General features: G+C 34.1%; 2 protein-coding genes across 11 annotated transcripts in view; both read right to left on the reverse strand.

The window, feature by feature from the left end:
• Positions 1–345: 345 nt before the first annotated feature.
• On the reverse strand, positions 346–5,085 carry LOC140442672 (uncharacterized). Its single transcript, XM_072533667.1, has 3 exons — positions 4,966–5,085; positions 4,638–4,857; positions 346–2,674 (listed from the first exon to the last, which is right to left on the reverse strand). The coding sequence occupies exons 1-3, from the start codon at positions 5,053–5,055 to the stop codon at positions 438–440; spliced, it is 2,547 nt and encodes an 848-aa protein (XP_072389768.1). The 5' UTR covers positions 5,056–5,085; the 3' UTR covers positions 346–437.
• A 35,455-nt stretch (positions 5,086–40,540) lies between these two features.
• The window catches only part of LOC140443476 (uncharacterized), a 447,648-nt gene continuing 416,099 nt past the window's right edge, over positions 40,541–72,089 (reverse strand). For 4 of the 10 annotated variants that reach the window (XM_072534768.1, XM_072534765.1, XM_072534771.1 and 1 more), the window contains 4 exons: positions 67,725–67,823; positions 62,817–63,035; positions 46,122–46,232; positions 40,541–42,686 (listed from right to left, as the gene is read on the reverse strand). In XM_072534768.1, coding sequence (XP_072390869.1) covers positions 42,463–42,686; positions 46,122–46,232; positions 62,817–63,035; positions 67,725–67,823 — 653 coding nt within the window. In that variant the 3' untranslated portion in view covers positions 40,541–42,462. Of the gene's footprint in view, positions 42,687–46,110; positions 46,233–62,816; positions 63,036–67,724; positions 67,824–72,089 lie in introns of all 10 variants that reach the window. The other 6 variants (XM_072534774.1, XM_072534767.1, XM_072534775.1 and 3 more) reach the window with 4 other exon arrangements.

The raw sequence follows: 72,089 nt of genomic DNA on the forward strand, positions 1-72,089 counted from the left end.
AAAACCTTAAAACTAAGTAATCATTTCAGAACTTTTGACGAAATGTATTAAAAAATTAAATACTATCTTGAAAAAAATATATTTAATATTTATAACGGTTTATTACGAATTTATTGCAATAATTTTTTATATTAATAAATATTTGTATAGCTATTACAAAAGAGTTAAATTAAATTAAGTGTCTAGTAAACGTTTTTAAATTTAATCTTTGATGCCCTATTAGTTTAATATATGTTTGGATCTCCACTGTATATCTAGTCTCTCTTGTATTTATCTGGTTTAAAATTTAGGATCTTATCCATACAGTTGAATTTTAGTATAATAAAAAAACAACATTAGTACTATTTTAATAACTGTATTTTTAACAACACAACAACAGAAATTCTAAAATAAATTGTACAACAAACAAACCACAAAAAATTATATCACAATTACTTTTATTGCGCACTCGCAAATTCATCAAATTCTTGCTCATATTCAGACTTTTGTACCATGTACTTCGGAAGCTGTACACCGTGCAATTTACTATAGACCGGTTTTGTTTCCGCACTGAAGGCGCCTTCCTCATCACCAACTTCAAATTCTGTAGGCGTTTTCAAAGTGGGTTCTGCAACAGGCTTCTTTTTATATTTTTTAGGACTTCTTTTCTTCTTATACAAGTCTTTATGTTCTTTATAGGGTACTCTTTTTTCTACACCTTCAGATGCTGCTACTTCCAGTGTTTCTGGAATTTGAGTTTTTTTTAGAAACTCAGTTTTTTCAGCTTCCGTTAAAATTGGTTTATTTTTAGATTCATCTGGCTGTTCTTCTTCATTTTCTAACTTTTTGATGCCCTTTAATTGATGATAAGCTACATGAGATGACTTTGGTCGAGATTCTTGAACGAACATACATTCTTCGTGTTGAATCTTATTTTTGTCCACACAAAGGAAACATGTCATACCATTCTTTTCAGATTTCTTACAATTTGATCGGTCTTTCTTAGTAAATTCTGCTAACACTTCTTCTACGTTATGTTTGGTGGATTCGGGAATTACATATTCTTCCTCTTCTTCTTCTCCTCTTTCATCCTTTCTCTCATCTTTTCTAGATTCTTCTCGAGATAATTCTGGAAATAGTTTTAAGTGATATTCGTCGAAGTCCTTGGAAGAGCTCTCATCTTCAGGATGTGTATCTCGAGTTTCTTTTAGAACACTTTCTGCAAAATGAACGGGAACTTCATATTTTTCTTTGGCATATCGAGCTCTACTGCTGTCTCTATTTTTCTTATAGTTTTCGAAAATTATTGGATCGTTATCATCATTGCGCTTTTTTGGAGTCTTATGTTGGTCAACTTGCTCTTCATATTTTTCTATTGGTTCAAAATCTTTGACTGGTTTTTCTTCGGTTTGTGTTTCACTAGTCTCGATTTTGTCTTTGGGTGCATTTTCTGTTTTTGAAACTGATTTAGATTCTTCGGGTTCATCGTCGCTGTTATATTTTCGTTCTTTGACATAAGCATATTTTTTTTCCGAAGGGGCGGATGAATAAGAACATTGTTCATAGTTTCCACCTGTTTTAGGATCTCTGCAAACGGTACAAGTTGATCCTTCTTTTTGGATCTTCTTGCAGTTTTGAGGATTTTTCTTTAAATTTTCGGACTGTTGTTCTGAATAACTGGCCTCTTGATTACTTTCCTCGTAGTTTTCTGGTTCGTATTGAAAACCCGCATTATAATTTTCAGGAATACTAGGTTCCTCAAATGTTTTGCGAGATCTTTCTCTTATAGAATAATATGGGTCATTTTTTCTGTCTGTGTATCTTCTGTATCTAAAGTGACCGTCTTGGGCTGGAACAGAATATCTCTCCGAATATCCTTTATTATACTGAACAGGTTCTTTTTCAGACGTATATGAACATTGAGTGTATTTAGATTTAGTTTCAGCATTTACACAAACAAAGCAATTCATATCGGAATCCGATTTAGACATTTTTCTGCAATCATGATCTTTTAAATGGCTTGGAACATTTTCACTAGGTTGGCTTTCAAGATTTATATTAGCTTCTAGTTTTTTTTTATAACTAGGATTAAAAGGTTCGACAGTCTTGGGATTATAATAATCATCAGTAATACGGGAAGCTTGAACAACTGGTTGGAAACTATATTTTTGGTAAGGTGTTAGTTTGCTACTAGAAACATCCAATAAACCAGTAGCTAGAGGATATTGTGAAATAGAAGAACTTGACTTTCCGGTATTGTAGTCTACATAAGGTTTAGTATTTAAAAGATCCAAATATTTATCATTCTTTACTGCTATCTCCTTTTCTACTTCTATATCATCTTTGTAGAGTTCGTCAATCTCATCATCGCTTTCTTTTTTTGGCTTAGCTTTCGGTTTATTTGGTCTAGGTGGTATTCTTTCCACTTCATCGGCGTTAGCAGTGGCAGCTACAGTGAGGGGTAATTGATGAGAAATATAACTAGGACCTGGTTTGATATACTCATCTTTATTGTGATGTTGCAATTGCTGCTTCCGTTGGGATTCTTCAAAGAAGTCCTTGAGAGGTGTGCTTAAATGGTAATTTGTAGCTTGTTGAATTGGAGAAAATATAGGCAGAGACTGTGTCTGCTGTTGTTGCGGAACAAAGTTAATGGGAGGAAGAGTTAAAGGCTTCTTGTTGGTACCCGAAAATTCTAGAACAAATTACGATAGTTATAGTAGTAGTAAAAATAATAAAAATATATAAAAATTATAGTATAAAACGTCAAGGATACTACTATTAATTTTAGAGAAAGATCCGTTTTGTGAAAAACATGAACTAAATGAGGTAAACAGAAATATAGATTAATTGTTGACAGATTATGAACTAACTATCAAAAATACCTTCTTTTCGATCATTTTCATCAATAAACAAATACATGAAACCAGAATACACCATAATGCAACAATTTTTAATTTATTTGAATAAGAATAAGAAAGAAGAAATTAAGTAGAATCTTTACTGAAAGAATCAAGAAAAAATCATCATAAAACTATATTTGATTGTAAGAACTGCAAAAGTCAGTACGATTTCAAGATACCTAAACGATATAACTAATATATAATCTACCGTAAAAGGTAATTAAGGATGAAAACAAAAACACACACACACACACACACACACACACACACACACATATATATATATATATATATATATATATATATATATATATATATATATATATATATATATATATATATTAAACTTAGAGCTAAGATTAATATTATTATAAAAATTAATATTAAACTCACCAGTCTTCCGGGTTGAACCGCGTCGATATCCATTTTGCCAAAATGGATATCGACGCGGTTCAACCCGGAAGACTGGTCAGTTTAATATTAATTTTTATAATAATATTAATCTTAGCTCTAAGTTTAATTGTACTAATCGCGGAAATCTTTCCGAACATATATATATATATATATATATATATATATATATATATATATATATATATATATATAATGTAAATAAATATATATATATATATATATATATATATATATACAGAGAATAACATAACATAGAGAATGCTCAACAAAAAAACTAAGTAACAGTTTCAGTTTGGAATGCTAAATTTGGAATGGACCTTCGATACCGGTCTAGGACAATAAATCTGAGCTCTTCAGTACTCCACGCTGCAAGAATGAGTAGGTCTCGTCTACAAGAAGGCGCAAGCTAATAGGGGAAGTCCTATATATATATATATATATATATATATATATATATATATATATACAGGACATATTAATAGATATATATATATATATATATATATATATATATATATATATATATATATATATATATAGGACATATTAATAGATGACGCTCAATAGAAAAACTAAGTAAGAGTTTCAGTCTGAAAGGTTAAATCTGAGAAATACCAATTTTGGCCTTCGATGCCGGCCTAAGACTATGAATCTGAGCTCTTCAGTACTCCACGCAGCATAGAATAATGAGTGGGTCTCGTCTCCAAGCAGGTGCATCTTAACGGCTAATAGAGGACGTCATATATGTATATATATATATATATATATATATATATATATATATATATATATATATATATATATATATAAATATATATATATATATATATATATATACATATATTATAATCAAACAAAAACCTGCAGACTAACTGAGAACAGGACAAAGCCGATGCAGTCATAATATAAACTAAATATTTATTAAGATATACTATGGCCTGATCTAATAGAACAACAAAATTGATAGGAACGAAGTAACAAAATTAATATAAAAATCTAGTGCCATGACAAATTCATAGTCACAGAATTAATTAGTCACGTATATAATATGCAGAATATATGTATATATATATATATATATATATATATATATATATATATATATTATATTATACATATACCTTGACAGTCATAACTTTTACTAGAAAATCAAGCAAACAAAACTTGAAATCAAAATCATCACAATCAAGAAACAATAAATTATAGATACAAATCACGTCTAAACATAACATAAACGTTAAAATATGAACACTAAAATATGATTACTTATTTAGACAATATTAAAATGTAGAGAAAAAGTTTTATTTTGAACCTAATTAATATTTTTCTGTTATTACTGACCTATTGGCTGTGTATTAAAGAAACTAGAGAACCCTGTTCCCCCAACAAATCCTGTCAAGGCAGCGCTTTCTGCGGGTGTTCCATCCACGGAGTAATATTTAGAATAATCTGGGTGTCCGTGTTCCTCTCCATCTTCGTTGTTATATTCTGAATTCTCTTCGGAATCTAAGCCATATTCTTCTTGAGCGAAAGACAAATGTACAAGTAGTAAAAGAAATGCCTAAAAAACAAACACCTATCACTCACTTTCTCTAAGTAGAAACTAACAAGAAAACTTTTAGTCACACTTTGATAAATATACACTTTTTAGATGAAAACGGTCACTAACCTGAAGTGAAATGCTTCTAAAAAGAAGCATATTGTACTCCTCTTGAACAGTTATTATAATAAAATTAATTTGGATTGAATGGGTAAGCATTTATATAAAGCATTCCCACCTATAGATGTTAAATAATACAACGTAACTCTGAAAGCTGATTGTTTCGGTTTAAAATCAATATTTCTTAAAAACACAATCCATTCAACCGGTAATGATTGAATACGTTCCCTGAAGCAGAAAAATTCACTTTTAAAACCAATTTAGAATATTTATATACAGTGTGACAATACTGAATTATTTATACTCCATGTACTGGCAAATAAAACGGCTAAATCTATAATTAAATTAAAGATAATATGCCACGACCTTAAAGGTCATGGCATATTATCGTGCACGTTACGTTTCCAGCACGTAGTGTTTAGTTTCCGAAAAATATAATTTAAATGGTTTTAAATATGAACAATTCACACTGTCGGGAACATAGCGTTTCAGCCACCTAACGTTTCCATTCAGTATATTCGAAAACAATATTTTACTAATGCTGACGGCTACGTAACGAGTCGTAACCGGTTGATACGGATAATGTGAATTAGATGTCCGTCGTTTTCCTCTTATTGTTTATTTAGGTATTTGTTTGATTTTAATACAGAGTATTTGAAAAAATAATTTTCGAGGCTATTTTGTCATTTACGCATTCTGTTTTTATTGCGTTGTGACAATTAAACACGAAAGTGATAAACAATTACGACTTTTGCACGGAAGTGATACCTCTTCTTTTTTAAAAATACTCTTTGGTTTGATATGTATGGCTTCGTTAAATGTAGTATTTTGTTTTTTAACTAAAGGTGTAATTAAATTTAAAACATATTCAAACTGAATCCTATTCATTCTAAAATGTCCATAATATTTTTCATCGTCACCAATTAATTCTTTGTATAAAGTTCAGTATTCACCTTCCTTTTTCCTTTCTCTTAGCATTATATATAATTCAAACCTTCTTTTTACTACAGTTTTTATTTCTTCATCGTTAAGTAGAAGAACAATTGCACATAATTTTTGTCGAGAAAAGCAAGATCATATCTTTACCGAACCAAACTGAAACGTTCTATGTATAAATATGTAAACATGCAGTCCAATTGCTGGACTCGAAACGCTACGTGCCGGAAACTATACGTGCACGATAATATGCCGCGAGAGAAACGGCTATAATTAACAAATAATTAAAAAAGCCACAGAACATCATGAAAATAAGCCAGTAGACAAAACTACAACATACAAATCAAAAGCAGTTCTTGCCACCATCAACGGAACTACAATCTGAATTATATGTTAAAACGACATTTCCACAGGATACAAGCCCCTAAAAACAATTGAATAAACGCTAAGAAACCCTAAAGACAACATCCCTTTAGAAAATCAAGAAGCTTGTAGGATTTATGGCATTTATGATAAAGAATACGTGGAATAGTTCAACTGACGAACATCAGCTCGTCTAAGAGAACATAGTCGAAATATAAGTAACAAAAAAATTACTACAGCTTTATTTTAATATAAACACTACAGTAGGAGACATACTGAAAAACAAGAAATAGGAAGGGTGTATTAGAAGGTGGATTAGATGGAGAGAATAACGTTTTAAATTTACAACCTATGTGAAAAATATTAATAAAAAAAAGATAATACAGTAGGCGGTATAATAGACTACTGCGAAGCTTCATACTATGTTTTCTGTATTTTTAAAATTTAAATAATATTTTTAAAATTACATAAAGTAACTTTATTATTCATTTTAGTATTTATATTTTAAGCAAATTATATTGTATTAAAATATTTCAATAAATTATTATGTTTGTTCGTAACGCCACCTGCTAACGTATTAACAAAGCATACGTTGTTTACTTCTGACAGACCTATCAAATTCAGACCAGAAATTACATTAATAATAAAATATAAATAAATGTTGATTTTTAAAAATAATAATTTTATTTATATGAAATTATTTTAAAACGAGAAGTGTCATAAACATTTAAACATAGGTGATTCAATATTGTTAAATTTTGACAATCGTTATGAATCGAGTCTTTCATTGATAGATATTATTTTAATTTTTTACTTCTTATTAATATTTGTATTTTGTTAGTACTTTTTTATGCAGTTTTTAATTTAAACCTACGTATAATAAATATATGATAACTAGGAACACATTGAAGACTAATCGATTTGAAGAACCGCTATTTTTTACACAAACCGTGACGCCTTCTCCTCGTGGCCCTAGTTCTGTTACGCGCGTCTAAGCATTTTACTATAAAAAAAGGAATACAACGCCATTATAAAAGCTTTGCTTCAATAATAACAACACAAAATACTATCTTGCGCAAAAAGATAAATTTTAAAACTAATTAAGAAGGTACGTAGCCTATAGCACGACCAACAAGGCTACTTAGTTTGCGATACGACCTAAATGAAAAAGAAACATAAATTATCGCGACAAAATAAACAAGCAGATGTTGAATGCGACTCTTCATTTATTGCACTTTATTATGATTGATTCTAGGTGTATCTGAGCTTTATAGAATATAGATACCTGTCCCGCAGTACGGTAAGTTCTATAGAAAAAAAGAGCATTCGGATCGACTATTAAGCTGGGGAAGATCGCTGCTTAATATGTGGAGTATAGGTATCAGGAGCCACCTAGGCCTTATTCACAAGAAACAGGAAACTATCGAATTGGATTCTGTTCCAGGCGGTAGTACCGGAGTCAACGAAAAAAAAAAATAGTGAAACGCAGTTTCTTTGATCAAAAAAGTAATAAAAAAATTCAACAATGTCAGAAAGAGTTCAAGCGAGCGAATTTAAATGGTTCAGCGAGAAAAAGATTTAAGTACCTATTAAAACAAGGCCTTGACCAAAATAAGATTTGACCTGTGGCTCTGAAACCCATCTAAAAGCCACAAAAGCAAGAACTGGTTAAACCAAAATGCAAAGGATCAAAAATGTACAGAACAAATTACCCCAGAAAAGCATTCTAGGAAAAAAGGATTAAAAGGTACAAAAATAAGCTTAACTTTAGCAACCTGAAATTCAAACCAAGCTGAATGCTGCTGTCGTGTAGTCATAAAGCCATAATAATTAAGATATAGGAGATTTTTATGACTTATTTTTTTAATAGTTAATATCTCGCAGTCATGCAAGATATGGTTGACTGTTTCAGATTTTTTGCTGCAGTCTGCAACTAAAGTCTCTATGACATAACCTACTGCCTTGTATGTAGTTGACACTGTAATGTTCCGCCAGTCTGTTGAGTTCTTCCATGGTCGCTTCACTATCTGTGCATATATTGATCTGCTTAAGTACGAATACTCCTGCAAAGTACAAGATTACATGAATTTTGCCTGGAATGCCGAATTATGTATATTCTCCTAGTAAAACTGTTGGTATCATGTTATAAAGGAATTTTTAGTAATTAGATTAGCAAATACTCCTTTTATCAGACAAGAATCATTTTAGGGTGTACCAAAAACCCGTATTATAAATGTTATTCAAAAAAAAAACCTTAGTATAGTCTACTACAAAAATATTCCAGACCAAACGCATGCAAGATGGTTACTACAATCTTCTCCATGCAAAGCAAGATGACTCTTGGAGCTTTAGAAGACTGAGTTTAGAGTTACCACGAGTGTTCTCACTGCATATTAGTTACTCAAATATTATTGGTATAAAATTTGCAAAGTGGACAGAGCAACATGCAGATTCTGCAAAAATTCAGAGCAAACGGCCAAACATATTGTTTGCAAGTCGATATTTGTCACTACATTGTGGAATGAGACAAATTTAATGAGAACTGTTAGTATTTGACTGATATTTAGAGTACTAGAGTCTCCTGTTAATTATTTTAGTTTTTCATATATCTCATCGACCTGAAGGGACTCATAGAAAGATTCATAGAAAACAAGCTTACTTTGAAGACGGCTCTTAAGATATCGATGTAGCCTTTCAAATTTTTTGTGTATTTATTAATTGATAGAACTTTTTTGCTGATATAGTTCTTCTGGGATGTCCAGAATTTTATAATAGAAGCGCAATGGGCATTTTGGCTGGATGGAATCAGCAGTTCTCATGATACAAGTTGTGGTTACCTCTTTTTGGGGTGCACTGCCCTTGCTGACAGAAGGAGGTACCGAACTCTCCTATATACACAAGAAATGTACATAAGACTTCTTATCGAGTACAGGTTATGTCTATGTTATGTCTATACGTAGTATTGAAAACACGCCAGATTACCATCATTCTTGCAAGTGAAAGGACAATTTTGAAAAGAATAATGAACAGGCGTCATGCTTTTTCTTCTACAAACATCCACCAATTTGCCAACATCTCAACAATTCATGGTTAGTTCGAGTCTATCGGCAGAAGATACGTCGTGAAAATCATTTCTAATGAGATTTGTAATTGATTTCTCGTTTAGAATCGATACAGATATGATAAATGCATGTACGGTGTTGTTTATTATTGTAGATATAGTATTTGTTTTGTTAAAATATGTATATGTATGTATCTGTGATTTATTAATATATTAAATTATTATCACCAAATAAGCTCATGTCAAAGTAAGAATAAGTAAAAGTAGAAGATCTTAACTTATTTTCGTGACTAGTGTTTGTTTTATTAATTTCTTATAAAGGACTCTTAAATATCTGTAGAATCTATCGCCCATTTTTTTCTATATTTTAAGATACTTTATTTGCTTGGAGCTCTTTCTTTTAATATATAATAACTTCTTTATATCATAACATATTTCTAGTATTATAATAGATGTAAAAATATATAGTTAAAATAATTACCCTATTTGATTTATTCATTGGATTTAATAGTGTCACCCTCTACAATGAAACAAAGCTATCGGGACTGATAAATGCATCAATAAATTTATCAATGTTTAGGTAAACCATTGTTCTTTAGTAACTTATTTTCTTGTTGAATAATTTTATTGACAAATATCCATAATTGTTACAATTTAGGTATTTATCACATCGCTAGGCTCATCAACTTGAAAAAAAGGTCTTTGACACTTGAGGTTTCATACGCTTTGTGGTTGAACCGGTTTGAATTTGTGTTATATAATCGACAATATTAATTGCCGAATAAACCTATAATTTAGAGTAACGTTCTATCTAGTGCTATTTAACGAATTTGAATAACGTTCATAATTATAAGTTTCCGTCGGGATACGAATCGGCAGGCAGACAAGGTTAATATACTCTTATGGTAGGTACTTAATGTTTTAGATACTTTCGTACCAAGTTCTTCTTCTTCTTAACATGCCATACACCAAAGTGCGTAGGCGACTATCTCATTACTAGAATTCTGTTCTTGGCGGCGTGACACAGCTCGCCTGTATTGTGTATTCCTGTCCATTCTTTACTCTTTATTGTGTATTCCTGTACCAAGTTCAGTTCTATTTAAAAATGTATTTATATAAATTAGTTTTACACTCCATACACATTAAAAGGAGTATAAATGTTTAACTTTAACTCATAATCTATTTTCAGCCTTCGATTTAATCTGGCGAAAATTTACTTTGAAAACAAATATCAATAAACAACCAAAAAATTCCTTAAAGAGGAAATATCTTCACTTGAACTGCAAAGCACTAAACCTACCAGTTACCCACAGCAAGATAATTCGCTCTGAAAATTTTGGCATTTGATTCCGGAAAGTGTCAGGAAAGTTTGTGAAAATTCATGGTAGTAAAATGAAAATTGCATTTTGTGCTTATACATAACACAAATACGATAACGATGATGGTCCTCGAGCTGCCTGGTGCCCAGGGTGGACCTCGTCTCTCAAAGTTTTAAATTATTTTTACCGAAATCAGTCGAAAGTCAGTACTCGGGGGATTTTTGAGGTCGCTTAACACGAATATTATGACGGTGATACTCCTCGAACTACCTGGTGCCCAGGGCTAACCTCGTCTTCTGAAGTTTTATGTTCAGTTTCATTTAAAATCAGTAAAAAGTCATTACTCGGTGAGTTGTCGAGGTCGATGAACACGAATATTATTACAGCGATGAATCTCAAGCTACCTGGAGCTAGATGTGGACCTTGTCTCCTGGAGTTTTATGTCATTTTTATTCAAAATCAGTCAAAAGTCATAACTAGGAGCTTTTGGGATTGCTGAACACGAATGTTAAGACGGCGATGATTTCCAAGATATCTGGTGCCAGCGCGGAAGTTTTCTGTTAATTTTTTATTTAAGATATCTAGGAAATTGTGGTATCAAATGAGTAAAAGTATAATTTCTTAAATACAAATAAAAAAAAATGTTTTCTAAGTAAAAACAGATGATTAAAATATAATCTTAGTATTCAAATTAATTTCTGCTTCATCTTCTTCTATCAGATACTTGATTTTCCTCATAGTTTTCCATATTCGTGCAATTTTCACCCAGGACAACTTTATTACGTGCGAAACTGCAAACCAAGTCATTCTTTCTGCATCCAGATTTTCATATAAAAAAAGTGAATTTCATAATAATTCGAAATATAGCGAGGAGAAAAAAAACGAACTTTAAATATGTAACTTGAAGGATATATGTGTACTTGTACGTGTGAGAAACAAAGTATAAGTGCACATGTGAAAGTAAAAGGCGCGGGTTGCTACAGGGGAGATTATAATATTTATCACTTGCCACTTTATCATTGCTACCAACTGCTTAAATGCACCAAATTTAAAAAATAATGTTTTGCATAATTTTTTGAAGTTTTATATAAAGTTGCATGAGGTAATCTGAGGTCATTTATCAACGAAATATTCTTATTCAGTGACCTCGAAAACCACCAAGTAATGACTTTCAACTGATTTAGATTGAAATTAACAAAAAAATTTCAGTAAACCAGGTCACTCTGGGCACTAGATATCTTAGGGACGATCGCCGTAGTAATTTTCATGTTTAACAACCAGAAAAACCTCGAGTTATGACTTTTGACTGATTTCCAATAAAAAAAATATAAAACTCCAGGACAAAAAGTCCACCCTTCACCAGGTAACACGATAACCATCGCCGTCATAATATTCGTATTCGGCAACATCGAAAACTACAGAGTAATGACTTTCGTCTAATTCAGAATGAAAATAACATAAAACTTAAAGGGACCAGACACACCCTCTAGACCAGGTAGTTCGAGGACCATCGTCGTTATCATATTTGTGTACAGTGCCCTTGAAAACCTCCAAGTAATAACTGTCAACAGATTTAGAATGAAATAAGCGTACTCCAGAATACGAGGTCCATCCTAGGTACCAGATAGCTCTTAGACTATCGTCGTTATCATATTTGTATTCAGTGATCTCGAAAACCTCAGACTAGCAAAATTGAACTCATTTCTGTAAAAATTTGTAACTCAAAAAATTTCATTTTCTATATATTTTGGAAATGAATTTTCTTTATGCACAAAATGTAATTTTAATTTTATCACTATGAATTTTGTTCACAAACTTTCCTGATACCCCCGATTCGAATGCAAAAAGTAGTACAGCGATTTACCTTGCTGCGGAAAATTAGTAGGTTAAGTGGTTTTTAGTGCTTCGTTTCCTCGGCTAAAAATATAGCTCAGACTAACTCTCTTTACAAAAATAAACTAGTCATTATATAATCGTTAAAAAAATCTAAATCCTTCAGTTCAGTTCAATTTGTATTCAGAGTATGACTCGGAACGAGTAAAGCACTTTTCGGTTTGCAAGTTCCACTACAGAGAGCCAGAGATATCAAGTGCGATGTATATGCATGTTTCATTGATTTCAAAAAGGTATTTAACAAAGTAGCACAAGAGAAAAACGAGAAAGGATATAAGACTAATCTCAAACTTATATCTCCAACAAAAAGCAACAGTACGATTCGAAAATAAACTGTATGAGATCTTTAGAGTCGGAAAAGGAGTTCGGCAAGTTTGCATACTATCACCAACATTATTTAACATATACTTTGAAACCATCTTTAGAGATGTCTTGTACGAATCAGAAGATGGCATTGCACTAAATGGCCAATTCATAAATAATATTAGATTCCCAGACTATAATATAAAGCAGATAGTGCACAGGGGCTCCAAAAAATGATGAATAATGTTGTAGAAAAATGCTACTAATACGGCCTACAAATAAATTGTAGAAAGACAAAAATATTGATCACTAGTGAGAACACGAACACAAACGCCCAAATTACAATAAAGGATAGATATTTAAGAGAGTGAAGAAAGTATGCTATCTCAGCTGCAATATTAAGGATAACTGGGATCATAGCTACAAAATAAAAACTCGCATAGAAAAATCCAGAAGCTCCTTTAACGGTCTTAGGAAGATTCCCTGCAACTTCTCTTTAAATATATACGCTTTAAATAAATACGCATAATAATTTCTAGATATTACGTCTTTAGTATCCTCTACGGAGAAGAAAGCTGAAATTTATAGAAGATACAATAAAACGGTTAGAAATTTTTGAAATGTGATACTACCGACGTATGTTACGGGTCCCATATAAACATTATAAAGCTAACATAACTATTGTCCAGAGGCAAAGAAAAGACAAATTATTAATACCGTAAAGAACAGAAAATTGACATACTTCGACCACATTATGCATAATAATAAATAACGACTCCTACAGTTGATTCTACAAGGTAAGTTTGAGGGCAAGAGATTCCCTGCATGCAGACGTATATTCAGGTGTATATTTTAGGAATGAACTGTTCTATCGTCAACTGATCTCTTTTGAGCTGCTGTAAATAGAATAGGATTGGTTGCTAACATAACTAGAAGATAGGTACCTTTAGAAGAAGAGTTTATGTATCGCGAGTGTCTGCATAATTGAATCAGAAATTGCATGTCATTCATCTGGCTATTTTCTCTAAAAGACGCACAGTTTTTAAGAAGCTCTAATCTTTCTGATCAGAAATTTCCGGCGTTTATTCTAGTTGACGAAGGCAACAGGATTTTCCAGCTATGTACAAACCTTGCCGGAAGAAGTAAACAACTACTATTTTTGCGGGAAATCATCCTTTTTTGTTAAAGCAATAAATTGTAATTTGTACACCAGAATTATACTTCTCACAATTTGTTATAAAGCAGTTTACGTGCGCTATATTTTTTCATATTTTGCTCGTTTGGTGAACACTAAACTATAGACAGCCATCTTCTAAGCGCAGTATTTTACCAACTTTAGGTGCTAATTTTTCAACTGTTTCAAGCGACCAAACTCTTTGTTAAATACTGACAGATACTGCAATACTGAAAGATTCCTTTGATCGTTATTAAGACCTTAAGCAATTTAATGAACAATGGAGACATCTTCCGAAATAGTAAACAGTTCTCTTTATATTTTAATGGTTATGTTAAATGTAGTTTTTCTTTTATCTAAATAGTATAATATAAATCGTTTAAACTCGATTAGTTTTTAAGTTGAAGGTTTTTTATTTTTCTGCGTCGTTTGAGCCAGAATGTAGTGCAAGACGATTTATGTGGACAACTTTTGTTTTCCTTCTGGTAGTTTTTTAATTCGGTATACCACATCGTTTATTCTCTTTTCAAATATATGCAAACCTTACATTTGTCTCTGAAGTTTAGAAGACGTGATTGAAGATTATATAGCCAGTAAATTTTACCTACTTCAAAGCTTCCACTTATTGATCGATAATTACAATAATCTTTTATCATATCTAGATATGTTGTCACACAAGGTCATACATTTATTTTTTATTCTAAAGTTTTGTAACTGACCTCAAGATCTCACAGCAGACAGACTACACGTCCCAACACCAAACAAGTGAGGGTTTGGCCAGAATTTTCATTCTTAGTTGATCGGTAGGTCATCAGGAACAAATGAATTCACTGGTCCCAATCTTCTTTATGCCGGATAACCTTTGGAAAGGTTTTTTTTTCATCGTTCGATTTATCCTCTGTACAATTTAATATGACTGATAATATGACGACGATGTTAGGACGAAGGAAACACCAAAATGTCTAAAGAATTTTTTAATTCGTATATATGCAACCCCTAGAAGTTTCCTAGTTTTGTAATTTCATATGTAAAATAAAATATCTCTTTTGTAAAATAATTCATTGCCACTATGATAAGGTTATTTTCAGCATCTGTTTCTGGGAACTGTCCTGCAATATCAACGGCTTCTCTCTCTATAGTACTACAATATTGTAGTGCTTCATGAGTACCCTCTTTTTACTAACCATGAACCTTTAAATGTTTTATATAATTCTCATTTTCGGAACCACCGTTTTACACCTTCTTTGCATTTTACCCAATATAACCGTTCTCGTATTTTTTCTAACGTCTTCGTAATTCCGCTGCAAAGTCTTTCCTAATGCAAAGATACCTGATGTAACGTAATGTAACTGGCGTAATAATGTTGACACATAACTTTTAAGTACAAACAGCTTAAGCTTAGATTGAGTGCCAGCGTCATTTTTAAAAGTTCTGTACAGAAGACCATTATTCGGTACCAAGCAACTTTATTGGCTTCAATAGGATTTATCTTCTAAATTACATATAGTTTCTCTCATTTTAAACAGTGGTTACAATTTGTCTACTCTCTGCTTGAATCATATTCTAAAAATCGCATTATAAATTTTACCATTTGACCTTCTGTATTACGAGATTTTAAAATCCACTTTAAAATGCATAATAAATTCAAAGAAGGAATTTTGACGATATTAATATTTTTGAATATATTTACTAGCCTCCACCACATCTACAAGTTCTCTTTTAGTAATGTAGTAGTTTTTTGTTTCAACACTTTGCAGACCTAAGCGATAAATTTTTCTTGTCTATCTTAAATCTGAGAAATAACAACTCGTATGGTAGTTTGGTCATATCTAAAACAAATGATCCCTCTTGTCTCAAATATCGTAATATCCATACATTGATAACAGCTTTTTGCAGTTCTTCAAAAGCATTTTGACACTCAATATTTCATATAGATTCTTTGCCCTGTTCTGTTAAGGGTTTAGCGACCAAATTAAATCCGTTTTGCTTCTAATTTCATGTTTATCATATGGTACCGGTCATTCTTGAATTGGTTTAACTTTTTCAAGGTTAGATGTTAAATTACTGGATAAAATACGGCTATCGTCCTTTTCGTCAAAGCTTGTGGCACTTATTTGTGTTAAGTTTTAAATTATCTGCACATAATCATTTAAACACTTTCTACAGATTATTATCGAATGATATTACAAACACAATAACGTCATATAAATAAAATAAATAGATTTGCGACGTCAGCTCTCTCAAAATAATTCCATTGGTCTCTCAAATGTAGCAGGAGCATTGCATAGACTAATGGGCATAACTATAAATTGTCCAACCCAAAAAATTTTCTTGCGATCAGATGGCTTAGTTTTAACTTGTTAGTATCCACATTTAGAAATATGCTTTATTGTCACTGAAAATTTTACCATTTTATGGACAAAGCTTATATAAGTAAAAAAAAGTAATAATAACAATAACAATTGAAATTTACTAAAATTACATAAATCGTCAATATCACAGAATAAAACTTAGAGGGCCAGGTGGGGTAAATGTGAATTAGGGGTAATTGTAAACAACGCTCTAATTTATCAGGAATTCAAAATACGAGAGCTTTGCGCTCCTATGCTGTTCGGCGCACACTAGGGATGGGAAAAAACCTACCGGTTTTAACCAAAACCCGGTTTTTTTACTTCGCAATAACCGGTTTTATAGGTTGTTTTTTGTCCCGGGTATAACCGGTTTTTTATTTTTAAAGTAAAAACCGGTTATTAGGTTTTTACGGTGATTAGGATTAGGTTAGGTATTATTTTGGATCCCAATCATAATTATTATTCTCAAGTAATTATTCCAAACAAAACTATAATTTAAATTTTATTTTATTTTTTAAATAAACGGTTTAAAAAAACCGTATTTTTTTCGCCGGTTATAACCGCCAGGTTAAACCGTAAGCAAAAAAAAACGGTTTAACCGAAAACCGGTGTTTTGTCAAAAACCGTCATCCCTAGCGCACACCGGTCCGATACGCAGCCGTACAGTTTAGTGTGATTTAGCTGATTCGAGACGTACCATGCTGAAAATTTTTGGATAGTGTTTGTAAACAATGATTGTAAACAACAACTTATCGTATTTATTTTATTCCAGGGTTGAGTAAAAATACCCAGAAAATATATTAAAAAGAAAACTGTGGAGAGATACTCTCAAGGGGATTTGTTTAGAGCAGTTAGTGATGTAAAAAACAAAAATTGCACTTATCGTCAGGCTTCACAGAGACATAATGTTCCTCTGGCAGTTATCTTCCATAGAATCAAGGGCAGAAAAGTACCAGAAAACAAAATGGGAGGTGGACGTCCTACTGTGTTAAGTGACGAAGTGGAAGAACAAATAGTAGAATGTTTAAAGGCTCGAGCACGAATGGGATACCCCCGTAATAAAGAAGAACTTCGAGACTAAATTGCAACTTTTATCAAAGAAAGTAATTTACAAACACCATTTAAGGATGGCCGTCCTGGCTTAAACTGGTATTACAGCTTTATGAATCGACATAAAACGTTGACCTTCAAAATGCCTGAACATCTTCAAAAGGCCAGAAAAGATCACAGAAAACCAAAAGTCATCTATAGTTTCTATAGAACTTTGGAAAAAGTTGGTTATCGAGGAAAAGATTAATAATGCTGCGTTTGTTTTCAATGCAGATGGGCTTTGGGAACGATCCATCTAGAATAAAGGTAATTGGAGAACAAGGAAAAACTCTCTCAAGAGTCTCTGGTGGTTCGGGGAGAGAGTCCACAATTGTTCTGGCTTGCGTTGCGGCTGATGGTTCTTTTCTGCCACCCTTCGTTGTTTTTAAAGAGTTGGATTGGATGAGAAGGACATTCGGATCATCATGAATTTATACTGGAACCAGCGTGCTCAAGTCAAGGTCGAAGACCAGCTGACCGACCAAGTGAAGATCATGCGAGGAGTAAGACAAGGATGTGTGCTATCGCCGACTCTTTTCAATATATACTCTGAGGAGATTTTTAATGAAGCCCTCACAAACCTAGACATGGGAATCCGAGTGAACGGTGAATACATCAATAATATCCGCTACGCCGATGACACTGTGTTACTAGCAACCAGCCTAAACGATCTGCAGGCCTTACTAGACCGAGTGCGAACTGTGAGCGTAACATACGGACTGAACCTTAATATTAAGAAAACTAAATTCATGGTTGTCAGCCGTACAAATTTAGATCCCGGGGCACTAATGGCAGGTAGCGAAGAGATCCAGAGAGTCGACAGATTCACTTACCTCGGAACTACCCTCAACGTACAATGGGACTACGCTCAAGAGATTAGATCCAGAATTGAAATGGCACGGTCTACATTTATTAAGTTGAGATCCTTGCTGTGCTGCAGTGATCTCAGTTTGGGAACCAAGATGCGAATAGTGAGGTGCTACGTTCTTCCAGTGTTACTGTATGGAGTTGAAGCCTGGACACTGACGCAAGCCACTGAAAAACGAATCGAAGCCTTTGAGATGTGGATATACAGAAGGATACTAAAAATATCTTATGTGGACCATGTCACCAACGTTGAGGTCCTACAGCGCATGACAAAAGAAAAAGAAGTGCTTAATTTAATTAAACAACGCAAGCTTGAGTACCTCGGCCACGTGATGCGGAACGAAGAAAAATATCGAATTCTTCAACTTGTTATGCAGGGTAAAGTATTTGGCAGAAGAGGACCGGGACGCCGTCGTATCTCGTGGTTGAAAAATCTCCGACAATGGTTTGGGATGACCTCAGCGGAGCTGTTTCGCAGAGCAGTCAACAAAACCATGATAGCCTTGATGATCGCCAACATCCGGACCGGATAAGGCACTGAAGAAGAAGAAGATGCAGTGCAGGCAAGGTGGACCTCGGAAGAAGCTTTCCCAGGAACAGTTTATTCTGTGTCAGCAAATGGATGGATAGAGCAACCCCAGTTCTACAATTGGTTCCACTATATTTTGGTAAAGTGGGTGAAGGATTTGCGAGCGACAAAGCATCTACCTGACCAGAAAGCGTAATTGTTATATGACGGAGATAAGAGTCACATAAGTTTAAGATTATTAAGTGCGCACTTGAAAATGAAATAGTATTAGTCAAGTTTCCCAGCCATTTAACAGACATGCTGCTACCGCTGGATAAGTGTGTTTTCGGCCCGGTAAAAACTTGCTGGGAGAAAAAGCTTATTGCTTATAGAAATAAACATATGGGACACGAAGCAGGACGCCTACAGAAGAAAGAATTTACTGAGCTTTTAGGACAAGTGTGGAATGAAGCTTTCACTGAGAATTTTCCACAAGATGAATTTAATCCTACTGGTTTGAAAAGGTTTAAAGACTACCAGTGGAGAGCCATTCAAGATCATAACATTCAACAGGGCGAACATAGTGAAGTCGAACTAGAAACAAACAATAGTGACGGAATTCCTACAGAGGCGGAACCACTACGAGTACAGCAGGGTCCGTCCGGATCTGCCACTTTAGATGTTGCCACTTTAGATGTACAGTGTATTACTGCTGCTTCAGATTTTGTTGCTACATTCTCATCAGCAATTGTTAAAACACTACATGTGGACCCAAACAGAAATTCTGTAGAACCCAAAAAAGTTACATCAAGATTAAAACAAGCCCAGTATGGAGAGATGCTAACCACTATTGAAGTTGTCGAACGACTTAAAGAAGCAGAACGTAAAAAAGAGGAGAAAACTGCACGAAAATCTAGGCCTCGTATGAAAAAGGCTCCCAAAGAGAAACTAAAAGAAAAACATAAGGAGTGCAGTTCAAGCGAAGAAGAAAATGAAGGTCCCTATGATGACGACGCATTTGAAGAGCAAAATGAAATGGAATTGGCCCAAGACGATGCTGCAGAAAATCTTCCGGATGTTGAATATAAACCGCCAGAATGGCACCTAATTAAGCCAAACATATATGTGTTAGCAAAATTCCTTGCGGGAACCAGAAAAAATACATGTTATAAATATGTCTGCCGTGTACGCGACGTAGATGAAGAAAATGGTGACATTGCAGTCGTTGGATTTAGGCGCAACGATAAATTTGGAACTGAATTTATCGAAAAGGAAACCGATATTTCGTCAATTAAATTTGAAATGATCAAGGCCTTGCTACCTGAGCCCACAATTTCAACGAAGGGTAGAAAAACAATTCACATTTTTCCTGGCCCTGTCAGTGTTTTCGAAAAATAAACTTTGATTCACCTTATTTTTGTCGGCATTTGTGTGCACTAACTGTATATAGGGGTAATTGTGAACTTCAATGTAAAGTACATTACATGTGTTTAAAATGTTCACTTGCATTGTCGTTCACAATTTCCCGGAAAAATTTAATATAAAAGTAATAGGACAACGAATTGCGTGTTTCCATTTACACCTATATTTTTGTAGTTTGAATTTTTGGTTCTTGTAATTGTGAACAGTCCCTGAATCCCTTATAATAGCTAATACGAACACGAAATTTCGAGAAAATGGGTAAAACAACTAAAACTAAGTAGGTATTACCAAAAATTGAATTTTCTCTGTTAAACACAGAATATGTAAATTTTTCATGTAAACTCAGTGAATGGGATCGGTAAATACACATCAAAGCTTGAGTTTCTAGGGGATTAGTTATGACTAGGTCTTGCTGGAAAAACATGTAGGTGTTTACGAATTAAACAAACAGTTTCTAGAATATATAGAGAGGAAAGAGTTAAAATCCCGTGATTTTTAAAATAGCTTTTGCAATATTTTATTGTACTAGGCAAAAAAGATACCGTATTGCTCTTTTTTGTAATTTAAAAATAACATCAGATTGGGAAGCTGTACTAGAACCCCAAAAAGGAAAGCCATATCGAAGATGAGACTCAAACAAAGAAAAGTATGTTATTTTGGAAGATGCTAAATTCATTTCGTTCGAAACAGATCTTATTGCATAGCAGGCTGAGGCTAGTTTTTTACTTAACAAATCGATATGTAGGGACCATTTAAGGTTGCTGTCTATAAAAATACCAATGTACTGATCTGGCTGTTATTAAGAAGCAAGAGTTGAAGAGCTCCTTTATAGGATAATGCTACTGTCGTATCTACGTTAAAAGGGAGTAAATCAAGTAAATCAGTAAATTAGTATGTCAAGAGTGAAGAACCAATGAAATCAGGAGAGAGTATTCAACGTATCGATGTCTATTTTGGCCAAGACATATAAAACTATCTTTCTTTTTTATTAGGATTATCGTTAAGATCCATATACTATTTAATGGTAAAAGTAATAGCAGTTGCCTTTGGACTTAAATCTGGGACAATGTTCAAGTTCTTATGAGAGTGAATCGTTCGAACTCTTTATTATTCACGTCTTTGACCATTCTAAGACTTTCTTCCATACAGTATCTATTAAATGTTCCATTTATTTATGAAGCATTTTAGTCTAAAATATAAAAACAGTAATACCAACTGAAAAGATTTAGTAAAATTTTTTTGGGTGCTAAAGATTAAACGGCCTTCAGATCAGCAACCAAGAGGTGGAAACACAACTCCGATCTACTATATTTTAAAGACCCCGAGCACCATATTTTAAAGAGCATTTAACAAAATCAGTTCAAAAATAGAGTACAAGAAACAAACAAAAATACTAAAGCTTTGCAGTAACACATGGAAAGCATCTGCTTCCACTCTCCGCTATACAACACTGACCCTTAGTTTCTCGACTGCGAAATATTGTGTTCCGATTTGGCTACACAGCCCTCACCTAAAAAGAATCGAAACTGAACTGTATACCACGATGATCGTAGGTTACTGATTTTTCTGTCTCCTATAGTGATTTCCATTCGTCTAGTACTTCTTTCATTATATATTCAGAATATATGTTGTATTATAATGGTGATAGTATGCAGTCTTGTCTAGCTCCTTTCTGTGTTTTGAACGCATCTGAATATATTCCGTGTATTTTAACTTGGCTGAGTTCTTATCATATAGATTTTTTATTAGTTTAACTAGGTGGTTGGGGATACTCCTGTATTTTCCATTATAGTCCAGAAGGGATCCAATTTTACTGAATAGAAAGCTTTTGTGCAATCTACATAACAAAGCAGCATTGGTATGTTATATTCCTCTGCTTTTTCTAGTATATGTCAGGTATTCAATATCTGCTCCCCCGTTCCTTTTCGAGAAAAAGGGCAATAGTTCTGTAATCGCTGCATATTGTTAATGATCCTTTAATGATCCGTTATGGATGTTAATAAATTCACCTGTGATACATATCATGTTGCACATATCACTATTACATCTACGCTAATCTCGCCCATTGCTTTTAGAGTCTTAGCTTGTATTCCATCGATCCCTGGGGATTTTTTGTTTCTTAGTTGGTTGAGAGCCTTCTCTACTTTGGAATCCCAATCCCAATAAAAATCCCAATCCCTCTTATGTTCGGATACAACTTTGGATAGGTGTTTACCCATCGTTCGGTTCATCCTCTCGGCCATTCCATTTGATTGGGGATGCAGGGGTGTCGTTCTGGTCTCATTAACGCCAACTAATTTACAACCGTTTTGTAGAGGGTTGACTCGAAGTTTCGCCCTTGATCGGATTGGATCCCCAAGAAAACATTATATTACCTAAAGAACTCTTTAGCCAGTATTTCTGCAACGGTAGCGGCTTCTTGATTTGGTATCGCATAGGCCTCAGTCCATTTCGCAAAATAATTCATACCTACTAGGACATATTTATTTCCATTATCCATCTCTGCATGTGAACCTATAATATCGATTGCTACTCTTTTCATAGGACTACCAATATTATACTGCTTCATGGGTGCCCTCTTTTTACCAACTGGAACATTACTGGTTGCACACAATACACATTTCCGGTACCATCATCTTACATCATCTTTAAGTTCATCCAATAGAATCGTTCTCGAACCTTTTGCAGAGTCTTCGTAAAACCAAACTGTCCATTGATGCACCATCATGCAACTGACGTAATACTTATGACACTTTACTTTTAGGTACAATCAACTAAAGATTTGATTCTGTATCATCATCGTTCTCAAAGGTTCTATACATAAGATCATCTTTTTGCACCAGTCAATTCCAATGGCTCCAGTAGGACTTGAATTCGTGACTACATGCATTAATGTCTTGTCAAGACGTATTCAATCACCTCGACGCATTCAATAAAATGCTATTTTTTACATGGATCAACTACCATGTCCGGTAAGAAACTGCGTAAGGAAGTAGACTAGTATTCCAGTAGGACTTGAATTCGTGACTACATGCATTAATGTCTTGCCAAGACGCATTCAATCACCTCGACGCATTCAATCACCTCGACGCATTCAATCAAGTACTATTTTTTACATGGATCAACTACCATGTCCAGTCAGAAACTGCGTCAGGAAGTAGTCTAGTTTCCTGAACTTACATTACCACCTCGGCCTCAAATCGGGAGTAAGCTCCTTCGTCCACCTTGCCTTTGTGCTATCATTCGCCCATTCTCTCTACCACTCCACTATCGTCTTTATTTCTCATTCTCATTTACATTTCTATCCACCCTCCTCGCATAAAACCTCGCTCGCTCTTTGCACAACAAAACGATCGGTATCACCGCTCCAATGACATATAAAGCCTTATTTGAAACCTCCTGTATGCACTAGATAACCTAAGAAGCATTCGTTTTTGCGAAGTCGTCTCTATCAGCTTGGCGTGTTTCGCAGTATTCAGTGCGCTACACCACACGGAGGCAGCATAGGTTACCACTGACTGAAAAACTCCATTTGTCACACTTCTTTTGGTGCTACCTGGACCTCGAATGTTTGGCATCAGCCGTATCAACGCCTCCAGAATTCGGTTCGCTTTTTCAACCGTCTTTTGGATGTGTATTTCGGACCTTAGGCCTTCCGACAACCAGACTCTAAATACTTAATCGATTTAACCGGTGCAACCTCCACACTTTCCACTGTAAAGAGGAGAGAGGATTGTCCCGGCTCCATTTGAGAACTAAAACCTCAGTTTTCTGATGTGCTAGCTGTAGATCATTCTCTCTGATCCGCCTACTAATACGACTCAGGGTTGTGTTAGTCGCATTATCCATGTTCGTTTTCTGACTCGCCTTCGCAACCAGTGCCAGATTATCTGCATAAGCTACAAGAGTGCATGCCCTTAGCATTTGTAGCCTCAACACCCTATCGTACAGGACATTCCACAGCATGGGACCTAGTACTGAACCCTGTGGAACACTCTGCGCCAAGCTGAAGCTGGTATCTTTTTCTCTTATGGACCTGTCAGTAAAGTATCTGTCAATTACGTTGACCAGGTACTCACTAACGCCCAATTCTCTCAGTCTAGATATGATTTTTCTCAAGATGCCGTGTTAAAGGCATTCTTGACGTCAAGCAGGATAAGAGCCACCCATATCTTTGTATCCTGCGTGACTAAAGAGGTTACTTCTGTGACCGCATCTATGGTTTACCTTATGGTCCACCTAGGCCCTAAAACCATATTGGCGGTCACTCAGCGAATGCTTTTTTTCCAGCTCTCGCTCAAGGCAACCTTTTACAAGCTGCTCGTAGAATTTAGCTATCGAACTAAGAAGGCAAATTGGCCTAAATCGCACCTCTTTCTCTTCACCTCTTCCTTTCGGGATAAGGACAACCTTAGCTTCTTTCAATATTGTTCGAAACTGCTGTTGTTTAAGCAGTTTGTTTAGCAATCTCAGGAAAACCTGCGGGTATCTTAGTGTGGCGAGCCTTACTGTCTCCATCTGTGCCAGGTGCCTTTCGAATTTTCATCCATCCAACAGCCTCGCCGAGTTCCAACTCAGCAAAAAATTTCGCCTCTACGAAACCAGTAACCCTTTCACGCCTATCCTCCACCTGAGGAAAGAGTTCCTGTATTAAACGAAGTTTCTCCTCCTGAGGGTGTCTTTTCCCCTTTTTCGGTACAGACAATCTTAAAGCCCTGCCCCCAGATATCCCTTTCGAGATCCTGAAGCAGGTTACTTCACCTTTCTTTTTTAGATCTTCTTATCTCATTCCTGTGTTCATTCTGCATTCACTTTAATTAATGTATTCTTTTTTCCAAATCTCCTGCTTGTACTCTTCTTAACCTCTTACACTCCCTTCTTACTCTCCTACAATTTGTGCTCAAATATTCAAGCTGCTCGTTCCACCAGTATGAAGCATTGGAGTACTTTAAGAGTTTGAAATAGTACTGGAAGCACTCAAGTAAAGCCGAATAAATTATATGTATACTAAAATAATTAAAAACATGTATGAGAACGCAACATCAAGTATACGACTACACGAAAACATGTAAAAATTCAGCTTAGGTCGAGGAGTAAGACCATCGAGCAAAAAGACAAAAGAGGGAATCTAATCGTTATGAAAAGGCGACCAAAAAAGTGGCCTCTGATGGCAGACATATCCGGAAATGCGAATGCGCCAAATTTAAATTTTCCGACACTTATTAAGAGTAGCTATAAAATAGTTTTCAGAATGTGTCTTAGACGAGAAAATTTTAATTAAATATTAACGATAACAGTCTAAAATGTAAAACAATTGTTAAAAAACTTCAATATAAATAAGATTTCATGTGACAGTTGGGACAAATAATAACATAACCCAACTAAATTTGATTTCTTAAACAAGGAAAGACTCTCTTTCCTTGTTTAATTTGGCCTCTCAAGATGGCACTTCCTGTCTAACAATATTTTTGCCCCCACTACCTTTACATTCCCTCTTTTGTCTTTTTGCTCGATGAGTAAGACGAGGAGACAAAATTTCACCAAAATTGTCCACTGCAGCTTTAGAGTCAATATTGAAGAACACTAAATAATGGTAAAATTAGGGCATCAATGTAGATGGAAAAAGAAGAAATTATCTGAGGTTTGCAGAGGGCGTTGTATTATCCGCAGACAACTTACATAGTTTACAAGATACGGTTTATATGATAGATTTGCTTAAAGAAATTTTGAGAAAACTAAACTTCCCACAGATCTCGTAATGAGCGGAAATATAACTATTGACAATAATACTATATAACAAACAGACACAAATATCTGGGATATGAGATTAAAATAAGCTACTAGCGAAGTCGCTAGAATATAACAGACCACTGGTACTTATCTTCGTAGACTTTCTAGTAGAACAGATTACCAGCTCACAAAGCTAGTACAAACATTATAAGAAAACGCCACAGTGCATGTAAAACTACATAATACCACCAGAGAAATTCATATCAAGCGAGGTGTGAGACAGGGCGACACTCTCTCACCTAAATTATTTATAACGGTCCTCGAATACGCCTTTAAAATGCTAAAGTGGGAAAATAGAGGAATAAAAATAGATGGAGAAATGCTCAATCATCTGCGTTTTGCTGACGACATAGTACTTATTACCGAAGATTTGGGTGAAGCACAACAAATGGTACATGCATTAGAAAACGTATCTTCAACAATAGGTCTAAAATGAACATCAGTAAGACCAAATTTATGACAAATTTAGTTCCCAGCGAACACCAAATCAAATAAAATCAAGTGGTAGAATTGACAGAAAAGTACATATATCTTGGTCATGAAATCAGAATAGGCAAAGATAACCAGACCTGCGAATTTCAACGACGAATAAAACTTGCTTGGGCGGCGTATGGTTCACTAAGAGACATCTTTAAGATCAACATCCCAGTAGCTATGAAACGGAAGACATTTGACCAATGCATTCTTCCTATTATGACATACGGAGCAGAAACTCTCACGCTCACAAAAACAACAGCAATAAAAATGCGAGTGGCACAAAGGCGCATGGTAAGATCAATTCTCGGCGTGACAAAAAAGACAAAATTAGGAATCAAGACTTAAGGAAAAGAACAGGTATCAGTGATGTCGTCGAACGAATAGCCAAGCTGAAATGGAATTGGGCAGGTCACATAGCGACACTGAAAGCCACGAGATGGACCAGAAAACTAATTGACTGGCGCCCACGCAGCAGAAGACGACCATCAACACGCTGGATGGACGACATTAGACGAATATCCAAGAAATGGCAACAAGAAGCACAGAACCGTGAAGAGTGGCGAAAAATGGGAGAAACCTATGTCCAGCAGTGGACAGAAGAGGTTGCATGATGATGATGATGATGATGATGATGAGATTAAAATAAGCAAAGATAATTAAACACACGAAATACAGAGGCGAATAGGCCTGACATGGGAAGCATATGGGAAACTATGCCATATTCTATAAAAACTGCAATTCCCATGTATCTCAAGTGAAAGGTTTATAATCAATGTGTTGTGCCCGTACAAACTTATGGAGCGAACATTTTAACACTTGCGCAAAAATCCTTTAAAACAAATCAGTAACACAATGAGCCATGAAAAGTATAATACTGGACCTAAGAAGCACATAAGAAACTCTCTTCGAGACCACATAAGGACCAACAAATCAAACAAATATTAATTACGATGCTTAAGTAAAACTGGACAGGGCACTTAGCAAGAATACAAGATGAACTGAAACGAACCATGGAATTGAGTCCCAGAAACTATAAAATAAGCCGAGAACGACCACCGACTAGATGGACCGACGACGTAAAAGAGTAGCGAAAAACTGGGTACAAGCAGCCTAGTGTAGAAAACACTAGAAAGAACTAAAGGAGGCCTATATCCATCAGTGAAAGAGATAGATGATGATGATGATTAAATCTGCATGAAGATTGTAAAAGACAAATTTATCATTCAGCTATTAATATAATATTAATAAATATAACTAGTATGTAACAATTTTGTATTGTTTAATTTCTTTAACAATCTTCTTTTCTCTTTAACCACAAATAAATAATTGCCAACAGGTTTGCTGAACGACCATGTGAGGTAAGTGTAATTGTTTCCTGTTATTTGTTTATATACGTGTCTTGGTTTTAAGAGTTTCTTTGTCACTCTCAGAAAAAAAAAAATGGTGCCCTTTATGGTAAATTATTTATGATTTTTCTTTGTATCGCTTATTCCATATTTCTGATTAGCTCTAGTAGTTGTGACCTATTTTTATCCCGTTCAATTTTCTTATTGCGTTAAAAACAATGATCCAAAGAACCACACCCACATCTCTTCCGATTCTGAGCAACGTAGACTAGTTAATTGTGTGTGCCACAAACATGGCTCATCGTTTGTTGTCCTACAAGGAGTATGTAGTGTAAAAACTTTACGTTTTATCAACGAGTCATGATGGATAATGAGCTAAGGATGGATCCTGCGAGGATACACCGTGGGTAAATTTTGGCCTAAGTGCTGTATGACTTGACTCGCCCTCCCTGCTATACAGATACAGAAACGAGCATGGAACAAACATCAAAAACCAGGCCTTCGACAGATCACAGATATGCCTGGGACAGTGAACTTTTTTTTTAATGAGGGTGGAAATGTTCTAAACACCATATCATTGCTCGGCGTGTGTTGGATTCAGGTCAGAGGAAAACATCTGAGCCCATTTTCTCCTATGTAGAGGAGGTCCTGCAAATGGATGTTTTTTCTGTTGCCCTGCCTACCAACTAAAACCACCCATTCTTCGTCAAGACACCCCCGTATGTGTTCAGTTAGCAAACGAAACTTAAAGGCTGCCTAAATTAATAATACAGTTTTGTTGCTGGTTCTTATCTAGAAGCGGTAAGGAACCAGAAGAAAAATGTATGTAAAATAGGCCTATATGTAAATGACCTTGCCAATGGTATTACCTAAGAGCGGTAAGGAACCAGATGGAGAGTATATGGAATGTAAAGGTATACAAGGTAACAATAAGTTATAAGAATACTAGGTATTAGGTAATACTAGGTAACAATACGTAAGTATACATATGCATGTAATAAACAAGTGTATTACACACATATGCACATACATACATACGTACATACACATACACACCTACGTACACACAAATACACATATACACATATCTACATATTCATACATAATATACAATGATATCCAGTTTTAAATGGAGGTGGATTGCCCCAGATCACTCTCATCCTGTCTCAGTTTCTTTCTCTATCATGGACTTTCTCTTCATAATTTTTGTTACTTGGTCTATAAGAAATTCAAAGTTCTCTCTGCTTTCCATAGCGACACGTATCAAGTTGTCAGAGGATATCTCTCCTAACTTTGTTCGCATTATATGTTGTTCCGACGCAAACACCTTGCAGCTAAAGATACAATGCTCCGCATCGTCTTCTACGTTACATATGACACAATTATCATCGCTGGTTTTTCGTATACGATACGTGTAAGACCTGAAAGATCCATGTTCGGTCAGGAACTGCATAAAATAAAAATTTACTCATTTGAACTTACATTTGTACCACTCTATCACATTGGGTATTAGTTTTTTGGTCCATTGTGCCTTGTCTATCTGTGCCTCCCATTCTGCTTGCCATTCTGTTAGTAATTGTTCTCTAATGGCGGCTCTGACCTGAGGTAGGTGGCCGTCTCGAGAGTTATAGAGCGTCTGCCGTTCTTTAGCTAGGAGGTGAATAGGGAGCGTGCCCGCTATTACCTGTAGGGCCATCGTTGAAGTAGTCCTGTACGCACTTGTAATTTTTTGATAGAGGCTTTCGCTGGGCTCTGGTTATCATGTCTCTGTACTTTTTGTAATTTAGTACATCTGCCCAAATGGGGGTTCCATATAATAGAGTCGACTGTACCACTTGCAGGTACATTCTTCGTTTTTGGCTGCTTGGGCCTCCTATATTCGGCATGATTCTTTGTAGGGCTGCCGTTCTTTCTTCCGCCCTCTGGACTACATTTGTCAGGTGTTTTGTGAACCTTAGGCCTGTGTCGATGTATATGCCTAGGTATTTTGCACAATTATAATAGTAGTAGCATTATAATAGTACTACCAATTTGAAAAGTCATTTTGGGTCTTCGTCGTGATCCTTTTAGTATGACCACTTCCGTTTTGCTTCCTGCTAGTTCGAGATCGTTTCTAGCCATCCAGCTGTTGACTTTTCTGCAGCATGTGTTGACTTTATCTTCGATTTTCCAGTTCATGTCAGTCATGACTAGTATCGTCAGGTCATCTGCGTATGCAATAGCTAGAGTATCTGTACCATAGTCTATTTCTAGTACCCCGTTATATAATATATTCCAGAGTGTCGGACCTAATACAGAACCTTGCGGTACGCCGGCTGTTAACTTCTGTTCTGTATTTTTTGCCACTGTAACGTATCTATTAGTAAAATACCTTTTAATAATATTGATGAGATATCCTGACACTCGTGCCGATTCCAGTTTTGTTATGATATGTACCCAGTTGGCAGAGTTGAAGGAATTCTTTACATCAAACATAACCAGTATAGCCCATCTTTTCTTTGCGTTTTTTACAGTATCGGTTAAACTTTTTACCGCGTCTATGGCTGATTTAGCTTTTCTAAATCCGTATTGTCTGTTGGAGATAGTCTCTCTTTCCCTTAATTCATCTTCTAGGCGATTTTTGACAATATTTTCGTATAGTTTTCCCAGACAGTCTAATAAACATATAGGCCTGTACGAATTGGCTTCGTCCGTGTTTTTACCGGGTTTATGTATTAGTGTAAGTTTAGCTAGTTTCAGCTGGTCTGGACATTCTTGTCTTGTTAGTAGCTCATTGAGTGCTATTCTAGTAGCTTCTGGGCATTCATTCACTAGTATTTTTATCGCCTCTGGTGGCACACGGTCCGGTACAGGGGATTTACCTATTTTGATGGAATTGGCGGCTCTGGTGAGTTCAGCCGCTGTTAATTCTTTGGGACAGTTCTCATCGTCTCTAATCAGGAAGTCGTTTATAGGCTTGTTAGGAAACAGGGTATTCGCTATTTCCCTTCCTTTGTCATCGCATAGGTTATATGGGGTCTCTGACCTCAGCGTCTTAGTGGCGATCCTGTATGCTTCGCCCCATATATCGTTCTCCAATGCCTCGCACAAGTTCTGCCAGCATGTACGTTTAGCCCATTTGATCAATTTATTGAGTTCCTTTTTGGTGTTCTTATACTCTTTTTTAACTTGCTGGGTCCTATTTCTCCTAGGGATTCTAAGACATTCTGTCCACTTTTGGTAAATGTTTTCATTCCACCAGTATGGTATTATGTATGTGACATGTTGCTGCTAGCTTTGTGTGCTTTTATTATGTTGTCTCTAAAGTTAATAAAGTTGGTAGTTTCTTCTTGTAAGTTCCGTATCTGATTCCTGAATTTGTTCTTATCGAACTCGAGCAATTTCCTGCCGTGCCTGGTTGTGATCTTAATGCCGACTTCGTATGAGATGTACTTGTGAAACGTGAAGATGTTATCATCAAGCACATCCCATCCCGAGATCTTCTTGGCGCAGTTGTTGGTTGCTAGTGTAATGTCTATGTGACTTCGCGACGCACCTCTTTCGAATGTGAGTTTACCATTGTTTAGCACAGTCAGGTTTGCGGAGGAGATCCATTCGTTCCAAATTTCTCTTCTTTTGTCATTTTTTGGGGATCCCCAAAGAATAGATTTGTCGTTTATATCACCAGTAATTATATATGTTGTTTCTCCCTGTGACGCCTCAATGATTTTTTCAACCCGCTCAGCATATTGTGTCATGTCATCGTTTATTTTTATCTTTAGAAATCCCTCTTTTTTGGTAATTTTGTTTATGCACACTGTTGTTTACCAAAAAAACAGCAACGTCTGCTCTGTTATCGGAGATCCAACCAATTTTTTTTGAGATATTTTTATTCGGTTCTGGGACTATGATAATATCTGCGTCAATTTGCAGGGCTTGAGTAAATCAGGTCGTGTGCCACCTTTGCCCTTCCGATGTTCACCTGCAGTATTCTAAGTCCTTTTGTCTGGATCGAAGCCATTTCAAGTCGTTTACAACTAGCTCTTCTAGGCCACTAGGATGAGAGTTATCGGGGATCAACTGAGTATTTTTCGCAGAGTGTTATGATAGTCCAGACAACATCTGCGGTCCTTCAGTGTCGGGGACGGGATTGTTGTTTTTGTTTTCCGCTATGTTGCTAGCCATTTCCACCACCTCGGCACACATACTCTCGAATTCCTCCATTGGACAGTGAACTTGGAGTACAATGGAAAGTTGCATCATAGTGAAAGAAACTGACATGAAAAGGAGAAAAATCAAAGAAGCAGCCCTCATTCTACTCAATGAAGAAACATGTGTAGCAAACCAATCAGCAGAATGTAGCAGGCTTTGGTTGACAATACTAAAGAAAGAAGTCAACAACAAGAATATAACAACAAGACTGTTACCATTAAACGACCCATTAGAAACGGGGGTGCCAATAGGTAAAAATATAACTACCTTCGAAAAGTGAGTTTGACCAAGATATTAACTAATTATATGTATTTCGGTATTATTTGTATGTATGGGTGAGCATTCTGTATTTTGTTTGTGTTGTGTGTGTGTGTTACGTATTATTGAAGACGATGTGTCTCGGAGTTTCTTAATCCACTATTGTTAGCACATTCTTGTTGTTGTCTTCTTCTTTCGATATTGGCAACCAAAGCCTGCCACATTCTGCTGATGGGTTTGCTACACATTTTTCTTCTTTGAGTAGGCTAAGAGCTGCTTCTTTGATTTTTCTCTTTTTCATACCAGTTTCTTTCATTATTATTGATGCATCTTTCCATTGTATTCTGTGTCTACTCTCCCAGGCATGTTTGCATATCTGTGATCTGTCGAAGGTCCTGTTTTTGATATTATATGTTTCATGCTCGTTTTTGTGTCTAGTAAGGAGTGTGAGTCAAGTCCCATACACTTGCCCACATAAGAAATTTCCCTTGTGTGGGTAGATGTAAGCCAGGGCTCGTCAAACGCGTACTCTATTGTTCACACTTCCCAAATAGAGGTGTGTCTCTTAGCCCCAGTATATGGAGGAGTTGCTTAGTTGATAATGACCAGTTAAAAAGCCAACTGCCAAGTCAAGGCTTTTACTGATCATTCACGTAACTTTTCAAGGTTACTTAGTCTTACCTTGGCAAGTCTACTTAGTTACCTTTCTTCCCAACTTTTCACAGTTTACGTGTCGGAGTTACATTTGACAATTTTAGCGATTATTGTAGTTGACCAACCAAAAAAATCCTCAGATCCTGAAAGACTTGCCGCTTTCCTAGCTACATAGTTGATCAGCAATCCGGTTGCTGTTATTCCTATTGTGTCCTTTAACTCACTTAAGGATGGTGTTATTACCATTCGCAGCTTGAGTTAGTGACTTGTGACTATCCATTGCTAACCCTGATGTGACAAGTGGTCTATTCAAGGTTAGTAGTCTGTCTGCTGTTCGTGCAGATTATTATTGTTTGCAGCCAACCTCCAAATCACTTTTGGCAGCATCTGTGTATAATACTTGATCAAAGTGATTATTGTGTATAATTTCGAAAAATGCTTTTGTCATGAGTTCTTTAGGTGTTTTGTATTTAATGAATTTTGTTAAATATGTGTTAGTTTGAGGGGGGTGCATAATCCAAGGAAGAATTGGAAGAAAGTGAATGGGATTTATGAGTGTAAAGTTAATGTCGGTTTTATTGTGGATAATATAGAAAATATAGGGCTTATTAAAGACATATGCAGCATGAGAAAGGGGAAGGTATTGCCTTTTAATCCGGAGAAGAGGGTTTATCGACTTTACAGTAGAGACTCTCAGATGGACTGGAACACGAAATGCGCCTAGACAGAGTCGAAGGGCTTTTTTATGGATAGAGTTTAATGATTCCAGATCTCTCTTGAATTGAAGGCTGTCTGCTAAATTTAATAATTGTGGATTTTGCTAGGGATAAAGTAAGTCCCAGAGAGTGAGTCCTCTTGATTATTATGTTTATTGTCGCTTGCAAAATTTTAGAACTAGAGGAACCACCGTGACGGTATATTAAATTATCTGCATAAGCCACATATTTGGTAGGAAAACGTAAATTAAAACAAAGATCACTTATGTCAAGGTTAAACAAGGTTGGACTTAATACTGAACCTTGAGGAGTACCCCAGGTCTTAGTATAAATAGAAGAGAAGACACCATTTACAGAAACTTTGAAGGTCCTTTGAGACAAAAAATTTTGTATGAAATGAAATGTATTTTTTTTGTAATATTATGTTGATTTAACTTGGCAATTATAGCTTATCGATTAATCATGTCAAATGCTTCTTTTATGTCAATGACAGTAGCCGTTACTTCATACTTTTCATATATTGATATGGCGATGTCACTCTGGAGAAGGACAAGATTGTCGCAAGTGGATCTGTGTCGTCGAAAGCCAGATTATTCTTTTGAAAATAATTTCGTATGTTCTAAGGTTTTAGATTAGACGTTTATTGATATTTTTTCAAGTATTTTACACATGGTACAGGTAAAAGATATAGGCCTATAAGACTCAGGGGCAGAGGAAGGTAGTATATTTTTTTTGTTGGTAATATTCGCCATTCATTTGGGAATTTGCAGAAAAGCCATATTTTATTATATATCACGAGAAGTTTATATAGACATGGAGGTGATAATTTTTTTAAAAATATGTAGGAAAGGTCATTAGGGCCAGCAGTTGTGTTTTTACAGGATTTGAGTGCAGATTTTAGTTCGGAATAAGTTATAGGAGAGTTCAGATAATTGGTATCTTGGATGATTAAGAAAAGGGTAAAGGAAGATAGGAGTATATAGGGTTAGGTCCAGATTTGTTCCGAAATTTTCTCTCTCTCTTGATTGTCAGTAAAACTTTTTTGATTAAAGATTTTAAGGTTATTTTTTGCCTTGTATTTTTTAAATTTTTTCCATACTTGGCTTGGGCTAGTATTTTTATTTATGGAGAAGATATATTGTCTTCATGAAGTTTTCTTTCTTAATTAAAAAGTGTGTTTAAATTTGGTTTTTGCTCTTTTTAGTAAAATAAGGTTCTCCTCACATTTGTTTCTGCTGCAAATTTTTGCTACTGTACACCATCTTCGCAAGAGGAGTTTTAGCATGGGACACTTTTTGGTTTTGTTGAAATGACTAATTTTCCGAAATGTGCCTCAGCAGCAAGGCGGATGGAGTTTGGAAATTGGGTGACGTCCATATCAATGTTGTCAGTTAGAGTGAGTTTTTAGGTAGGAAATGGTGAGTTTCACTAATATAATTAGACCAATTACAATTTTTAAGAGCCAAAATATTTTTGTCATTATTTGCTAATGTATCTGAGTTAGTTATAAAGATTGGGGAATAATTGCTGTCGTGAAGATCGTCAGATGTAAGCTATGTTAGTCTAGGAGCTTATTTTGTAGAAATACTAAAGTAACTATGAGAACCTGTGTTTAACAGACATGTACCAAAGCAGTTAATAACATTTTAGGCAATTTTAAATTGAAATCCCCGACAAGTATGTAGGTGCTAGGTAGTTCTAATATTAGGTTTAGCAGTTCTTTCTTCTTGAAAGTGTAGTTAGGAGGAACGTATAAATTACAGATTGTGAGTTTATTGGGACATCAGCAAATGATAGCTATCCGTTATAATATAGAAGAAAGTGGAAGGTAGAATGAGAAAATGTCGGAAGAAATAAAGATAGAAGTGCCTCTACTGACTCTTATGTAATTTGTCCTTATATAGTGGGACCCCTCGAAGTGTTTTAAATAAGGAAGTTTAAAATTATTTGCATTGTGATGTTAGGTGATTCCGCTGAATTAGCTTGAAGATGAAAATGGGACAAAAGTTAAAGTAAAGATAGACAAAGAGAAGAAACAAAAATAAATGCAAGAGAAACAGAGAGATTTCTATTCATTATGTGTGCTGTAATTAGATTTGACATCAAATGGGCTATTCGATGAGGCTATTATATAATCTTGTAAGTCAGCTGAGGTAGGCTGTTGTTTTAATTTTTTTAAGATTCTAGTGATACTGATTTTTGTGATCTTTCCTTTTATATTTTGTATTTCCATCTATGTTGAAGAAACATTTTTGAGCTTCTTGTAGGGGGTGGGACATCCAGAATAGTTCTCAAGACAGGCAATTAGTTGGTTGGAATTGAATGTAAAATTAGCCAGATTATCTTTGTAACTCGTTACTAAGGCGGAAATACAATTAGGTTTCATTGAGTAATCCGATCAAAGATTAGAATTTTTGACTGGTTTAGGTAGATCGAGAATTGAAGGAGGAAAAGAAGTTGATGGAACAAGAGCAACGGATGGAGAGAGAATGGTAGGAGTGTAAGGAGTACTATCCGTGGAGTGTCCTCTGTTTTTTTTCCACTGTCACTATGGGTTTTGAATTAGTATGACGAGGGATGGATAAATCCATAATTGTAACTGGGTGGATGTGTCGTTAACAAGGATAGACTTAATTTCTGAAGATGGAAGTTCCTTTGATGCATTCAAGGAGTCAGCTGAAAATACAGGCAAAAAAGCAGCATTTGCTGCAATAAGTATGTAGTCTGGTCCACTAGGGACTTTGTGGAAAGACTCCGCTGTTTGATCCGTAAGCTTACACAAAAAACACTCTAGTCTGTCAGTAGATAAAAAGATTTTAAAGGGTGTATTTTCTTGGTTAATTAGCAGAGAAGATTGCACTTCGACTTCCTTCTTGTTAGAGATTACAAATATTACCCTATGAAACCTTATGATAAATGCGTATTGATCATCTGATATTCCGCATTTTACAAAAGTAGCAGGTGCTGCTAGCTGTAAGCCAATGTCTTTTAGGGACTGTTCGATAAGTGAAAGCGGGATGGAAGGACATACGTTTGAAATAAGGATTCTTTTAGTATGTCGGTAAATGTCGACAAAAATGCAGTTCAATTATTCGAAATGCGAGATGTAAAAGTTATATTTTTTGTTTAAACTATTTCACCAATTGCGTTATTACATTTAAATAAAACATTATTTAAAATGGAGTGCATGAAAATAGCTTGTTCCCTTTTAGGAAACGAAGGGGAAGGAGGCCTATTCGGCAGCGACATATGATTTTGGGTTGGAATTGGAGTTGTTTTGTGTAGATGTAGATGGTTGAGTGTTGTTTATGATGTTTATAGTACTGGTTACTAAGACCGTAACACAATATGTGAGAGTAACCTAATAGATCGTTTCCCAAATTGAAAAGGAAGAAAAAAGGATCTTACCTGGATTCTCTGGATTTTCACTGGTTTTCTTTAATTACACCAATATAGCCACAATTAAATTAGACTTTTTAAATTTAATTCAAATTAGATACTTGTTTCCTTATCACATTGTGATTAAATCACCTCTCTTCGTGTTGTTAACTCATCGATGAATGAGTTTATCTGTTTAACACTGTTTAAATCTTTTAAGCCTGAGAGGAACTTTTAAAAAGCGTGTCTAAATGTAAACAGTTATTTGACCATAAAAAATTGAGAGCTTGATTTATTTAAACATTAAATAAAGAAGATGTTTAATACAAGTGATCTATTAGCATTATGTTCCACAAATGAAAAGGCGTACGTAAACACATGTTATCTCCCAAACTTATCATAGAACATAAATAATTTCAGACCCCAAAAACTTCTGTGATTATACGACCAATGTAGAATTATTTAAACTGGATTTTTGTAGCAATAGCTGCTTACTGGCCAGGTAAAATTATAGATTATGCTAAGAATCAATAAAAATCGAATTTGTTGTTTTTTATGACACATAATCCTTAAAACAAAACAAAAATAAATAAAACAATAGGTATACTAAATTGAATTTATTTTTCTAAATATAAACTGATGCTTATAAGTAAAAGAGAATGTGACAGGTTTGGTTTGAGGGCAAGACGGGGCCTGTAGTTTGGGCCTATCACATTTTAAAACAATACAAGACTTAAAATACCTTGACGGCCTTTGATAAAACTTCCGTCTCTTTGGTACGTTATTACACATTTTACAGAAAACAAAGTATTATTTGAACATTACATTTTGTGTTGATAGTTTTATTTATTTAAGGAAACATTTTACAAAATTAAACAGTATACTTATCTCTTGAGTAATCAGAGCTTAAATTATTTATTTGTGATATCTTGTGTTTCTCAGATAGACGTCCATTTGTCTTTTTTAATTTAAAATATGCACAATAGTGAATATTGTTTGTCTCATTTGTTAAGTTTTTGTTTGTAAAAATATTTCAATTAATGGATAAACAAGAAGTAATAAGAGAAAGTACAGATTGGAAGAAATTTTAAATGTATATATTTAACAAGTAATATCAATAGCCACTCGTCTGAGGTGTCCAAGTCGTTCAAATATAATCACCAACTCTCTGTCATCACTATAAAACCAGCTTTGCTTAGTAAGAAGGCGTTGACTCAAAACACACCACAAAAATAATTATTCTGCTAACAATCTTGATGGTTAATTTAACGATAATTAATTGATAATGATGATGGAGAAAAAAATATGAATTTACCTATAAGTACCAATCTTTAAAACAGAGGAAATTGTTGCTAGGTGGTAGTATATTGCGCTGCAGAATTTAATGGGATAATGAAAAGTTTGTATGAAACCCAAAACTTACATTTAAAATGAATATTTTTATTTTAGGTATTCTCAAAAAAATCTCAAAAAAAAGAAACAAAGTCATAAAAATAATACAAGCTCCAATTACTTCTTCAAAACAAATAAAAATTTACCGTTTTACACCTTACAGTTTATTACATTGTATAAATAAATTTTTGTAAGTAATAAAAAGTTAATTCTTTCTTAGTATTTTTATAAAAAAGAGGTGCTAAAAATTATAAATTTTACAAATCATACATTTTTTAGTGTATTTTACAATAAAATAATACTGAGAGAGATAAGTCCAAGATAAGTAACAGGCCAAAAAAAAATTAATGTTTTTAAGTACGTTTCTGTGACTAGTCGATTTTAGATGAACTTTTTAGGCAAATTTACAAACATGGTGCCATTAAAAAATCTAAATAACAAAAAGATTTCAACAATCTGCAATGGATAACATTCCACGACCGGACTTATTCATAGCAAATTATTGAAAGACTAGCAAAAATAAATATTTAACAACTGGAGAGACTGCAGTACACATTTTATTATATTTGATGACTTCGCAAGAAAAAGAATATTTTTAGTATTAAATATATTTGAAAATAATTAATTTTAAAGTATTTAGTCATGAGTACTCATTTTTCCTACTATTTTTTTGATAAAAAATAATAAAATAATAATAAAAACAATAAGAACTTGGCAGATCAATGCTTGGCAGACCAAGTGGAATCAACCAACATCTAAACTACCAGAAGTAAAACATTCGATATTACCTTGAAAATCAACTCCAAATAAGCGTTTACATCAAACCATCCTATCTCGTCTGAGAATAGGCCACACCGCCATCACCCGTAAACATCTGCTGGAGAGTGAATTAAAACCACAATACTACGTATGTGATATTGTACTCAGTGTTCGCCATATTAATTGGAGTGTCCTTTATATTGCATGGAGAAACTTGAAGATAAATTACAGGATACCTTACAAACAATATTAAGTGACGGAATTGATATGAAAAATTTGTCATCATATTTATATTCCTTCAATGTCTAAAAAATTGTAAAACTTTAAATACTACGCCAATAACCCTTTGAGGTTGAGGTATAAATAAACATAATTTAAAAGAATATTAGTATTTATTTGCATAATAGTAACTTCTCCAGTGTATTTGCCCATCGGACACCGATTTTTATAGATATATCATTTTTTGTTTGTTATGAAGAGATTTAGAAAACGCATTTACTTAAATAATATTTAATTTCGAAGTGCAGCAAAATGGAAAGACATAAAAGTAATATAGAAGTTAATAATTACAGTACGAAAAATTTCTCGATTGCTAAAAATATATGTACTAAAAGATGTCCTGACGAATACACTTTTTAGCAGATTGTGTCATAAAAAAAGTATAAAGAAAGACCAGCAATGCTGCTACAAATAATATTTTTATGAATATTTTTCGAACTGCAATATACCCTAATGATGGCAAGGTCTTTATAAGACGGCATATTATAAAAACCATAAAAAGATCAGAAAATTTTTAATTTTTCAGCGATGACATACATTTCTAAAGAAGAACTATTTTCAGACTCAAATTAGAAAAAAATTGTATCCTATCATTGTAAGAGGGAACACAAACATATTTACATATTATAAGTAAATAAATAAAAAAATTGAATTTACATAAAAGTTATAGTTTATTTTTTTGTCACTTCAAGGCAAGTATTCGGCAAGCGAGGAATTGGGAGAAGAAGAATATCATGGTCAAAAAACCTAAGGAAATGGTTGTCCACAACAACAACTAATCTGTTTAAAGCATCAATCAATAAAATAATTAGAGCCAGAATGATCGCCAATATTCGAAATGAATAGGAACCAGAAGAAGAATTTTGTCACAAATAAATTCCTAACTTCTTTTTCTTCTATTAAATTCCCTAACATATGTAGGTATAATATATAAATATATATAAATATATATGTATATATATATATATATATATATATATTTATATATATATATATATATATATATATATATATATATATATATATATATATATATATATATGTATATGTATACAGGTATGTATATATAAAATTTGGTAACCCACTAGAATATTTCTGCTCCCTCGTAATAAGTGTCTCGTTGGTTATATTATTTATAATTTATTTATTTGTGCTAGTCTGACTGATATGATAACGTGCACTTACAAAATAAATTCTAGTAAAACATATCTTTGGTGTATCTTAGTCACTAAAAATATAATAAAATAAAATATACTATAGACAATAAAAACACATTAAATTTAAAGTGTAAATAAATAACATAGATTCTTCGTAGTATTCTGAGACCAATGTATATTTTACAATAATTATTTGCTTGATCTAAAACACAAGTAATTTTACAAAAAAAGAAAACAAATACTACAAATATCTTATCTATACACGTTCATTGATCGCTCATACTTTTTACGCATTTGCACTCATTCAATCTCATTTTAGGGACTTTTTTCATATTTAAATAATATATAACTTTCGAAAATATCTATCATAACCGTTAAAAAGATAAAATACTCTATGTATTCATATAACATTATTAAAATACTGTAATTTTACATAAGTGGTGTTTTGTGTTAAAAAAATGTAGGTACAAGAAATGGCAGAACTGCGTATAAGCCAAAAAGCTGTAAAATTCCTTGAACAATGCATAAATAGTAACAAAACTTGTAAATTAAAAGAATTTAAAAATTAGAAAATCCAAATCTCCAACAGAAAATTATTTGTATGATTTTTAAATTGGTTTTTACTTTTATTGCATAAAAGTTATCTTCACAACAGTTGTGGAAAATGCAATTTAACAAAAGAGACGAAAGAAACAAATATGAATTAAATTGGAACAGTAGGCGGAACTGTAGACTAGCGCGGAGCAGCATACTATGTTTTCTGTATTTTTAAAATTTAAATAATATATTTAAAATTAAATAAAGTATCTTTAATATTTATTTACGTGTTATATTTTAAACTTATTCAATAAATTATTTTTATTGCTCCTAACTCCACCTGTTAACGTATTAAGAAAGCATACGTTGTTTACTTATGACAAATTAAGACCATTTATTAATAATAAAATATAAATAAGTAGCATTTGATAGTAAGTTTAATTATTATATTATAAACTAAATAATATGTTTAACTATTATAATCGTTATGAATATAAATAGTTATAAATATATTATAACTTTTATTAAATAATTTTAATAATCGTAATGAAAGGAATCTTCTAGAGACAGATATTCTTTTAATTTTTTACTTTTAATTTAATGTCTATATTTTGTTAGTTACTTTTCATGTAGTTTTTAATCTAAACCTGGTTAGAGTAAATATATGATGACTAGAAACGAATTGGTCGAGAATAGTCAATCGATGTCAAAAATCGCTATTCTATGACGCTAGCCGTGACGACGCCGTGGCACTAGTTTCGTAACGCTTGCCTCAGCATTATTTTACCATAGAGAAAAAAGTAATACAACGCCAGTATAGAAGCTTCGCTTCAAAAACTCTTCTTTCGTTAGATATCGTTCCTTTTGTGTTAACTATCGAGTTTTAGTAAAATAAGAATAATAAATTTAATAATTGTACCTATAATAAAATAAAAAACCAATTTTTTCAAAAAAATCAAGAAGATCTACCTAATCCAGTATCAATTAAGGTTTAGTATTAGAATTCCAAATATCTTACATCAACATCGGGCGGAAAAAATAGTAAAATTTAATTATAAATATTACAAAAAAAATTAATTTCATTCATCCATAAGCACAGTACATACTTAATATAATGCTTAAAATAATAATATGGAGTACTTTTATCTTTTTAATTGTTATATATTATATTATATAAATGCTATATTGGCCTAGAAGGCGGAAAAATATATAGACATTCTATGTAAATTTAAATATGAAACATTTTTCGTCCCTTTCTAAATTTCGTACAGTCTAGCGGCGAAACTTTAAGCTAAGTTCAGATCATGGGTAAAAATGTTTTCTGTTTTGAGGCAAGCGCTCCCACTCTCGGTCGGTGAGTTGGCAGAGGCTAGGGAATTTGCTCTAGTCGCCGCTAGAGGACTCCGGCTGCTTTGGTCTGTGTTTGCATTTGAGTTTATGCAACTGATTTGTGCTGGCTCATTGCTGTTGATTCCAGTGGCGGTAATATCGTTGTAATAATACGCACTATCTGAAAGGTAAATTTATTATTTAGAAATTTGTGAAAAAATGTATATTGAAAATATAACGTTTTTCAGTTTTGGTACCAGATAACAGTTAGGTATAATATAATATTATGTTATTTATGCACTAAGTATACTAAACAATATGAACAAATTTTGTATAATGCATTATCATAACTCGTTTTTAGTTAGTAACAGTGGCGGATCTAGACCTTGCCAACTTGAGGGGAACTACCAATGAGACACCAACCAAATGACATAACAAATATAAACCCAAATTACAGAAAAGACATAAATAATAAGTTTTCTTTAACCTGTGTACTTATTTGCTTCTGGTTAGGGGCAACTGGATTGGGAAGAAAAATAGATAGTGACAACAGTAACGTTATAAACAAATAAATAGAACTAGGATAGTTATTCGCTGGATTATAGCAAAATAGAAGTTACGTTACAAATTAACACAAACATAGTTATTACAATTAACGCCGTATGCGATAATAAAATTAAAGAACAAAAAAATAGTATCAGCTTTTCAAATATTGAGCCTCCTAATTAAAAATGAGCGGCATCGATACTAAAAGAATTTGCTTAAAAGAAACTGAAGCAACTGCATAAATAAGATGGGCAGATGCTATCAAATATCTGTTTGTTTTAAAAATTCATTTAGGCTCACGAAGAAAAATTATAAGATTATAACGATTTTCCATGTAATAAATAATTAAATGTTATTCACGGTCCTAAAAATGAACAGGATAAAGGGAACGTCTAATTAACAATTATGGTAACTTTGTTTGTTTTTTTTTTATGGAAGCCGTCTATTATAAACCGATCATACTTCTTCAATATCTTCAATTCCTTCACGATATCCATTCCAGGATTCTGGAACGATATACCAGCTTATACAGCTCTAGTAGATGGGTACCATATATTTTTGAAGTCACTTTGTTGTTTTCAAAAAGTGCTTGCCGCCAGCAATCTAGTGCATCGCTACAAAGTTTGTAGCTTAAGTCTCCATAAAACAGTCCCATTGTACGCAGATGTCCCTCTACTGGCGAATGTCCAGTAAGGAAGCCTGTTATGACTCTAAGCTGATTTCTGCTTGTTTTCTGCAGTACTTCAGTCATATTATCATATTTTCGTCCAATATATACTTTGCCATGTATTTGACCGGGTATATTTTCTAGTGTGAGTTATGAGCCTTCGGCTCCTGTACATTGCCTTCGGATCCATGCTTTTTTCGATCGCTGACGATGCTTTTTGGCACTCCTGCGGCAGGCTTTTTTGTAACTGATTTCTTCTGACAAGTGTATTAGCTCGTTCATTGCCGTATATTCGGCGGTAACCTGAAACCCATACCACTGTTACACTGCTATATTCCGCCAGTATTCTCGAGTTCCTGAGTGAGCTCCCAGAGTCTGAGTGAGTGCCTTCATGACTGCTTGGCTATCTGTACGTATATTGATGTGCTTCAGTTGGCAATCTTCATGTTCAGTTCTCTTGTACACTGCAATATTTCAGAAATCTCTACCTGAAATACAGAGGTGTATTCTCCTAGTGAAATCGAAATAATTTGATTTCCTCTACTACCGAATATTTCCGGATCTCCTGTAGTTTTAGACCCATCTACAAACCAGGTATAATTCTGCAGTCTGGATAGAGCGTATCTTCTGTCCCATCTCTCTCGTGAACAGATGTCTACTTGGAAAGGAACTTTGGGTACTATATGGTAAGAAATCATCATCTATCCCTAATATCATTTATGATTTTACTATATCCTGATCTAACCTGTACGTTACTCAGGTTTTCTACCACACCTCCCCCTCTAAAATTATACGTTAATGAGGGAGATCAAGTAGTTGCCGTTGGTGTGCTTTTCATAACTCTTATGATTCCGAGGCAAGTAAGTCTTTGCACCTTACTTAGTTTTTAGGATGGCACATTTTTGCTGCAGCTTTGGCCACCATATCACTAATAGATATGAATTTTTTGGTATTACCGCTATGTTTTAAATTTAATGCAACATGTCTGGTTTTTCCCCACATTTTTCTATGGTAGCATCTGGCTACGAATAACGTAGTTACCACCCTCTTGGTTATTGTTCTATCTGCTAATTTTAATTAAACTTTGATCAAATAAAAGGCAGATATGGAGCACAGTTTAATAATTAAATCTTGCCCAAGTACTTTCGCTTCCTAGAGCATCTTCAGGGGCATTTCGTCAATTGTGGCCTATCCAACAATCAAAGAATGTCATAAACATAAAATTGTACATTGTTAAATATTGAGACTGAACAAATAGATTTTTATTTCCTTACCGATTGCTGATACTATAAATCAATATTTAAAACAGTACGGTCGAAAAATAATTTGAAATATATATATATATATATATATATATATATATATATATATATATATATATATATATATATATATATATATAGATATATTTAATAAATGCAATCATACGTGGCTACTCATAATAAACAACGTACCAGAAAATTTTTCCATGGAACAACTTGTAAAAGAAGCAAAGGTCGGTAGGCTTAGTAAGAGTATTTTTAAGAGACAAAATATAGTTTGGTAGGCAATGATGTAAGAGAAATGTTTATCTGTACAAATAAAAGTAAAATAATGCGATCCCAAATACTAAAATACATCCTTTAGATACTAAAGATGTATTGTAGTCGTTAATAAATTCATTAACATTGCCTGTATAATGGTACCAATACATGAATTTCTAAATTATTATGTACAATCATCACTAAAAAACTTTCTAATAGTTGCATTAATTTTTTACAATCACATACTTGTCATCACAAAAGTTATCACAAAAGTTGTAGGTACTGAGCTAATTTAAAAAGTTTTGGTGTATGATTGTTCTTCATATGCATTTTTTGCATCCAAGGAATCTGTTTTTACCTATATAAATCCTAAAACTAATATTGCATTTAAATAAGACATTAGCTAACAGTGAAAATTGTAATGTAATAAAGATATTTTAACAGTTTTTTTGTATTATTTAATGATTTAAATTAAACTTAAACTTTAAATTGATAAAGTGAAGTGAAGTAAAGCGACTTATAATTTGGTCGCAGATACTACAAGAATTTTATATTGCTTATAATTTGGTACGAATTCACTTAGTAAAAAATTTGTTTTTTCTTTCTTCACTTTACAATCAAATACTAAATTTTTTATTTTGACTAGGTAAATTAGCTTAATTTTAAAATTAAGGACTTTCCTTCTTCTTTTTGTTTAAATATGTCAAATAAACAATACTTAAATTAATAATAAAACACTGACCTTTTTTTATTAAAATATAGAATATTTTATTTAAACTAATTTTGGTAATTTTAACATAATTTTACATTTTTCACAGCCTCCTAAGATGCAAAATATCGAGTGGGTCCAAAATGGCTACAATACTCACTGTTTACTTACTAAGTAACCCGCTAGACGCACTACCATATCCATAAGTGCCGTAAGCTGCTCCATACTGACTGTATGCAGTACTATAAGCGTAATCAGTTCCCGGTACCATTGTGGTGCCTGCTGAAAATAATAATTAATTATTACTTAATTACTATAATTAATCAGTTATTAAAAAATCATTATCGTATTTAACTAATGAATATTTTTATTGTAAAAGTAGTAAACAAAATATAATTAATAATGCGAATCCGGGTATCGAGATTATCTTCACCGAAAAAGTCAGTTGTCAACATCTGTCAATCCTCATGTTTATTTTGTTATTAAATTCGGTATTATTAAATTGTAGTTATTATCATAAAACCTGCAGAAATATGTAGAATTGTACAGTAATACTTCTCCTTTATGACATAAATTTATAAAAAATATTAGTTTTAGATAATAAAACTCTGAAACAACCTCTGTTTTATGTTAAATGATGTAGTTTTATGTCTTGGTAATTATCGTGGAATTTGTTCTATAAGAACCATTGTCAAAAAAATAAAAATAGTACTTTATCAAGGACCTGATTTTTTCTTAAAAATATTTAACATAATTTTGATTCATCGATAGTCTACTGATAAAAGCTTTATTTGACGATATATATATTAAAAAACTTTGTGTATATCTTCCAATAATTACCCTCCTATGGGCTGGTATAATAAGTATATATATATATATATATATATATATATATATATATATATATATATATATATGTATTATATAAATATATATATATATATATATATATATATATATATATATATATATATATATATATATATATATATATTGTTACGATAAATATACTGGCCTAACTTTTATGACTAATTATTCTGTTTTATTGTAGAAATTTCGGTGGAAGTCTAGATTCAAATTATGGTGAATTCTCCAACTTGATGTTCTCGACTATTCCAGTATATCAGGATTTCGTATATAAATACAACATTTTTATATGGAGAGTTAGTTAATACTCAAGACCCGCGCTCGCGAATTTGTACGTACGGATATAATAAATTATTGTAAGATAAGTTAATATAAATAAAGAAATAAATTAAATCCGTAAGTGTTATAAATATTGAACCTTTTAATAAATTCACAACAAATGGTGTCAGAGTGAGATCGAACATAAATTAGACTTATAATAATAATACAAGGGTGATATAAAATAAATTGTGAAAATGGCTACGATTTATGAGCTGACAGTGACTAATTTAAGAAGACATCTTGAAGACAGAGAATTAGCTTCTACCGGAAAAAAGGCTGAGTTAGTCCAACGACTAAAGAACGCTTTGCTAGAAGAAGGACTAGATCCAGAGACTTATATATTTGAAGATGCTGTCCTCTCGTCGATTTCCAAAGTTTCTGGTGACATCGCATCATTAGAGAACAAAGTTTCCGGTGACATCGCATCATTAGAGAACAAAGTTTCCGGTGATATCGCATCATTAGAGAACAAAGTTTCTGGCGATATTTCGAAAGTTTCCGGCGACATCGCTTCTTTAGAAAGCAAAGTTTCTAACGAGATTTCTTCTCTGGAAAGCAAAGTTTCTGCTAACATCTCTAAAGTCACTTCTGAGATGTCTGCTCTTGACGATAGAGTGTCTTCGTTAAAAAACCAAGTTGCTGCCGATATGTTGGCCTTCGAAGAAAAGATATGGAAAGAGATGGAAAGGAAGATGGAGGAAACAGGGACAGCAGAGAGAGGAAACAATCCAATTAGAGTAGAGATAAAAGAAGACGAGACGAAGTGTAAGTTGGAAACACGGCCGAAATTTGAAGGAAGTGGAAGTTCTGTGCATGTCAAAGTCCCAACTTTCGACGGAAAATCGTCATGGAACAACTACATGAAACAGTTCGAATCAGCTGCAAGAGCGAATGGATGGTCTGAAAAAGAAAAGGCTATAAACCTGACTATCGCTCTTCGAGGAGATGCCTTAGATGTGCTTCAGACCATAGCAGTAGAGGAGACCGATGATTTCGAACAACTGAAGAAGAGGTTAAATATGCGATATGGCCACGAACATTTGGAGCATGTATATCAGTCGCAGCTTAAAAATCGTAGACAGAAGAAAGATGAGGCTCTTCAAGAATATGAGGTAGATATTGCCAGATTAGTACGATATGCTTATCCAACAGCTCCCGAAGACATGATGGAAAAATTGGCCGTTCAAACGTTTATTGATGGTCTTCGTGATCATGAAATGCAGAGAACACTACGATTAGCTCGTCACAAGACGCTGGTTGATGTCTTATCCGCCGCCCTCGAATACGAGTCAGCTACGCAGGCCTCTGGCGGGTACAGTAAAGTTAGGACTGTAAAAGAGGAAGGAGATGAAGATAAACTTGACCAGCTCGTTAATATGATGAAAAGCATGACATATAAGAAAACGAAGACCATCAGATGCTGGAATTGTGGCGAAATAGGACACGTACGAAGCTCCTGTAAACACCCTAGGTACGACGCAAATCAAGAAACTCACCATCAGGAAAACTAGAACGGGTCAGCCTTAGGGGGGCAGCTTCGACCCAAAACTTTTCCAAAGACCCTCTCATACTAATAGCTTCTTTGAAATGTCGTGAAGATAGTGTATATGTAGATGGAGAAATAAATGGTAAAAGACATACGTTGTTGGTGGATACCGGAGCGACCAGAACCATTATACGTCCAACAGTTATAAACAGCCGTAAGAAACTGTTACCAACGAGGTTGCGACTTCGGACCGCTACAGGTGAAAATGCCAACATTCATGGAGAAATCCAGGTACAATTGGGAATTGGAGCAGAAAAGTTCGTCCATACTGTTATAGTTGCTGACATCGAAGAGGATGTTATATTAGGAATGGACGTAATGAATATGCATGGATTCCAATTGGATTTTAAGAATAAGGTAATCAAAGTTGGCAACGAGGAGGTATTTCTCCATCCACATAATGACAACACTGTGCAAGCAGCCATTACAGAAGATACAGTCGTGCCTGCGAGAAGCGAAACGATCATAGTAGCGCGGCTACAGGGAATTGTGGACGAAGGGAGACCTGTTATGATGGAGCCTTGGAACCACGACGATGAGGTTGGCCGTGGAATCATAATTGGAAAGGAATTGGTGACTTCGGCTAAAGAAATTCCTGTGAGACTTATCAATGTCAACGACTACCCAGTGACCATAAAGAAAGAGACAAAAGTAGGAACTTGTGTACCTGTGACATCCATAATCCGTCAGGCGACAACATCTGATAATTCCAACGACAAATTCGACCAAATGGTTGCAGTTGCAGGACAGTCTCTAAATCAGATGGAGAAAAGGAAATTAAGGGAATTTCTGCGGCAGTATCGTGATATTTTCGTACCGAAAGGAGGAAAGACGGGAAGAACTACCGTTGTTAAGCATAAAATTGATACTGGTAATGCTAAGCCAATTCGTCAAACAGCTCGACGATTACCACAGGCGAAGAGAGAGGAAGCTGAAACGATTGTTCAGGAAATGAAGAAAGACGGGGTAATAGAACCTTCTACGAGCCCATGGGTCTCTCCGGTGGTCCTGGTTAAGAAGAAAGACGGAACGACGAGGTTCTGTGTGGATTACCGTTTGCTGAACAACGTTACCAAGAAAGATAGTTATCCTCTGCCTCGGATCGATGACACATTGGACACATTGGCTGGAAGTAAATTGTTTTCTACTTTAGATTTGAAGTCTGGATACTGGCAGGTAGAAATGGACCCAGTCGATAAAGAAAAGACAGCCTTCACCACAGGATCTGGATTGTGGCAATTCAACGTTATGCCATTTGGACTTTGTAATGCTCCTGCGACATTTGAGAGGCTTATGGAAAATGTGTTGAGAGGGTTATCTTGGAAAACATGCCTGGTTTATTTAGATGACATAATCGTCTTGGGGGAGACATTCGAAGATCATTTGAGGAATTTAGAAAACGTTTTTAATCGACTTAAAGCTGCCCAATTGATGCTAAACCCCAAGAAGTGCCAGCTATTTCAAGGTAAAGTCAATTATCTGGGTCATATAGTCAGTAAAGAAGGAGTGGCCGTGGATAAGGGAAAAATCGATTCCATTAAGGAATGGCCAAAACCAACTGACAAACATCAAGTGAGAAGTTTTCTTGGACTATGTACTTACTACCGGAGGTTTATTAAGAAGTTTGCAGATATCGCTAAGCCATTAACGCGACTTACAGAGGAAGCAAGAGAATACCGCTGGGATATAGACTGCCAAAATGCCTTTGAAACGTTGAAAAAGCATTTAATAACAGCACCAATTTTGGGGTATCCACTGCCAGAAGGAGAGTTCATCTTAGATACGGATGCAAGTAATGTGGGAATTGGAGGAGTGCTGTCTCAGATTCAAGGAGGACAGGAACGAGTCCTCGGATATTTTAGTAAAGTTCTTTCAAAACCTGAGCGGAATTATTGCGTCACGAGAAGAGAACTTCTAGCAGTAGTTAAATCAGTAGAGCACTTCTATCAATACCTCTATGGAAGGAAGTTTTTAATCCGAACCGACCATGCCGCCCTTAAGTGGTTGATGCAGTTTAAGAATCCAGAGGGTCAGATAGCCAGGTGGATCGAACGACTCCAAGAATACGATTTTAAGATTGAGCACCGGGCCGGAGTTAGCCACAGAAACGCTGATTCTCTTTCCAGAAGGCCATGCTCAGCAGAGTGTTCCCACTGCAACAAAACGGAATCCAAGGAAGCAGCAGTGCTAAGAACGACGATTGTCAATGACGACTGGACGCCTACTAAGATCAGGGAAGAACAAGAGAGAGATCCAGTTATACAGAAAATCCGAAAATGGAAAGAGGAAAACCGTCGACCACCTTGGCAGGAAATATCAAACCTATGCTCAGTAGTTAAGACGTATTGGGCCCAGTGGGACTCATTTATCATCGAAGATGGCTTGCTTAAACGAGTCCTGGAAAATGATGACGGTTCAGAGAAGAGAAGACAGTTGGTGATCCCAAAGAGCAGAATAGCCGAAGTACTTCGTCAGTTACACGACAGTCCATCGGGAGGGCATTTTGGTGTAAGGAAAACCCTTCAGCGAATTCGGGAACGGTTTTATTGGATGAACAGTTCCGACGATGTAAAAGACTGGTGTAAGAAATGTACTATTTGTGCCACGAGTAACGGGCCTTACCGAAAAAGGAGAGCTCCTATGAGACAATATAATGTTGGAAGCCCGTTTGAAAGAATAGCTTTGGACATCGCTGGGCCATTTCCAGAAAGTGAAAATGGAGGCAAGTACATGCTGGTAGTAATGGATTACTTCAGTAAGTGGGTCGAGATTTACGCACTTCCAGACCAGAAGGCCGCCACCGTTGCAGATAAGTTGATCCAAGAATATATCAGCCGATTTGGAGTGCCTTTGGAGATCCATAGTGACCAAGGCAGGAACTTCGAAAGCGATCTATTCCAAGGAATATGTGATAGACTAGGCATGAAGAAAACAAGAACTACAGCATATCATCCGCAATCTGATGGTATGGTAGAACGGATGAATAGGACAGTTGGCAAATATTTGACAAAGATGGTGTCCGATCATCAGCGAGACTGGGACCAATACCTTCCGTTCTTCACAATGGCCTACAGATCTGCTGTTAACGAATCAACAGGCCAGACACCAGCGAAAGTCCTATTCGGACGCGAAATGCGACTACCTTGTGATCTAGAGTTTGGGTGTCGACCTGGAGAAGATGTAGCAGGTGAAGATTATGTGATCGAATTACGAAGAAGAATGGACGATGTACATGAGTTGGTCCGTTCCCACCTTCAGATCGCTAGCGACCGAATGAAGAAACGGTACGATACACAAGCCGAAAAGGGTTGCTTTAAGAAGAACGACAAAGTATGGCTGTATAATCCCAAGAAGCGAAAAGGTTGTTCTCCCAAATTGCAGCAGTTTTGGGAAGGTCCATACCTCATTATGGAGAAGATCAACGATGTCATCTACCGAATAAGCAAGATTCCGAAGGGAAAGCCGATGATAGTACATCATAACCGGCTGGCGTCTTTCGAAGGTGACCACGACGTAGATGAAGAAGTGGAAGTAAACCAAGTCCACGATGTGTCTGACCTCACGTTTGAGGAATTCATGGGTGCCTATGGAGGTACCGGTAAAGCGAGACATGGTGTTACCACTGAAGAAAAGCAAGATCTACTCGCGCTCCCCGATGACTACTCGCTGGCCCTCACCATCCCGGCCAGTATCAAAGACGCACCAGGGTTGGCATCCGTCTTTCGAAGGAAGTTTGGTCGAGTTGCAGAACTTCAATGCCAGGTGCCAGCTCCCGGTAAAACCTTGAAACTCCAAGATGCATCACGTTACCTTTTCTACCTGGTAACAAAAGACACTGCCCGTGACCAACCTACCTACCGAGATGTATGGGAAGCCTTACTTCAATTGAGAGAGCACGTACTAGAGTCCGACGTGCAAAAGTTAGCCATGCCAAAGTTGGAGTGCCGCCAATTAGATTGGAGGGTTATCCGAAATATGGTGGAGGAGATCTTTAAAGACACCGAAGTCCAGGTGTTAGTCTGTTGCAATCCGCATAGTTACTGGTGCGGAGAGAAAACCGTCCCTTGTCATTTTTATACAACTGGAAGTTGTAAAAGAGGGTCCAGTTGCCGATACCAGCATACAGTTCCGGTTCCAGTCCCGACAAGGTTCCAGGAGGAACCATCTTTTAAGAGGGGGGCAATGTTACGATAAATATACTGGCCTAACTTTTATGACTAATTATTCTGTTTTATTGTAGAAATTTCGGTGGAAGTCTAGATTCAAATTATGGTGAATTCTCCAACTTGATGTTCTCGACTATTCCAGTATATCAGGATTTCGTATATAAATACAACATTTTTATATGGAGAGTTAGTTAATACTCAAGACCCGCGCTCGCGAATTTGTACGTACGGATATAATAAATTATTGTAAGATAAGTTAATATAAATAAAGAAATAAATTAAATCCGTAAGTGTTATAAATATTGAACCTTTTAATAAATTCACAACAATATATATATATATATATATATATATGTATTATATAAATATATATATATATATATATATATATATATATATATATATATATATGTATTATATAAATATATATATATATATATATATATATATATATATATATATATATATATATATATATAGTTGTTCCGAGAGATTTCCTTGGTTAGTACAGTTAAACTTAAAGCTAAGATCAATACTGGTACAAGAATTAATATTAAACTCAACAGTTTTCCGGGTTGAACCGCGTCGATTTTCTCTGCGCCAAGCTTTGAGACCCGAGCACTATCCACTTAAACTCACATGTTGACTACGATATGTTGATGATACTTTCGTTATTTGGCCCCATGGCAGGGATGCTTTCATATTATTCTCATCATATGAAAGCTTTTCTTCTTTACATCAAAGATGTGGTTTCGACAAAATCGGCTAAATTTTTACAACAAAAGTAATTAAGACAATATTTACGCCCCAACAAAAACTTTCATCCCTTGTTCGATCGATCAAAGACAACATTCCAAATGGACAACACAAAGTTTATGAAATTTCTTGTTCAGACTGCCTTGTATAGGCCAAACAACTCGTAGAATTCCAAATAGGATTTATGAACATTCCATTTCTATTCGCAATGCCGATTAAATTTCAGCGCTATGTCAATACCATCTACATACAGGTCACAAAATTGATTTTCAAAACTCCAGAATTATAGTCCTTATTCGCTTCTGTAAACCACGAATCATCTGAGAAACCATAAAAATTAAAAAAAAAAGCCAAATTGTCTCAACAACAGAGATGACGGCATCCGGTTACCTTCGAATGGAGACCTCTCATAAAGAAAATATCGTCCGCTCCATCCGACAACCAAAATCCTACCGTCAGAAATGTTCCCCAACGCTAACCCCACGCCAACCTCCACCCAAACCACGTCACCATCGACGGTAGAAATGAACAATCCGATGTTCAAGTAGCAGTAATGTATTGGTAGGTGATCAGTGTAGTAATATCTGGAGGCTCGGGAGTCTGAGACTTCGAAAATTCTGGAGAAGACATCAGGGAGGATGTCGAAAGCTCGGCGCTGTGAAAACCGATGCGGTTCAACCCGGAAAACTGTTGAATTCAATATTAATTCTTGTAATAGTATTAATAATCTTATATATATATATATATATATATATATATATATATATATATATATATATATATATATATATTGTTGTACTTTTGAATGTCCATAAGCAATAAAAAACCGATATACAAATTTTATTACTTAAATAAAAATTAAAATTATTGATATTTCATAAAGACACGGGCATATGAATTTTCAAACATCCTGTATAAGACAAAATATGTATTTTAAGTTGTTCGAAGAATTGTTAATTAGGCCTCAGAGACAAGACTTTCAAATATTATCGATAAGAAATTTAAATAAGTCGGTGATTGTGGAATGGTTTTACCCGGAATAAAAGTGTAGATAGAAAGTGTTGAACAATAGACCGGGATTTGCGGTGGTTTTCTCCCCGAAAGATTATATCGGTAAAAGTTTATTAACAAAAGACATTGAATTGAGAAACAGGTATCGTTTGTAGCTATTAGTAAGAAATATTTGTAAAGCAGATAGATTTAGTTAGAATAATTAAAGAAGTTTGTTTTCTGGAATTACCCGAATGACGTTTTATAGAGAGAGTTGGGTGGTAACGATATACATCACAAGAGGTGGATGATTTTTATTGGTCAAATTTTGAATGCAAGGAGGTTGATTTTGGCTATGAGATAGGAGAGAGAAAAAAAGGTTGGTAGTCAGTTTTCGTCGTCCAAGAAGGAAGGAGCTTTGTGATTTGTGTTTGTTTGAAGTCCCGAAGACGTAATTTAACGGGTGTGTTTATTTGCGGTGTAAAAGCTGACCAGTGTGAGGAACGGGGTACAGAGAGATAGAAAACCAAAGGGCCTAAGAATATTAATAGCAGACGAAGCCGGAAACATTTGGAGATACAAGGACAGATAGGAGAAAGGTGTACGTCATCTGGACCACAATAGGAGCAGAAGCAGAGAAAGGATTTTTTTTGTTGTGGCGTGGCCATAGAATTGCAACGGCAGAGAAGGAAAGGTCAGTCAAATTTCATTAGAGCCGGAGTGTGATTTTCATTTATTAATTAAATAAATTGAATAAATAATAGAGACAGTTAATTTTGCGATCACTTAAAAAAAAGGAATTATAAAAAGAGCTTAGTTATAACACATATTAAAAATCAATGTAAAATAACATTTGGGTCCATGATAGAAAACAACTTCTCATATATTTAAAGTTAGTATATTGCAAATATTACAGGATTGATTGTTGTATAAAATTTCATTAAAATAAAGGACATCTCACATATAGTTCAGTTGAAATTCTATGTATTTTATTCAGGTCATATTACCTATCCCGATTAGGACGCCAATTGGAAAATATTTTGAATCCACGATCAAAGGTAAATCGTACAATTTAAATAGCCTGAGATTGTAATTAATTAATGCTGATTTATTGTGATTAATTGGAGATTAGTTCATTTAATAAATATAGACAGGTTTTTTCCTAAGTAAGCAATATAATACAATTTAAATAGCATAACAAAATGGCCCCCAACGTGTAAAGCTTTGAAAAATATTTCTAGTTGGCAAATTTGAAAGGATAGGAGTAGACGAGCAGATATTTGAAAGTTTATATGCCGGGGATAAAGTGAAATATTATGTAAAAATTGAGGACATAAAGATTATATATTTTTTTTAAGATACAATTTACCATAATTGATTTATTCGTGATATTGACAATTTATAGGTTACCATAATTGATTTATTTGTGTGATATTTAAATTTGATAATTTTACCATACTTGAATGATTTGATTGATTTTGACATTTGATATTTTACCATTTGATTTATTTGTGGGATATTGAAATTTGATACTCGTACTCAAGAGTTATTACATTTGAACAGGAAAAGTCCCGTTTGTTGCAACAGACCAGTAGAATTTTATATTTGGCGGGGAAATTATTGCACAAATTTCAAAGTTTTATATTTGGCGGGGATAAATAATCTAACGAACATGTCGGCCACAAGGAGTCAAAGCAAAACGCAAGAAAGGAAAGAGGATAAGATAGAAGAGGAAACAATTATTGATGAAGGATCGGATAATGAAGGAAATGCTACAATAATGGAGGAAAGAAAAGAAACAGGGATGTTAGAAAAATTATTAGCTATGATGCAAATACAGACACAACAAATACAAGAATCGTCACAAAAAATGGATAAAAATCAACTGGAAACAAAACACATAATGGATGAATCACAACAAAGAACGGAACAAAAATTGGACAATTTGGAAGAAAACCAAAGAAAAATGGAACAAAAAATGGAAACGCGTATGGACAAATATGAAAACGAAATAAAAGTCTGTTTAGAAAGAAGTAGGGAAGAAACAGAGAGGAAAATAGAATTGCAGAGAGAAGAAATCGAAACTAAAATGAAAGATATTCAGAGTATGCAAAAAAGGGAATTAGAACAGATAGAAATAAAATTTGAAAATGCGCTACAAGAAGACCGGAAAGAAACGGAAAGGAGATTTAAACAAATTGCAGAGATGGAGATAAGAGGAGTAGAAAGAAAGGAAGTCATCGTACATAGCACAGAAGACGTAAAAGTACGATTTGGCGGGGATATAAGGAAAATACACCCAGTGCCTTTTATAAATAACCTAAAGGAAAAAGTCAAATACATAGGACCGTTTGCAACAGCAAAGGAAACCATCAGAAACCATCTCACAGAAGAGGCAAATCTTTGGTTTGTCAGCAAGGAAGAAGAATTGGACAATTGGCAAGATTTTGAGAGAAGATTCTTAAATTATTTCTGGGGAAAAATCCAGCAACTACAAGTAAATAAAGAGTTACAAAATGGAAAATACCATGAGAGGATGGGCGTATCAGAAAAGATGTACGCATTACAACTCTATAATAATGCAAAACATTTGCAATATAATTATTCATCAGAACAATTGGTAGAGTTGATATCGCGACATTTTGAAGATACCTTGGAAGACCACATAAATCTCCAAAATTACAAGGACATTGACAGCTTATGTCAATTTTTGCAAATGAGAGAATCACGTAGGCATGAAAGAAGAGAAAGAAGACCGCAAGAAAATTATAGACAAAGAGAAAACCAAGAATATAGAGATAGAGGTCAAAATTTTAGAAGAGATTATACAAGACGAGAATTCATACCTAGACGGGGATATGAAAATAGACCGAACGGAAGAGAGAATTATGAACCCAGAACCCAGAGATGGAATGAAAACAGGGATCGGGAAAATCAGAGTAGAAATAACCGCCCATACCAAGGAAACAGATACAATAACCCACGGAATGAACAGGAATCTCGCGGTAATCGATACGGGAATGATAGACCAAAAGAGAACAGAAGAGAAATAAATAATATGCAAAGAGAAGAAAATGAATATGAGAGAGAAGATGACGGGAGAGAAAACACAGAAGAACAACAGGCGTGTTTTCAAGAAGGCGCTCACTAAAAACGAAGAAACAAACAGGAATTTTTTGTCACCCCAAGGAATTTATTAAACTGGCAGGAAACAATGAAAAGAGAAATGGAGTTAATTTAAAATTTGTGGATGGATTTATAAATGAGAAACCAATTAAAATTATGATAGACACAGGCTCTGAAATAACACTGGTCAACAGAAAATTAATCGAAGAAGTAAATTTAACAAGTCTAATTTATAAAATACCTAGGGTGAATTTAGTGGGCGCAAATAAACGGACATTGGCAACAATAAATGAAGGTATACGAGTAATGGTACGATTGAAAAAAAATATGTATGCACTTCAATGTGTAATAATGCCGAATATGTCACATGACATGATTGTAGGCGTTGACGAATTAACGGAAAAACATGTAGTGATCGACTTCCAAACCAATACGATGAAAATAACCAAGGAAAAAGAAGAAGAACAGGATAAGGAACAAGAGAAACAAATTACGGACGAATCAGAGAAAGAACAAACGGTGGAAATGAACCTGGCGACGAAGAAAGGAAAAGGAAGAAAGAGGGGAAAAGGTCTGAAAAAGATCAAAGAAAAAAAAACCTGGGATTCCTCAAAAGATGAGACGAGCTCAGGAGAAGAAGATGGAAAAATTTTGACAAGAAATAAAAGCAAAACTTGGGATTCCTCAAAAGAAGAGACGAGCCCAACAAAAAAAAACACAAAGGAAAATGAAGAGGACACAATGGAGACAGTGGTGTTTGAAGAAGACACGGAGTACACGGTGAATATGTGCGAAAAATTTGATGGGAGAGACAAAAAATTGATATGTGGAGAAGGCAAAGAAAATGATTTGCGTATAATTTTAAGAGACTATGAAACGCTGATAAATGAGGAAAACCGAGTGGCCACAAAATACGAGCACTCATTTGAGGTGAAAAACTTGAGAAATTTTCGATCGAAGACTTATCCAATTCCTTATAAGTATCGGCAAGAAGTAAAGCAAGAAATCAAAAAAATGTTGGAAGATCAAATCATTGAGAGATGTGACTCACCCTATATTAACCCAATTGTGATAGTGAAGAAGAGCAGTGGAGAGTTAAGACTCTGTTTAGATGCCCGAAATATCAACCAACACACAGTATCACAATATGAATCACCGTTAAATATCGAGGCCATTTTTGGAAGGATCACGGGATCACATATTTTCTCAAAAATTGATCTAAAGCATAGTTTTTGGTTAATACCTTTGGCTGAAAAGTGTAGAAACTACACTGCCTTTTCAATTGATGGTATAGTATACCGATTTAAGGTAGTTCCGTTTGGATTACAAAGCGCCTGTGCAGCACTTGTACGAGCTTTGCATACCATTTTGAATCACCATGAAGAGTTCATCGTCCATTACATCGACGATTTATTAATTTTTTCACAAGATATGCAGAGTCATGTGGAACATATCAAAATAATTTTGAAAGAATTGGACACAGCGGGATTAAAACTAAACATTGAAAAATGTCAATTTTTTCAAAAGGAAGTGATTTATTTGGGTTTCAAACTTGACACCGAAACTGTAAGTCTAGCCGAGGACAGAGTAAAGCTCATCGACGAATACCCAAGACCAACAAATCTAAAAACATTGCGAGGGTTTCTCGGTACGATAAATTATTTCAAGAAATTAATTCCCGATTTAAGCCAAAAAGAAATTCCTTTAATAAAATTGTTAAAGAAAGGGACAAAATGGAATTGGAAAGAAGAACAGGAGGAAGCGTTCAAAATATTGAAACAAGAATTTGCTAAAGGAACAAAAATATATCACCCTATTTACAATTTGCCGTTTATACTCCGTACGGATGCGTCGATACAGAAATTTGCAGGAGTGTTGTCGCAAATACAAAACGGCCAAGAGGTTCCGATATGTTTTATATCTCGAGTGACTAAAACACATGAGAGAAAATACAGTGTCACCGAGTTGGAATTCGCCAGTGTACTATTTTGCGTAAACAAATTAAGGTTTTACTTATTGGGAGCTAAATTCACCATCGAAACGGATCATGCAGCATTGATACACATCATGAAGAATCGATTGGTAAATAACAGAATACACAGAGGCATTCTGCTCTTACAAGAGTATGATTTCCAATTTCGATACATCAAAGGGAAAGACAACATAATAGCTGACGCTTTAACACGGGACGAAGATACAGGAAAAAAGGAGACAATTACATTACATGTGGGATTGAATATACTGACACAAGACGAAGGGATATTTTCGTTAAATGAGATAAGGACCGACCAGGAAGGCCTAGAAGAAAGAGAAAAGAGAAGAGCAGAGCTAGAAAACGAGATATTTTTTAAGAGAATAGACGGAAAGGAATTATATTTAGTGACACCGACATTGGCAGAAAGAATCATCAAGAAACTACACGAGGAAAATGGACATATTGGCAGTAGAAAGGTATGGCGTGTATTTAGGGAAAACTACATCAGTCGACAAGATTACCGCATTGCAAAAGAGATCACACAGAAATGCGAAGTATGCCAGAAATACAAGAGCAGGAATTTTAAAAACGAAAATATTGCAAAGAGCATTGTATCCCGGAACAACCTGGACATTATAGCCATCGACATGTTAAGCGATCTAATTGTGACCACGCAAAGGAACAAGCATATTCTGGTGATGGTGGATGTGTTCTCAAAATACGTAAAATTATATAGTTGCCGCACCACAAAAGGGGAAGAAATATTGAGAAAAATAGACAATTTCATCGCTACGGTAGGAACCCCAAGAAAAATTTTACTAGACAATGCAACGTACTTCCGAAATGATCGTTTCAAGGGACAGCTTAGAGAACGGGGAATCGAGACGAACTTTGTAAGCATCAGGCATCCCCAAAGTAATCCTTCTGAGCGATTTATACAAGAGGTAACGAAATTTCTTCGTATTGCAACGGATGGTCAACATCGGCGATGGGACAGAAAATTGGGAGAAATAGAGATGTACCTAAATTCCATGCCAAGTATAGTAACGAAAGAAACACCAGAATACATCATGAAAGGCGTCATGCCGATAAGACCGTGGGAAGATCCAGAACAAAGAGAGTATCGACAGGTTATAGAAACCGTTCAGAGGAGATTAAGAAGAAGCAATGAGAAATACATCCAGAGACAGGGTCATAATAGGAAACGAAGACCAGTAACTTTCCAAAAGGGTGACAAAGTAATGGTAAGAGCATTAAGAGTGTCAAATTTTCAGACCGGTATTTGCGCAAAATTGATGCCTGTTTTCGAAGGGCCATACATAGTAAACAACGAAGATGGAGTAAACAGCTATGAGTTGAAACATATGGATTCTGAAAAGATCAGAGGTATTTATAATATCCATGATGTATATAAATATCACGAATGAAGATTTAAATTTGTATAAAGTAGATAGTAGGATAGGATAATACGTAGCATAAGTACAGATAGCATACAGGAAGTGCGTTTATTTTGCCTCGAGAAAATTTAGTGGCATAAATTGATAAATTTTATCGATTACAAAGGCGGGGATTTGTTGTACTTTTGAATGTCCATAAGCAATAAAAAACCGATATACAAATTTTATTACTTAAATAAAAATTAAAATTATTGATATTTCATAAAGACACGGGCATATGAATTTTCAAACATCCTGTATAAGACAAAATATGTATTTTAAGTTGTTCGAAGAATTGTTAATTAGGCCTCAGAGACAAGACTTTCAAATATTATCGATAAGAAATTTAAATAAGTCGGTGATTGTGGAATGGTTTTACCCGGAATAAAAGTGTAGATAGAAAGTGTTGAACAATAGACCGGGATTTGCGGTGGTTTTCTCCCCGAAAGATTATATCGGTAAAAGTTTATTAACAAAAGACATTGAATTGAGAAACAGGTATCGTTTGTAGCTATTAGTAAGAAATATTTGTAAAGCAGATAGATTTAGTTAGAATAATTAAAGAAGTTTGTTTTCTGGAATTACCCGAATGACGTTTTATAGAGAGAGTTGGGTGGTAACGATATACATCACAAGAGGTGGATGATTTTTATTGGTCAAATTTTGAATGCAAGGAGGTTGATTTTGGCTATGAGATAGGAGAGAGAAAAAAAGGTTGGTAGTCAGTTTTCGTCGTCCAAGAAGGAAGGAGCTTTGTGATTTGTGTTTGTTTGAAGTCCCGAAGACGTAATTTAACGGGTGTGTTTATTTGCGGTGTAAAAGCTGACCAGTGTGAGGAACGGGGTACAGAGAGATAGAAAACCAAAGGGCCTAAGAATATTAATAGCAGACGAAGCCGGAAACATTTGGAGATACAAGGACAGATAGGAGAAAGGTGTACGTCATCTGGACCACAATAGGAGCAGAAGCAGAGAAAGGATTTTTTTTGTTGTGGCGTGGCCATAGAATTGCAACGGCAGAGAAGGAAAGGTCAGTCAAATTTCATTAGAGCCGGAGTGTGATTTTCATTTATTAATTAAATAAATTGAATAAATAATAGAGACAGTTAATTTTGCGATCACTTAAAAAAAAGGAATTATAAAAAGAGCTTAGTTATAACACATATTAAAAATCAATGTAAAATAACATTTGGGTCCATGATAGAAAACAACTTCTCATATATTTAAAGTTAGTATATTGCAAATATTACAGGATTGATTGTTGTATAAAATTTCATTAAAATAAAGGACATCTCACATATAGTTCAGTTGAAATTCTATGTATTTTATTCAGGTCATATTACCTATCCCGATTAGGACGCCAATTGGAAAATATTTTGAATCCACGATCAAAGGTAAATCGTACAATTTAAATAGCCTGAGATTGTAATTAATTAATGCTGATTTATTGTGATTAATTGGAGATTAGTTCATTTAATAAATATAGACAGGTTTTTTCCTAAGTAAGCAATATAATACAATTTAAATAGCATAACAATATATATATATTAGTTTGATTGTAGTTAGTTAGAACAATGTTTATACAGTTTGCGCCTTTCATTCTAAAATTTAAAGAAAAATCTCCTTGGTATAACGGAAATATGAAGCCTTGTTAGTATAATCTCGATCTGAATATTCTCATTACCTGTGGTTGAATACCCAAAATTTGGTAACATCGTCGTATAATGTTGGGAAGCTCCATTGGACGGTTGAAGAACGGTCAAAGCAGCAGGGTCAGGAGACCCAGTATGCGATGCGGGTTGACTTCCGGATTCTGCGGGTAATGCGAGCGGTAATCCTGGTGATGAACCGTCAACAGCGGCACCCAGACCGACAACGCCATTGTACGGGGAACTAGTTTCAGCTAAGCATGCAATAACAAAAGGAAATTAGCACAAAAAAACACAAAACAAAATTAAAATAAACAAAATAAAAACTGTAATGGCAAATCATGCTTTTACAAATTTTTAACTGTACCAAAATATTTTAAAAAATCATAAAAGAAACTAACAAGGATCCTGAACTTACTAGAACTTTATTCTATTAATCGATAAATTATTATTTTATTTTGTTGGGTTTTTTATTTGATCGGGAATACGTTAGTCATAAGTCAAATCAAAATATGATTTTTATCTATACGTGATCAATTATCTTTCTATTCATCAGTTATTTTGTCGTATTGTTCTGAAGCTATTTTCTTTAGCATTTAAAGTAGAAGCTTCTTAAGCATTTTAATATTTCGAATTATACTTTGGAAATCTTTCTAAAAATAAAAATTAAACAAATAATTTGATTATTTGTATTTTAATAAGACTTCCCAAGTAAAAATCGAATTTAAAAATAAACCAATTTTAAACTGAGATTGTGATTAATTTCCAATCAAGATAGTAAATAATTTTCCGCACGTTTCCCTCATTTGCGCTGGTGTCATAAATTCTGTTTGTTATATACTATTTGCTTTCTTTCTCCGTTTTATATGTCACGATAGCTCAAAAAACACAAAGATATACAAGAATTTCAGTTAAACAATATTTTATGTGTATTAATATCTTTTTAGCAATTTAAGAATCTTTTTAAACAATTTTAAATAATTTTATTAATATTATTAAATTTATTAAATATAAATAATTGTACTTAAATAAATATAATTAATATTAAGTTTTATGATATACCACTGTCCATTACGTTTGTTGTGTTTGTAATTTTTGATTTCCCAGCAGTGCGAATCAATTGTTTTTCTTATTACGAACAAATAACACCAAATAGTTTTTTATTAAAGTATCCATTTGTTGTTAAATTTAAATTACAAATTATATGAGATCTATCCCTATTGCCAGACGAAATCACAAAGTATTTAGTTCAAAAAATAATAAACAAAACGAAAAATATCAAGTTTACAAAATTGCTCATGAAAAATGCTTAGAAGATGCGGTGTATTGATGTATATAATACATTTTAATTTAATATTACTCAGTAACAATAAACAACTACTATCGGTCGCCGCTTTTTAGCACCAATAAAAAGTTAGTTTGATAACGATAAAAAATTAACTCATAAGCATAACTTAGTTTTGCCATCATACATTCAATTGGTTTAAATTAAAAGAAATTACCGAAATAGCAAAAAAAATGGAATGGATCGGAGATGGAACTGAAATTAATAGTAGTACCTTGAAGATAATAGGAAGTGATTTTAATGCACACGTGAGCACATGGAGAACTATGTTATGAAACTGGAAGTGAGGCTGACCCCGAAACTAGCAGTAGTAGCAGATATGACGATTGTTTATATAGCTAAAAAAAGAATCAGTTATACAAAAATTATGAGTTATACGCATTATATTATATACAGAAGTGGAAAAAATCACTGTTATGAACTATTTTTTAAAAAGAACAGAAGATGTACGTGAATATAAGGTAAATTTTAGCAAATCGTTTAGCTACTAATTAAATTTGCTAGCGCAGGACTTTAAAGAATAAAGCAAAAAGAAAGCAAAATATCGTAGTGAACAGGTAGATGTTAAAACTTAAAAATAATGTGTCGTTAGCTCAAAAATAGACAAAAAATTCGTCAGAAAAAACCTGCTACTATTATTAGAGATTCTGGAATTCAAATATTAACAAAATAAGTTCTCAGAAAAGGAATTCAAAAATAATTAGTTCTTGTGGTGCATAAACCAGATCCAAGAAAAATCAAAGAAAAACGTAAATTGTATAAAGAACGACAAAAAATAACTTCGGCACCGATTTTTAAAAATTCGGTCCTGCCAAAAATGTTACAACTGCCTATCAGAAAGGTATGAAAATCATAAATTGACAGTTTATAAAACGAAGTATTTTACAGAAAAGCAGTGGAAAGAATGAAGAAAGAAAAAGCGGTGTTGGCAAAATAAACAAGGAAGTTACTCAAACACTATAAAAAATCAAGAAGACTAATGCAGTTTAAACAGATGGTGTCCACGGAGAAATCTGGATAGCGTTAAGATCGACAAACACAACTTCATATGTTTTTTAATAGAATTGTGAAAGTGTAGTAAATGCAAGATTAACGGAGAAGCAGTGTCATAATACATGTACAAAACGAAAAGGAGACTAAGATAAACGCTAAAACTGTTGAATTGAATCTTGCGCAATGAAAGAAATTTGTACAGTAAATGTAGGTTTCATAAACGAGTATGCTAAGATGAATAAGGTGAAACACAAGAATTAAGAATTCAATTTATTAGGGAAAGTTAAGGGATGGTAATGGTAAGATGATGTACGTTCGATGAGGTATGTTCAACGTCGAAACAATAATTACACAAGACAAAGGATCACAAAGTTTATGAAAGGAGTACTAGAGACTGAACTAGCTGTAATGCTACAAAGCAGAAGTAGATTTAAACCACTGTACGATTATCTAGAAGCTTACTACTTATCAAATATCAACGAAGTAACAAAACAGCTTAAATTATTTTAAAACTGATGATAACCATACAGCAACCATTGTCATTAATGTCACATGATACGAATAATCTATGTTTAAGAGATGGATTGCGTTTATTCGAAACACAAACTTTTAGTTGTATCGATGGTTGACTTAAATTGATATCTTATAAGAGCAAGACAATGGAATGAAACATTCTTCAAGTGTAGTTTAATTACTAATACAAACATTACGCAAAGTTATGCAAATTTTTTGAACTTGACGTCAATGGCGTGGAAAAAATTAAACAATCAAATGGACACCACTTAATTTGCACATGAATTTCCAAGATCATATATTATTACTACGTTTTTTACAACGATAAATCTATACAAAAACAAAGCACATGGGAAACCTCCAACAAACTGGAGGTAGCAGAATTGTTGATAACTAATGAGATATTATCTGGCTAATTAGTAAACTCAATGCCATATGATGTAAGCAAAAACAAGCAATTTAATCTACGAAACAATAGCTAGATGTGAACATGCAAAAATAGGTGTAAACCACATGCAAATGTCGAATATTACAGAGGCGTGTCGTATCTGGATGGTTGCGAATTTTTTGTTTCTGTTATTTTTCATGTTTAATTTTAAATTTTATGTTCTATATAAAAACTCATAAAAATTGTAGAAGTTTTCGATTTTGAATGATACCGTGAAGTATATTTTTTCAATTTACTATTTGATGAAACCTTTAGCGGATATGCGTTAATTGCGTTTAACAGGACATACTTAACGTTTAAACAGCATTATTTTCTAAATTTCTGTACTATCTAAGCATATTTTTCTAAATTGGTTTTTACTTGACCTTATTTTCGTCTTCTTGATCACTTTTGCTAAGCTTAAAGCTTTGTTTCGTAGTTCAATATTATTTAGAAGTAAATATGGCAGTTTATATCACACATTTTTTTACTAGTAACAACATATACGCGAATTCCACAATAACATCCTTATTTTAGCCAAATCTGTTTCTTTAGATTTTTTATTTAGGTTTGAAAATAATCAGTTGACATTACAGACTATATCGGAAAAAAATGTTGAGCTTGGAAACAATTTGAAGTGTAATTTATTTATTTTTGTTATCGTTGTTTGTGTCACTTTTTTTGTCAGTCATTTAAAATTCCTTTTTTTAAATGCATCCATATAATAGTTGTTATTATATATAAGACATTTTGAGCATTCCAAAGTACCAAATTTAAAATATATCCTTTGGACGGCTTTGCTACTGTCCGTTCTAGTGACTACCGATTTGAGTTTATTGTTTAGAGTTTAGACTAAGGCAGAGAACAGAACATGTTTTATCTGTAATCACAAATTTATGCAAAAACAATTATTTATTAGAGTTAGCATACTCTTAACCACTCTTTCCGATGGAACAGATTCCAAATAAACATTGTTTTAAACATTGCAGTATTTTTGCTAACACAAAGCAATGAATTTTTTTTCAGAATTTTAACAGTAATGTCACTTAAGCACTCGTTAACTGTTTCAATTGGGCTAAAATTTTGACAGATTGCGTTAGTATGTCTAAATAGTGATTTGTTCTCAGTGGCGCCATCCATATGGTCAAATCTAAAACTTATTGCGTGATATGCTAGTAATTAATTTAAAAAATCTGTGAATATTATTGATATGCTAGTAATTAATTTAAAAAATCTGTGAATATTATGTGGGTTTAAAAGTATATTAAAAGGTTCGTGTGTCTCCAAGTACCATATCTTGCGATTTCTTAAACTAGCTTTGAAAGATATATGCAGGTATCTAGATGTATATCCATATACCTATTGTCAGGGGTCAAGCGCTATGACGCGTTACTTTAATGATACAGAAGTATATTGATGTGTACCTATATATCAGGTATCAAGGAGAAGCGTAAGCACCTGTTCGTATAATTAAAAAAAATTATCATAACATGGTACTCTACTAATAACATTCTGGCATAATACAAACGTTTAGATAATTCTAGGAATTTATTGATTTTATGCTTTTCTGTACTCTATTACCAAGGGTTCCCCCTGTTAATACCCATAACCACCTGTAACCTTCCACCATTCAAAAGTACCCTCGTTTTCCTTATCAGTACTTACCGGAATGATAAGGAGACATTGATGGATCCATTATCCTGCTAGTTTCAATTTTCATTTCGTGCATTGTTATTGGCGCCAAAGGAGTTAACGAATTCGAACCTAACAGTTATGTAGGATTAATAACAACGAACATATTGACCAAAATTTTTCCACCACCATTCTTAACCCATTGATTAGTGTTATAAAATAATTCATATTTTATTATTTGCTGTTGGTTTTTTTTTAACGAAAAACATAACTTCGTAAGACCTCTAGAACAAATCTAGTTGTAATTAGACTATATTTTTACAATTAAAATGCTATTCTGTAAGTAGGTAAATAATTTTTTTTATAATTTATGATAAAACAAAATAAAGGCAATAGAACAGATACCAATTATGGATATCGAGGTTTAAGCATAAATAGTGCAATAAGCCGAATTCAGTAAGTTATTAATGTAATGTAAGTCATAAGACGCAACATCGGGGATAGAATTTTAAAAGATCAAAGCCCTTTTATACCAGATGGATTTGACAACTGACACATCGTACAGCAAATAGCAGAACAGTTTATTAGTGTATGAACATAGTTAATTTGGTATTTTTGAATTTGTAAAAGGATAATTTTCCAAGATCAAAGTTGTGGGAAGCCTTAAAAGACCCAAACGTTGATGGGAACCAGTTGCAGATTATTATAGTGACATATGGAGACAACAACGTATAAATAAAAAAGAATTGATACTCTCACAATCTATTAGTATAAGAAAGGGATTAAGACAGGGTTGAAGTATGTCCTTCCTTTATTTATTATGTACGTAAGAACTATGCTTAAAAGTTAAAAAGTGATCTGGTGGAATGGGAATACCTATAAATAACAACAATACGTATTTATTACCAGTTTACCTTGATTAAGTTTTGTAGACAGTTACGTTATATTACCTAGGACTAGTATAATATAGAATTGATGAATAATATAAAAAATTGGGATTGTTGATGTCTAAAGAAAACAAAATACTTGGTAGTAAAAAGCGACGCTACATTCCAAATGCTGGTTAATGATGACATGAATATAAATCGATAAATTGAAATCAGAACATGTTTCGATAGTTACATTTGATTGGGAGAAACATAAATAAAACAGAACTTAACAAAGTACGGAAATCTTAATTGATTATGGTAGCATAAAAATATCTAAAATCAAAATAAGAAAATAGTGGGTAAAGCCACGGTATTATAAGTTTTAAACTATGGGTCAGAGGTGTGGACTTTTAATGCAGATTTAAAAAGAAGGCTTTTAGCGATAGATTTAGACCGAAAATAAAATCGGTCCTTGAAGTGCTTTGGATATTTATTAAGAATGCCTGACGAGTAATGGTCTATAATAATATTTTATTAGAGACCAACAGGAAAAGCAAAACGGGGTTGACTATATAGACCATGGAAGGCGAACTTTAAAAGAGCGATGTATAATGGAAATTCACAAAAAGAAGATGCTGTGGATAGATATAATTGGAAGTTATGGGAATGCGGAAAGATGCTGTTAATGGTTATTAATAGTTAATAGATGCTGTAGTGGTAGTTTATAATATATTAAGACTATTTTTTTTATATTATATTTGATCACATATTTTTTATACTATATTATTATTTTGGCCTAATATATTTTGATTGACTACCATCATTGCTCGCAGAAAAATTTTATGTTTCGTGTCAATGATAATCTCTGAGTCAATATAGCACATTAGTTTATCTTTTTTGCCTTACTTAATTTAAACAATAATTTATACTTTTTACTTGCTTAGTGTGGACCTCGTATTGGGTGAACGTATTACGTAAACGACACATTAGAATTTTCCAAAAAACGGATTTGCAATTTAAAAATTTAATGTAAAGATATTTACAACTTACTACCGCTTTGGATAATACTAAGTACATTTATATTAGAGTCTCGATCCAACATTTATTGGAGATGGAGACGGTCACATAAATAAATTTTTAAACAAAAACACTTAGTAACCAGTTTTTGTTTGAAAGTAAATCGTAAATAGTAATTAGTAATATTAATTATTAGTGTTCTCTAAAAACGAAAATAAAACAATACAAGTAATCTTGCCTTAAAACACCGGCAACTAAATGCATAGGCGTCCTATAAACAATTTTCGTGATGTATAAAACATTTAAATGTGATACAGGATGAACGACAATGTGCAAACCGTGAAGGTCATATACAATCCGTTCCTGAAGTCAAATAAAGTAAGCAGATCTCTGATGAGAAAATAAACTTCAAAATACCACTACCTTGCAAATAAGTACCATGAAACAACCATTAAGAAATACAACCTCGTCTGGCGAATCACAAAGCAATAGCAACTTCACACCAAACATCATACTCCCACAAAACTATATAACATTAATCCACAAGATAGCCATAAAAATCAAGTGCAAGATTGGGAAACTATTTAATCCCGCAAAAGAACAAGAAAATGACAGTCCTAAAGACGATAAACAACTAAAACGAACAATAATAAGCGACTACAGGCTCAAAGCACCTACACTGACGTATAGATTGGCTAGCTTAGATAAAGTAACTGATGAGACCAACCAAACCGGATCTGGTAAAGATAAAAAAGGTATTCAACGCCCACCCATATTTGTTACAGATGTAGATGATATACGACCTCTTAGGCATTTGTAAGAAACAATATTCCCACTGGGATACTTCATCAAATGTCTTTATATTGACCAATTAAAACTTTAACCGACAACCTTTGAATATTACCGAAACATAACCAAAGCGCTCAAAGATAAAAACGCCCAAAAATGGGACAAGAAATAACCAATATAGCTAATATGTAAGGATGTAAGGATGGTCCAAAACAGTGCTTCTACTTTTTTATGTAGAACTAAAAACTAAATCAAATTATAAAGATATATATGAAGTAAGAGTACTACAAAACATGATTGTATCCTTTGAACCACCACATCCCTAGCGTCAGGTACACTAATTATCAACGCTACGGCCACACAAAAAAATTCTGTCACCTGCCTGCAAGATGCGTAAAGTGTGTAAGTAATCACCATACTTTGAATTATCCACGTGTGAACTTTGTATGGGAAACCATCCGGCCAACTAGAAGAGCTGCAGCGTATACAAACAAATACAAAAAGAAAAATTCCCCTAGCTTAGGAAGAAACCAGATGCCCATAGAACAGGCACCAAGGAAACTAGCAATCAAACAGTAATCTTTGGTGTTCCCTATGCTAAAAAACTTCAGGAAATAGTTAAACGACTGAAATCACAAACCAACAAAGTGATATCGGCTCAAACCATTTAATATTACCACACATGTTATTTAAATTGTTGTTTACTTAGTTATTTTGGATATATTATTTAAATTTTTTTGATCCCATGACACGTAATTTTGGCTACAACAAAAAATTCGTTAATTGGTTTACTTCACTTTCGATATGAAAAGCAGATCTCACTAGGTCGTTCATGTCTTCTGTTGTTTTGGGAACTGTAACTGTGTCTCTTATAATTCCACATTTGATTACATGTCGGGGGACATTAAGTTAGAGAATTTACGTTGCTATCTATGAAGACTGTAACAATTCATTAACTTGTTATACTGCTTTTGTTCCTTGTTGAGGATGTTTAAATACTAACAACCATCAAAACAAAATTTTTTAAGTACAATATACATCATAAAGAACAGGTAACGTTGACGTTGTCTTTGTACATAAACGTGAAGGTTTTTGTTGATCAATGTAACGTTAATTAAAAACACCGTTTTTTTAAATTAGCTTCATCAGATTTAATGTTTATGAATAATCTAAGTTTTTGCTACCGAAAAACACTTACTACATTTTCAAAAAACTTATTTACTCCAATAAATATTATTTACTTTATATTCTGTATACACACAAGGTATGTGCCCACATAAATTAAGTGTTAATGCTAATGCTAATGGCTTGATAAGGATAACAAATATATTAACTTACAGGGAAGCCCTTGCAGTAGAGAACTTTTAGGTGAGACAGGAAGTTGGCTTTAGAAAGGTTTTATTCATAGAATTCTGGAAGTGAAACGAATGCCAGACGAATGGCGAAGCAGTATTTTATTACCTGTGTTGGTAATGCTGAGTTCCCGGAAAACCACATTAGAACCATGATTAACCAGTTTGGTCTTAAAACGAAACCCCACTCTTCATTGCTCTGATGCAGCCGGTACCAGTTAAATTCCACTCCTTACTTACACAGGCATCAGGTTGGAACCGTGGGCTAGGATTAAGATCGTCCTAATATCCTTTATTTAACATGATTCCCATACGTTCGTTTTCAATAATATTTATATCTAGCTCTCGTGTGATCACTATAAAAACCGCTA

Source organism: Diabrotica undecimpunctata, chromosome 6 (assembly GCF_040954645.1).
Source record: "Diabrotica undecimpunctata isolate CICGRU chromosome 6, icDiaUnde3, whole genome shotgun sequence".
Lineage (NCBI taxonomy): Eukaryota > Metazoa > Arthropoda > Insecta > Coleoptera > Chrysomelidae > Diabrotica > Diabrotica undecimpunctata.

Bases quoted from the DNA above. Each gene is read 5' to 3' on its own strand.
- LOC140442672 (XM_072533667.1), bottom strand. From the start codon at position 5,055: ATGCTTACCCATTCAATCCAAATTAATTTTATTATAATAACTGTTCAA. The intron at 4,858-4,965 runs GTTAGTGACCGT...TTTGTTTTTTAG, and splicing joins TTAGAAGCATTTCACTTCAG to GCATTTCTTTTACTACTTGT. The intron at 2,675-4,637 runs GTCAGTAATAAC...AATTTGTTCTAG, and splicing joins CTTTAATACACAGCCAATAG to AATTTTCGGGTACCAACAAG.